This window comes from Apteryx mantelli, chromosome 2, assembly GCF_036417845.1.
Source record: "Apteryx mantelli isolate bAptMan1 chromosome 2, bAptMan1.hap1, whole genome shotgun sequence".
NCBI classification, from domain to species: domain Eukaryota; kingdom Metazoa; phylum Chordata; class Aves; order Apterygiformes; family Apterygidae; genus Apteryx; species Apteryx mantelli.
The window spans coordinates 39,181,219-39,253,307 of record NC_089979.1 but is presented as its reverse complement, the minus strand read 5'-3'; the positions used below and the strand labels follow the sequence as shown (position 1 = coordinate 39,253,307).

Below are 72,089 nucleotides of genomic sequence, written 5' to 3'. Positions count from 1 at the left end.
TCATTCAGTACTGTGGGATCCTTTTGTAACTCACTCTGACTGGTTTTGTATCATCTGCAAACTTTGCCACCCCTCTTTCCAGATCATTTCTAAGCATGTTGTTCAGCACAGATTCCAGCTCACATCCCTGTAAGACTCTAATGGTAACCTCTCTTCAGTGAGGCACCTAATAATTTTTTTCTACAACTTGTTCCCTGTATAGAAAAGTTCCTGCGTGGGAATTTGTCTGTCCTCCTCTAAAGCAACTATCAAAACAGAGAATTCATCTAGCTTTTTTGCTATGGTTTTATGATCCTTGACTGATCTTTTTACACTTTAGTTATTTTTTAGCACTTGAAAATTATTTGTTGGGCGTTCTTCTTTGCTATGGAAAACATTCTTGTTATTGTTTTTTATGCTTTTATTATTTCCCCCAATTATTTTTTTTGGGGGGGGGAAGGCTTCGCTTATTAGTGTTTACATTTATTGTGCTAGAATTTATGCTTTACTATACTTCAAGCATTATCGTAAGGGAATACTTAATTTGTTGGTCTAGAAATAGGGAAATCCTGTGTTTTCAAATCCCAGCTCAGAAGTTTGCTGCCTTTGTTTGAAAAAACAGAATTTTATAGAGCTGAGAAAAGGCTCATATGCTTAAAAGCTTGTAGCTTTCCCAACTGTATAAGCTGTTCAGATGGCAGATATTACCTCTACTTGCAGACCACGACTTGTTCATGTCCTTAAACGTATAATAAGTAGCGATTAGCAGTGATTCTATCATTTGTTATAAAGACAGCTTTGGTAGTTAATTGATCCTCCTATTACAGAAAAGCTCACAACCAATGATAATTTATTTGTCTACATCTTCTCCAGAAAGTATGAGATTGAGTCTTCTCATCAGTTCTGATACTGCAGACAAGAATAATTGTCATCAGATAAATGGAATTGTAATAACATAAAGACTGTCTTTAGCTGGTGAAAACTGTCTGTTCAGGTTTTGTTGCCTAGTGTTTTCCTGAATCCAGGTTCCCTGGATATAAAAATAGAAAAAAAATTGGCTCTTGTTCTGATTATCTCAACATAAGTATAAGGGGTGGGACTGATCTCTGCTAATTTGGAATGTCTGCAGTGACTGACAGCTACATCCCATGCTGTCTTCCTAGGCTTCTTTGGTGGTCAACAGAGAGAAAGAGAATGTATCATCTGAGCTGCTTCAGATATCCACTTTATGACAGGATGAATCACACCTTGGGAGTGTGTTTCTCTCTGCTGATGACACAGGGATTGAGACAAATAACTCAGATGCAGAGTCTGCTTTGTTGATATCTTCATTTGGTCAGATAACTCCTACCCAGAGTGCCCTTTGACTTTGCCTAAGTTGTAAAATTTCATTAACAAAAAATAGTTGAAGGAGAACATACAGTACTGGAAAATCTGCTCTTTTACCTCTAGCTCACTGATTTAATGCAGACTAGGAGTGCTCACAGTCTGACAGCTGTTCAGTGACCTATGTGATATGCTTTGAGTCTTCAGATTTTAGTTTTGTGAAGTCCTAAAAATAACCTTCTTTTTGCCATCCACCTGCTCTGTTGCCACTGCCTGCACACTTGGGGTGTTTGTTCAGGCATGTGAAGCATGTGCTCTTTTGTGCCTCCTTGAAAACAAGCTCTTTAGGTAATTATTATGCTAAACACAAGATGAAGGGGGAAAACACAAACTTACCTGATCTTGACAGCAAAGTTTATTTTCTAGAGCTAGTACCAACTAGCAAAGTACCAGAGGAGGTATCAGCGGACAGGGACTTCAGAAATACAGATTTCTACTGGCTTGATATCATTTTTCAATGCCAGTTAAGACCTTTGTCCTAATTTTCAAAATAATTCATGGCTTAACCCCCAGTTACATCAAATTTGCATCTATGAATCCTGCTGACAGCTAAGCTCTTCAGAGACTATGCTGACCACAAAGCTAAGAACAAAGCTGGGGATATAGCATTCTCTGCTCAGGGCATCTGGCTAAGGAACAATGGGCCAGAGAAAAACAGCTTTAGGAAATGTTGCAAAAGGCATGAGAAAGCCTTTCAGCCCCAGAAATGACGATGACAATTTTGAACACCTTTTCCTCTCTCCATCCCAAATTCTTATCTGAGAAAGCCATATCCCAACATAGTTTTGGCCTTAAATGTACTAGAGATTCCCTGAATCCCTCTGTATGCTTTGCTATTGCTAATGCCTTCGTATAGTGTCAGGGCTCCTGGCATTAGTATAAAACCTTTAGATGTATGGGAGAAATATTGTCATACTTCCCAGAACTATAGCCGTTGAGGTGATGCAATTGCACCAGGACCTATAGGCTGGAGCAGCTCATGCTTCAGAGGTAAGGAAAGATGTGGACAAGAGCTAGGCAAGTTGGTCAGGTATTTTTCTTTCCTTGTGCCAAGGAACATGCCAATCCCTGATGCTTCAGGTTGTTTGGGGAAGACAGTAGTCTCATTGCCTGTTGAAGAGGTTTACATTACCCTCTGTTCAATTTCCAGGGGACACTACTGTGTGCCTGGCAGGACTAGAAGTCAGTAAAAGGATTAAAAATGCAGCTTTCCTTAAAACATTCATGCGAAATCTGTATCTACCTAGTTGAATACCTTAATTACTTTGATTTTCTGAGGATTATATAACTATATATTTTCCATATACAACACTATTTTAAGGAGATTACCTGAAAATGCTTGCTATGCAGAGCCCACCATACAGGAGTGTTAATAAATTAATAGTATCTGTTGGTATAACTGGGAAATGAAGCTGTAGAGAGTTACTCAAACATCTAGTGATGCTGGACCAGTTAGGAAAATGTTTGCAGTACCATTTAAAAATGCTTTGATTATAAACATACTTCTAATGGAATCCTAGCCCCATTAAATCCTGTATACATGTTCATACCACTCTTATTCAGAAGTCTTGGGGACCATGTGAGGGTTCAAGAGCTGTTTTTTGTACTTAGTGGGACTTCACAGCCTGTCAGAATTAGATTGTTATGTGTCATCTTGAGAGTGCAGCTGGTTATTAATGAGAAAAATACCTCTAAAGAGCCCATTATTGTTGGTGACCCATTCACCAAAGGTTTCCAAGACTTCAGTTAGAGCAGAGGCACATAAACAGTTGATCTGAAGTTTGGAACAGCTGAGGGGGTAGAAACCACAGAGCAAAGATATGAAGGAGGAGGTGTCTGATGAAAAAGACTCCAGAAAATCTATATAAAAAAATGTTTCCAGTCATAACCTTAAAACAATAACTATGCTGTTCATCAGGCATTCTGGCCAATAGCTCATGCTCTGTCCCATTGCATCATATACTTGCATCCCACTGGTAATGACTTGTTCTTTGAATTGCAATTAACCTATTTAAGACCAATTAAGAAACAGATCTTGAATAGGCCTGCAGTATTACAGCTCAGTACTCACAGAAGATGACAATGATGTTTTAATTAAATATGGGAGCAAAAGGTCTCAAATTGAAGCTTACAGCTAACTAAGCAGCAGTCATTTGGTTACTGAACAGGCAAGGAGCTTTATGGTCTCCTTCCACATGGTTCAGCCTCCATAGCTCTCAAGTTTGCTTAAGGCTAAATAGCTTTCCTAATCTATTATTGCACAGAAAAAGTCCCTCCTGCCCCCATTTTCTAGATAGCAGTTTGGTATGTTTTAGCAAACTGATTATCCCTTGTTTTTTCAGGGCAAGACTATTGCTGATGAAGTGATTTCATTTAGGCAAATTAACTCTGTTAGTTACATGAAAGATTGAGCACTGTTATCTTATGCTGGTATACAGAGAGTCTCATAAGTACAAAATACACATCCAGGGCCAATTTCACATGAAAAACTCCTGATAGTATAAGAGCTGGTTAATATTTCTGAATTATTAAGTCTGACAGCATAATCATGTTTTTTTGTTGTTTAGGCTGTTGATACCAGATGTTTAATGCACAGTAAAATGTGATAGTGTAATAGGAAGCATTTTAAGGAAGTGCAGTTTTGGAAAATCAAGAAACTACTTGGGGTAATTTAAAGCACAGAAACAGATGCTGGAACTTGGAGCTGGTTTAGTTTCAAATAAAGTGGAAGCCTTCCCTTAGAAACCTGTGGATATTCACCATCATCTGTTTTTTGTTCCTGAATGTAGACCTGGCTGGCATTGCTGTGGCCAGCATTAACCACGAAGACGGGTCAGAGTATTAAGTCTCACTATAATACTCTTTCAACACTGTGCCTTGACTATAGTCACTGCAAATCTGAAGTAAGGATCGCTCCCACTCTTCTAGAGCTAACTAACTGTTCTGCCTCTGCTGTTTATTTAGCACGTGACAACAGCATTGAATTAAAAACTTGATTACAACTCTCCTTCTGGTGTTGTGTTGGATTTTAGGTAAGTCTTATAGATATTTCATGGGTACCAGATTTATATTGGGATGTACTACCCAAGTTCATTTATAAAAGTTGACTAAATTTAGACCACGATTGTTTTGTTAACTATTATAAATTGATATTATTAAAAGATCTGGCACAATAGGAAAAACAGTATCTGTAATTATGTGTTTATTTTAAATATATTTCATAAGCTATATATATATTCAGTGACTTGCACATGAAGGACAAGTTTCATACAGAAGCAACAGACAATAATGAATGCTGATAAATATTTTGGAATTGCTAAATCTAATGACATAATCATGCTTCCCTTCTCCTTGCTGCTTCCTTTGGCACCAGATGTTTAAAGCACAGTAAAAAGAAACCTTAATGTTCTCTGTAATTAATGGGTGAAAGCACAAAAGTATATATGGGAGGGTTGTGTTGCTATTAAGATCTTGTTGTATAATTTATGAGGGAAAGCAGCTGTTCTTTTAAACAATTTTCATTTGGTGTGCCTGGAATTTCCCTTTGAGAAATGAGAGGTTGAGGGAATTTTCTATGACAAAAATGAATGAGTTTCATACTTAATAAATAATTGTTATCATTCAGAAATTCTATACAGTAGGAGACAGGAAGCTTTGTAACAGCAAGAGCCATTCCAGTTTCATCATACATTTCCCTGAATGTTGTAAGAAGTCCAGCCCTTAGGCAACTACCACATGGAACTCAAACCAGAGGCCAGAGCAAAGTTTACCTACAGGAGAAGATCAGGCCTCTACTGATCTCTGATTATTTACATGTTGATTTCTTTTTTTCTTTTTTTGGAAGTTGCCACTTCTCACTGCCTCAATTCTGTCAGATCTCCTTTGACACCAATCTGAACACAACGGGTATTTCAGCTGTCTTGAGTGTGTCTGATTTTAAGAGAACAGCTGCTCAGAGCTTTCTAAAGATACATATTTTTTAAGGTATCACAACTTAACCACCCAAAAGAAGGCACCCAGAACACAGGCCTTAGCTCAAATGGGCTTTGGGTCACTGACTTATATCACAGTGAATTATATCTTCAGAGCACCTTGCAAACATTTTTTAGCACGTCTTTCATAAGAGAAGAAATTATTTCCCACTCATGAAGAAACTGTGACAGAAATAGAAGAACATACTGGGAAGCATTACAGACAGAAGCAAGACTCAAATTAGAACTTAGCACCCAGATATTCAGTTAGAGTCTTGCAGCTTAACTATTTATCTCATGTCAGCTGAGCAACAATAACCTATCTGTGAATACAGGCTTAGTCCATGGTGATTTAAAGATAGGTTGACCTATGTCACTCCATGTTGGAAGAGGTGTAGTGGCTTAGTTATTATGCATAGTAATGTTCTTCTTGTCTCTGGTCTCCAAACCCCATGCTTAGCCCTCTAGAACACAACACCTGTATAGAAACAACTTGAAATTCAACTTAAAATTAATGAATACCTTATTAAATTATTGCAGGGGCTATCATTTTCTAAATGGGGAGAAAACTCCCTTTGACTTGGCTTTTGTTCACTGTTTTCCGAAGCCTCAAATAGACATGACCAATGAAAGCTTCTGACAGTGCTTGTGACCAGAAAAAGGTGCTGCTGTGTGGTCCAGATTGATAGGGAAATCAACAGGGAGATACCAAGCACTACTTGCTCAGCTTTGTTTTCCAGGGCAGAACAAAAATCCAGGTTTCCAGGAACACTTCCTTAGTTTAATCTAGTCCCTTTATCTCATTCCAAATTAAATTAAGCTTCCCTAATCTTTTATTGCACAATCTGCTAATATTTTTTGTAAACAGATGTTTAGGAGACAGCTGTTTTGTTTAACAACCAACTGAGAAAACCAAGATCCTGCATGTAGTAAATAAACAGACGAAATGTTAGATTTAGAATTGCTTATTTCAGAAACACCAGCCCAGAAACATTGGCTGGGGCATGGCTACCTATGTCTGTCCTCCTTAGCAATTCACATTCTCTTCTGGAAAACAGAGAAACTCCCCTGTTGCTCCCATGTGCTTGAAAGGCATGAGCCATCCCAGCTGCAGCTTGTAACTCATTAGTTTGATTTATACAAATAAGATTTTAAAACAATAAAACCAAATATTGAGAGCCTTGGTGCAAAACTGCATGAGCTGGCAATGCTGAACTTCCTTGTGTTATATGTTGTTTCTGTCTTTAAGTTTCTTCTAAGCAGTAATAGGCTGCCTGCAAACATGGATTAGAGCAGAGAGTGCAAATAATAGTATTCTTATTTGAACTAAGAACACCTGTGTCCCAAAATCCTACTGACTCACCACAGGATTTCAAAATTTTTTCATGTGACTGATCATTTAGAACTGTCTTAGCAGTGGTTTTGAGAATATTAGCCAGTACATTTGGGAAATTGTTTTTTTGGCCCTCGGGGGGGTGGTGGTGGTGGTGGAATTTTAAAGGAAAAATCTATTTTAGTGCAGTTTTGTGGATTTTGATGTCTGCTCCCACTTTAGTAATAGTGGATTGGTAGAACGTCTGAAATATCGTTCCACTATGCCTCCATATGGCCAAGATTAAAAATGAATAAAACTACAGCACATCTGTCAAAAATAACTTACTATTTAATGAGAAATCAGAACTCCAGGAAAAAAAAATCTTTGTTTCCTTTTTCGCCATACAGACTTATTTCTCCTGGCAGACTGGTCAATTGGGTATTGTTCTCATTAAGTCGTATGACTCCCAAAGTGTCAAAGAATTACTTCAGATGCTCAAAAAAGGGGAAAGAAATGTTTTCTGAGATTTGTACACATACACGAGTATATTTATCTGCATAATATAGTTAAAACTTAATGTCATAAAGATTCCCACTTCAAAGTTCAGGATTGCTGGAAATAATTCATACCAGATTTCAGTAGTAAGGAAAAATCCTTGAAAAGCATGAAATTCTTTAAAGTGTACTTCTCTCTTTTTTAAGAAAAAAAACTGTTTCATAATAAGCTCCATGCAAATCAACGGGTTATAATAGAAACTCCCTTAGGAGGAAGGAACACTAAAAATATTTACCCTGAAACTGAAATCCTACTGATTCCTTCGCTTTAGGAAGCATGTCAATAGAAAAGAAGTGTTCTCCATTCCTTCCCTGACCCCAGCTGTACTTTTCAAGGATACAGACGACACTGATGATAAGCCAGGCTGGCTCTACAGAGCGCTTTGTTCATTCTCCAAAAGATCTGCTGCTGGAGGACTTTGTGTCAAGATAACTTACCTTGCTTTGCTTGCTATGCCCTGGGAGACGGAAAGAACTCCCACTCCCAAGAGATTTCATAAGAGATGTGTTTTTTAAAAGTCTGTTTAAAGTCAGGTGTTTTTGTCTGTTTCCCTGAGACAGGACAGTTCGTGACAGTATTTCCTTATTTATTTCCAGAAGGTTTAGGTCAATGTGCCTGAAGTATTGATCATACGGACAGGGAGTGAGATCCTGATTCCAGTTACGCTTGAGTAACGGAAATTAAACTACTTCTGATTTAAATCAGGGTAATGAAGCTCAGAATATAGCCCGCAGTTTGTTGTGTGATAGCTAGTCTTCTAGTATTTGCTCAGGGGGATACATTTTTGGGAACCTGTGGGCCCTTCAGCATCTTTGTCATAGTTTGTGTTCTACTATTTTGTTGCTTTATTGTCACTGTGTCATTTACACAGGCACTGTTCCAAACTACTGTAGAGAAAAACCTTCAGAGATCATGAGGTCGATTAAATTTCCACAGCTCCCATTAATTTCAATGGCTTTTAAAAATTAGGATGCCTATCCTTAGGATGCCTTTCCCAAAGGCACCCTTAGGCATTGGATGCCTAAGGATGAAGCATGTTAACAAGACTGTAGACAGCATTTGTTTAGAAATGGATAGCTAAAATTCTAACCAGTCATAACAAATTCTGTTTTCTTTAAAAGAACCTATGTTTAACGATGAATCTCCTTCCCCCAGAAAAAAACCTGTTTATGTTAAATAGGAAACTGAGGTGAGAGGATAAATGATTTGTGTCCAACTTATTGTCAGGAGGAGGAAGCCATGTTATCTAGAGTGGCAGTTAAGCCAGTACGAACAAAAGTTTCAGTTAAAGAATAATTTTGAATATATTGTTCCTGAACAAATGATTAGTTCAGATGACACAGCAAAACAGGGGAATTAAAGAAGACATTCATTTCTTGTTAATACAGGAGAAAGGAAGGCAGAAAAACAATCAACAGAAATGGAGAAAGAAAAAAATTGAGTGAGAATCAAGCAGGAAGAAGTTCAGCTCCTATTAAGATACTCCAAATTTAGGCTTTTTTTGTAGGTGTTTACATGTGCTCCAGCTCCCCTTTACGCTCGATGGAGAGCTACATGGATTGGAACCCAGAGACCTAATTGCTCTAGTGCCAGTAGGTGTGCACTTGAGGGTAATTGTCTTCACTGACTTTAATGGGAGTTCAAGTACCTACCTCATATGTAGCCACCTAAATGTTCATGTTTGTACATTAAAACACATCTAAGTGTCCTAATCTTGAACATAATATGCTATGTTGAAATGGCAGTTAAAGATGTGACAGAAGCCAAACTGAGAGCATAGTCATAGCAGCTCAAGCCAGAAAAACACAAAGGTAACCAGAGAAAAGTGGTAGATGGAGAAGATAACAGCTGTAAACTCAAAATTGGTTGAAACAAAGTAAGAAACTTGCCTCCTTTTCTTCCTCTCTGTCCCCAAGGTGAAAATGCAGTGAACAAATTAGGAGAAAAATCAGATGAGGTAGCACAAGCCAAGGAAACTGAAAGTGATATCAAATGTTCATCCATAGAGCCAACGTGGTTTCAATATACAGATATAGAGATATTACAATTCATATATATATGGAGAAGATAACCATTAGAAGTATTTGTGCTGCTAGATAATTAGGAAACCCCCCCCCCCCCAAATCTAATGTTACTAATATGGAACAAAAATGTAAATGTGATGTGACTTTCATATCTTAGTGCTATTCTTACTTGTTATTTTTCATTTGCAGCAGTGCCTGTGAGAATAAGGGAACAGTACACATTCAAAGGTTGATGATAAACAGAGAGGATGGTCCTTGAGGTTCTTCATTTGTGAAGAATACGTCACATTTCCAGATAGCACTTTTGCTGAACATGCTAGGCCATCTGCTCATGAGGCTTTTGGTTTCATTTCAGACACACTGGCTACAGCCCACCTCTAGCAGTCAATAAAAAGAAAGTTTCTAAAAAATGAATAACTGTCCCAAAACACAAATCACTTTTTGCAAATGTTGTGATAAAGTTTCAGAGCAAGGCAAAGGGGGCTACCATATGTGTAACCCCCTGTGGAGTGATGGGGAGGGAGATGTTCCCATTGTAGCTCTCTGAAGCCATGTATATTTTCATTTTAATATACCAGTATTAAATTCTATACTCATTTTTCTTTTTTGTTAGTCAGTACTGAAAAAGTTATGGGTTTTGTTTAGTTTAAATATCCAGGTTTAACAATTGCTTTTTTTTTTCAAAGCAGAATGTTAATGTCAGTAATCCTAAGAATGCAGCAAAATGGGCAAATATTTCATAGAATCACAGAAATGTTGGTTAAAAGGGATTTCTGGAAGTTTCCTAGCTCAACCTCTCACTTGAAACAGGATTATCAACTCTAGATCATGTCAGCTGTGGCTTTTTCCAGCCAACAGCTGAAAATCTCCAAGAGCGGATATACCATGACCTTTGTGGGTAACCTTTTCCAGTGCTGCACTACTTTGTTCATGAAGAATTGTTTCCTAATCGCCAGTCCAAGCCTCCCAAGCCACAGTTTGTGTGTACTGTCTGCTTGCAATAAAACAGTATTATGCAGAGGGACAGCACAGGCTCTAAGAACCATTGAAGTATCACATAAACTTGATCAGCAGAAATTAGGTAGAACCTATGGGACGTAGGTCCTGTCTGCACATTGGCACTAGAGTCTAAGTCTTCTGAATGCAGGGTTTTATTAATAATCCTGTGTCTACAATCATGTGTCCATCTTGAGAACAATATCAGAGGGGATTATCAGAGGCAATCAACTATCTGCTTTTGATTTAGCATTAGTTGCTACTTTTCAAAACGGCATACATGACTAAGACAGTAAAGATATTTGGGATCAATATCCTGCTTGTCACAGGAAGGCCAGTGCTGGGTCTATTATTTCTGGTATTATCTGTAACTTCCTCCAAAAGGCAGGTCTTCTGCATGCTTTAAGGGATTAGTAGTTCTGCTTGAAAAAGCCTTGTGTGAAGTCTTTGGCAGGCTAAGCACTCACTGTTTTACTAAGCTTACACCAAAAATTTGACAGAGGTGATTTAAACTTCATGTATAGTAATTTGTATATAATTAAATATGGCATCTGTGTTCATTGATGGCCACCTGACATTAAAAAAAAAAGTTACTGTTTTGTTGACATTTTAAGATCAGGATGGCTTTTTGAATTTGGAATTCTCTCAGAGTAAAATAACCTATTGACTGCCAAGCTAAAAACTAAGAGCCCTTCAGTAAGGGAGAAGTACGGTGTGGGCTGGATTTTGAAAAGGCACTTGACTCTGTTTTGACATTTTTGCTAGTCTGGAATCTAGTGCCATGTTTTGTTGAACTTGTATTACCATTTATTCAAAAGATGTGCTATCTGGAGCTCTTTATGGAGGTATTATCAAATAAATCAGTAAACTGCTCAGTCTAAGCTGAAGAATTGGGACTCTTGATTCTTTGGATCAAGCTGAATGACACAAAAGTTGAAGCACCTTCTGGTGGCTAATATGGTTTCTTCTGTGCAGCAGTTTTCTAAGCAGTGTGATTAATTTTGCACTGCTATTGCCTGTGCTGTAGCTGTTTTGTGAATACATAGAAGACTTCAGCCTTGAGGGCTACCCATCTGGCACCTTTCAAAAGCACTAAATTCCCATTAAAATTTAAAGAAAGCAATAGGGCAGTCAGCAAAATGTGTGTCCTTCCAGTTGTGGTGTCAGTAAACATGTTAAGTAGGTGAGTGGCATCGCAGTCAAAAAAAAAAGATAGGCAAAAGTTGTTGATCTTGACTAGGGGTGAAGTCTGGAATGGTTGCTGGCTGAAGGGATAAAAAAGTTAGCAGGAGAGCATATATAAACGAATCTCTCTCTTTTTTTTTTTTTAACTGATGATCATCATATTATCACATACTATAGGCAACATGTTGGGATTCTTTCTTGACAACTGCTGAGCACTGTTACCTGCTATTATTGAACTTAAGGGCAAAGACACTATAAAGCTATCCAGATAAAAATCAATGCAAAAATATTTTAAAACCCCATCAGTTGTACCTTTGAGTTTGAGAAAAATGGTGAACTTTTTATTCAGAATATGATGAAAATCTTGGGAGGTTAATTTCATTCTATAAAAGGACACATTCCTTAGAGTCTACTTTATCACTCTGAAAGAATATCATCACGTAATCTTTTCATGTTAGTTCTAAACAAGGCTTATTAGCTGTGAGATTTTATATAGTAAGTTCTTAAGTTTTACTAAAAAGCATATGACAAAGATATATTATTATATCTTCAGCAAGGCTTTTAACACTGTCTCCCATAACATCCTCATAGACAAGCTCAGGAAGTGTGGGTTAGATGAGTGGACAGTGAGGTGGATTGAGAACTGGCTGAATGGCAGAGCTCAGAGGGTTGTGATCAGTGGCGCAGCGTCTAGTTGGAGGCCTGTAGCTAGCAGTGTCCCCCAGGGGTCAGTACTGGGTCCAGTCTTGTTCAACTTCATCAATGAGCTAGATGAAGGGACAGAGTGCACCCTCAGCAAGTTTGCTGACGATACAAAACTGGGAGGAGTGGCTGATACGCCAGAGGGCTGTGCTGCCATTCAGAGAGACCTGGACAGGCTGGAGAGGTGGGCGGAGAGGAACCTCATGAAGTTCAACAAAGGCAAGTGCAGGGTCCTGCACCTGGGGAGGAATAACCCCATGCACCAGTACAGGTTGGGGGTTCATCTGCTGGAAAGCAGCTCTGCGGAGAAGGACCTGGGAGTGCTGGTGGACACCAAGTTAAGCATGAGGCAGCAATGTGCCCTTGTGGCCAAGAAGGCCAATGGTATCCTGGGGTGCATCAGGAAGAGTGTTGCCAGCAGGTCGAGGGAAGTGATCCTCCCCCTACTCAGCCCTGGTGAGGCCACATCTGGAGTAGTGTGTCCAGTTTTGGGCTCCCCAGTACAAGACAGATATGGAGCTACTGAAGCGAGTCCAACGAAGGGCTACAAAGATGATTAAGGGACTGAAGCATCTCTCATATGAGGAAAGGCTGAGAGAGCTGGGATGGTTTAGCTTGGAGAAGACAAGAATGGGGGGGGGGGGGAATCTTATCCATGTGTATAAATATCTGAAAGAAGGGTGTAAAGAAGATGGGACCAGACTCTTTTCAGTGGTGCCCAGCGACAGCACAAGAGGCAACGGTCACAAACTGAAACAGAGGAAGTTCTGTCTGAACATGAGGAAAAACGTCTTTACTGTGAAGGTAACAGAGCACTGGAACAGGTTGTGCAAAGAGGTTGTGGAGTCTCCGTCCTTGGAGATACTCAAAAGCAATCTGGACATAGTCCTGGGCAACATGCTCTAGGTGACCCTGCTTGAGCGGGGGGGTTGGACTAGATGTTCTCAAGAGGTCCCTTCCAACCTCAACCATTCTGTGATTCTGTGATTCTGTGATTACCGTAACATTTGAGTTCCCTAAAAAAATGAGTTATCTATAATAAAATTAAAAACCAAGGGCAAGATGCAGTAGCCAGAGATGCTACTGAGTTTTTTTAAGAGAACTAAGACATCCAAATGTCAGAACATGATAAAGAAAGCCTACGCTTCAATCCCTAAAAAGCCCTTTGGCCTTACATACTGCATGAATTTTGCCATAGGAGCCTAAACTTAGCTCAGACATGTACCTTCATTTGAGGTATCTTCGTTGAACAGCTAGTGGGCAGCACTGATATCCAGAGACACAGTGGACAGGCATCTAACCCAAGGCCTTCTGTCCAGCAATCATATGTAAACGTTCTACGTTAAACACCATCATAATTCTCAGGGCAGGGACCTGGATCATCGTTCCTCGTAGCTGAGTGCCATAACCACTAAGGAACAGGCGCATATGCCTTCTTCTATGCCCTTACAATTCTTGCCTTCTTTGTAGTCGAACTTCCACATGAAGAATGAATCCATGCAGATTTCCTACAGCCTGATGGCTAGAGAACTCGTCTGGAAAGTGGGATGGCTTTTTAGGAAAAGAGGACCTACAGTGTAGTTTCCCCCTTTCTGGGTGAGTGCTCAACCTTGAGAGTAGAAATACAGGCAATTGCCACTTCATGCTTGAATAAAAGTACTCATGGTCACTGAATTTTGTGCTGGACTGATCATGGTAAGTGTGCTTAGAGCACGTCAAATGGATTAGGCACAGGCAAAGACTTAAGGTGCCATTTAGGCCTCTAGCACCCAGGCTGGAGCAGCTCTGTGCCAAAATGTTTGGCCCAAAATATGGGTACATTTGAATTCATATGCTCAAAACCAAACATGAGCATAAATCCTTTCAGGATGAAGGCTGAGGGCCAAGGGTTTAGCAGGATCAGACATTTATAAAAATAATCATCAGATATTACATATGAGGAACATATATAAATGGGTATGTTTGGTGTGTATGGGTGTGGGCGGGAGAGTAACTGGGGTAATAATATAGTTAACAAGTATGTCCATAGTTACAATACTAACTAATACAGTAAAATCAAGTGTTTGGGAAGGAGTATAAATTCTAATTTTTCCAAGAAGAAGTAAAACTCTCCTAGGAATTAGAAGGAGACTTACCCTTTACACAGATTGTTTTCTAATCAACTTCTGCAAAGACCTTGTACCTTACACTATTGCCTCTGAAGCCAACTACTGACTAGGAAAAAAGAGTAGGTCACTAGTATTAGCCCACATGATGATACCTGTTTTTCAGAGTTCTGGATAATATCCTCAGTTGATGTAATCTGGCATAGCTGTTTTGAAGACAAGAGAGACACTCATTCATATCAGTTCATGAATGACATGATTGTTGCCTTACTCCATTTGCTGTCATTTAGAGTAGGAATAATAATCAGGAAAGGGAAAAGTCACTTTTGCAGACATTTTGAATACAACTCCTTATTTTCACATTGCATTTGCAACAGCACGAATGCTGTGATTGTTAAACAGTGCATGAATTGAATATACCAGAGTTATTCACATTTTCTGGGTATACCTTCTGAGTCTTCTTGCTCCAGATCATGCCAGAAAACAAACAGCTCATTTGGAACTCAATATATTGCATTGCCAATAAATCACAAAGCAAAATGCTCTTTGTTTTACTATCAGTTAAAATTATTTTAAAATAAAAGTGAATTGAATCATGTAAATTTTATTTAGTCGTTTAATACCACTATTGCTGTCTGAGCTTTGGCTTATAAAAACACTCTGTGGAAGATGGATATCAATGTAAAGGATAAAATATAAAATATTTCCTTAATGTTTGACTTTCTGTAAAGTTTTAGGACAAACTTTTAAGATTCAGAAAAGAAAAAAAAAATTAACAATTCTTGCACATATTTTACTACTTTCAAAGTTGTTGAGATAGAAACTTGTAAAGGTATCCATTTTATTTTAACAGGTGATAGAATAATATGCCATCTTCCAGCAGATGAATAATTACCTTATTACACTTTTCTGCCTCATGAAGATTCCCTCTGACTTTGATAGGAGTTTTAAATGTGAAAGGCTTATGGGATCAAATCCTTGGTGTTGCTTTCAGAACTGAAATAGTATCTGTTATAAGTGCAAAATTTCCAGCAGATGCTCCTCACTATGTCATTGAACTTCTTAAGTAGATTGAGTTCAATGAGACTATTCAGGCTTTTAAAGCTAGGCAAGCGCTTAAGCAATATACTGGATGAAGACCAATTTTTTTCTAAAATGTATATAATGATAAATATAACCTGAAATTTTATAGAATTAAATGATTGATAGCAAGAAACAAAACAACCCAGTATAAACAGATTCTTTAAGCAAATTAATTTTTATTCTCCCTTAAAACCCAAGCATTTGGGTCATGAAAGTTAGAAATCTAAATATAAATAGAAGTAAACTTTAATTCTGACAGAAGATTGAAAGTAAAAAATGCACAAATTGTACCAAGAAACTGATCTGGTATTTTTTTTTACTTTTTAAAATGTTGATTGTAATTTACCTAGAAAAAATGCACACACTTTTATGGGATAACTCTGATATTGTATCATATAAGTTTAGTTAGGGGTAACAGAAATGAATACAGAATTCAACAGACAATGATCATGCTATAGTCATGTTTTCAATCAGCCTACGCTATGTACTGTAAAATTATGTCTGAGACAGAGAATTCTGTAAGGTATCACAAAAAGCAATAGGAAAGACTATTTTAAGTGAATGGGACCTTTTCAAAAATAAGGTGAGGAAATATGATCATGGATTTCCTGAATATATACAAGCTTGAAATTTACAGCTGGCTTTTAAATGCATAGACCACCATTTAGTATTTGTGAATATAATATAAGAACATAAGGGATGTTGGGAGGAAATATCCTTGAAGTAGATGCAACTTGTTACTTACCTTCATAGTTTCTCTTATAGATGTAGCAGCAGTTATGCTTCTATCTGGAATAAGGGGAATGAAGCCACAGCCCAAAACACAGGTCACCCAGAATCTGAAACTGAACTGGGTTCAGTTAGATGGAAATATTTGTGTCTTTCTGTAAGGAGAAGCTGTCAGTGACCTGCTCAAGAGAAACAGTCAGAAACATCAAGCAGAGAGCGAAAGCAGGAAGAGACACACCTGACGGCAGAAGAGAGTAATGGCTGGAAGAAGGCTTGGAAATGTGAGTGAAGGAAACACCTCATTGTGTCTGAGCTGGAAAGCAGGACTTTGTTCTCTGTAGATATACTGGTTTGCATCAGGAAAATGTCTGATTCCATCCACCACCAATTTCTCCGTCTGAAAGGAAAAAAATCACAAGATGATGAATGTTTGTCAAAGTAAACCATTATTTCCTTTTTAAAGTACTTAAAAAGTGTTCCTTCCATCATGCCAGCTCCATAATCAGCTCTAACTCTACTGCTTACTTTCAGTTATAGTACCATGAGCATATACACAAATGCACAACTGTAGAGATGTTTCTGAATGGCTCTAGATAGCCAAGAGGGTATTAATGTCTCCACCTATTACTGCCTTTCCTTCATCAGCTACCTATTGTCATGACCCACAGACTGTATTACATGCTAGTGCGCCTTTTTCTTTTTTTACTAGCCTTGTGTAGTCAGCAGGTAGATGAACAAAATGCTGTGCTGTTTTTACCATCTCACTTACTAATACAAATGTTTATGCACTAAGGAACAAAATCTGATTATTTTACCTCTCAGAGACAACTCACTGTATCTGTTCATGAACTATAACACGTTCCCTACTATTTTGAAAGCCCAGTCTTAGGGCTTTCCTGGCCTGGAAGGCCTGAGCTATGGGCCTGAAAGAGCTCTGTGGTTGCTACGTCCTCTTAGCTGCATCAGTTTTGTCTATTGAGACGAGAGCCAGGCAAGCATCACCGCCCTTCTCATACATTGCCCTCTTTTGGAGGGAAACCTGAGTGTCTGAGCAGACGGGAGCTCCAGTGCCTTCTAATGCCATAATAAAGTATACGGGGCCTCAGTTCCAACTCAGCTTGTGACAAACCTAGAAGGTAACAGTGGGCATGTGCTGGCTGCACACATTCTTCTCAGCTTCCTTTTTAAAGGTTCTGTGCTTTCTCCACTCCTTATTTTAGGGAGAAACTAAGTTAATTTAACTTCTGAGATCTAATTTTAAACTTGTCCAAGCTTAGTCTTGTATCTGCCCACAGATGAAAGACTTTATGGAATAAAAGTATCTACTTAGGATGCAGCTGAAAATATTGTCTCTAAACCTCCCTTCCCCACCCTTCCCCCCACTTCCTTTAATCAAAAGATCTATGGGACACAATAAGGCCCGATTTTAGCAAACTGTAACAGCATGATGGGCCATTAGCGTCTGTCCCAGCCTTAGCATGATGCCACTGGGCAAGGATACACATGCATTCATGAATCAGCTGACTGTGGCTACAGTTGTCACTTCCTTAAATGACAAGAGACTAATTCAGATTTTGGTTTACATTAATAGAGGGAATTGAAAACTAATGGATCAGAAGCTGATTCATAGGCAAATCAATTGCCTCTACCTCAAGAGTGGGCGCATCAGTCGGAGTGGTTCACAGATAGGTGGAACAGAATAGCTTCAGATTTTAATCTACTGGTGCAATGCTGCCAAAACCCTATCTTTTTATATTCAAAATACTTGTGTATAGGCTTCAAACCAAGAGATTTTCAGGGAGGAGAAATAGTAAAGGTAATATACCCAGAAGCTAATGGAAAAGAAAGAAGAAGCATACAAATCATTTGGGGTACATATGAATTGTCTTTTTAAAGAGTCAATCATATAAAGTGCTGAGCAGTCTTGAGTACCTTTGACTTAACACATTGCATATTAACTCTGAACAACTGGCTGCTAAGCCAATTTTTGCACTCCACATCACCCTGTTATAATTTACTGTACTATGATGTTTGCTTTTTACATTTTTTCACAGTTAAGCTTAATTCAAAGAATAAGAACAATAAAATATAAAAACAAATCCTTTAAATAATATCTTAATCGTGAAATTACAGAGATCAGCAAGACCACTAACAAGAAATAGGAGCAGATGAACAAACAATGCAGCAAGTTAACAAATTCTGAAGAACACATTTACCACATTTAAAGGCATGTTTTATAAAATCCATAGCACTAATGTATTGATAAATTGTGAGAACTGGTTCAGAAGTGGCTAATAAGGAAGAACTGATTGTGCTAGAGTATAGTGAGCGCCTCTGGAACCACTGCCAGGGACAGGCTAAGATCTTGGGATTTAGAAATCCTGTGACTGGCTGAGTCACACTATCAGAGTTGCATTTGCAGGTCTATACTAGCCTTTTTTCCTGGAAACCTCATTTGTTAATTGTATTTCTTTCCTGTGTGAATTTGAATACACATACACACCTTTAGAACTTGTGCCCAGCTCCACTTTTTGACATGGATTTTTAGTTGATAGTCACCTTGTGTTTTATTGCTAATTAACTTTCATATTTGCAGTAACTCTCACTGTTGCCCTTTTAAAAATTCTCTTTTGCATTTAAATTTGATCACCACTGCTCCACCCTGTCAGCTCTTGCTGAGACAGCTCTCATGTTGCTGAGTATATTACTGTTCTTACTTCATTTTACAAGATCTGTTCACCTTTTTAAATGTTTTTTTCTTTTCTTTTTCTTCTATGTATCTGCCATGTGTATTTGTCCTGTCTTGTAATGGTTAACACTCCTGACATAACAGACTAATTATTTTAGGAATACACTCCAGCCAATCATGTAATCATTATCTTTTATTTGTGACTGTACACTATATGCACTCTTAAGATCTTTCTCTTGAACTTTCTGTTTCCAAAACAAGGCATTTCACTCTCTGTATTGTTGATTCATATTTATGCATCCTTATAACAGACAAGACTTTGAGGATTGTGAGAGCTGATTTTTTCCCTTCTCTTTCCTCATCTTCCCTTCTCTTCTCTTCCCTCTTTTCTTCCTCACCTGTGTTCTAATTTGTGGTATAGCTATGTTCACTGCTCCAGAGAAATGAAACTGTCCAGATGTTGTTTATATATGTACACCTGCCAGTTAATGAGTTAATGCATGGTATTTGTTTTTATAGTAGTACAAACAGATTCTTTAGTTGCCCAAAATATTTGTTGCTAGCAAAGGCTGCACTATTCCCAAAGCAAATAAAACTGAATTATAGCAAAGAAAGTTTGGAGGTTACAAAGTCAGCTATAAGAAAGTTAAGGCATTCCAGAACTCTAAGTCTCTAATGAGGATACATGAGGCTGTAGTTACATGTATTTTTCCACAGAACTCTGCCAAATCCTGTACACATTAAGGGTGTATAAAGGTGATAAGGCATTCTTCAAGATTTTGTGATGTTACTCAGGGCATGTAGCTGAGTATCCCACTGTATTGCAAATATAAACCTTGCTTAGGGTACACCAGCATTAATATTTTCATGAATACTTATCATAGGGAAGCTATATACTCAGTTTTTACAAGCCTAGAGTGCTTTACATGTTTGAAAGATAAGTCCTAAAAACATCTTTTTATATATACATATATATACACATACACACACACATATATACATATATATGTGTGTGTGTCCATAGATATGTATCTCTTTTTTTGTTTGGCTTAACAGTTTGGCAACTCGGACCCAAGCTCTCAACTCAAGCCTGTAGAAAATGAAGGATCACCAAATAATTAGCTGTGAACAGTATGATGGTGTACGATTTACTAGCAAAATATGGGAAGTCTAAGGCAGAGAAAGGGAATGGAATATAATTCTCAAGGATAGTCTTCAGTTATCTTATTCAAGAAATCATCTTCTCTTCTTGCAGTCCCTTCCTTGCCTCACTAAGCTTCAAACTATTGGGGGAAAAAAAAAAAAGAGAGAGAGAGAAGCAGGAACTCTGCAGCCTCCTTCTCTGCATAATCTAGATTAACCTGCAAAACTCATTCCTAATTTATCTCCCTATGGGTATGTATTTACATTACAATTTTCCCACTAAAGAGCCAGAGTGAAAAAATAAAAAGTCCTCCACGTGGCATAATATTAACATCCTTCTGAGCATCAGCAGGGTTGAAATCATGCACTCTGTAGCATGGGTCCCTGCCACCTCACAGAGTAGGAGGTCTTATTTTCCCATAGTCCAGGTCTTAGTTTGCCACCTCATTTCCTTTCACACAATGTATGACTTCAGGATGAATTGAATCAGTGGCTGATTTGGTGACATGCTATTCCTCTTTCTCTTTTGGTGAGTGAGTCTTCTGATAGATTAGGAAGCAACCAGTTCTCACTGTGACCACGATTGTTAGATCTAAAAAATGGGAAGTGATAGGATTGTATGACTGTCTTTTTGACCTCAGTCCTCTTTGCTTATCCTCTCCCATACTGTCATTCCCACTCATTTCTAGTTCCACCTCTCTTCTTGGATTTGACCTTTGAGTTGTATCACCATTCCACATCTTAATTGCTACACTGAGGCAGTGTCATTTCTCTCACACTCCTCCTCAAAATCTTTCCTATTCTTATTCTCCTCCTCGTCTTTTTCTTTTGTTCTCAGATTTTATCCACCCCCAGTTTCCACTCATCTGTTCCTAACCCTCTTTTCTGTTTTGCTCCCTGGCTTCCAATCATGATCTCTTTGCCCATTCAGTTCCCTTTCTCAACTGTCCTTTTCCCCTTCCCCTCCACTCCAATCCTTGTAGACCTCTCAACTTTTTTTTCCTGACATGGTAAGAGATATGTTTTGGTGCATGTAACAGGCATGTGTCTGGCATGTCAGTCCATATGGCAGTTTTAAGTGGGACTATGACATATGTGGGATTAGGCTAGGGCCTCTCTCAGTGCAGGGTCTTGCTCTCAGATCAGGCCAATCAGCTGTGACTGACACAGGAGGACATGGGAGAGGGGCTGTGGTGCGAGGTTACAAAAGCATTAGATGCAGATTGATCAGTTTATGAAGGAGAGAACTTGAAGCAAAATCAAATGTATTAGTATCAAATTTAGTGTGTGAGATTTGACAGGTCTGTAGCCCTTTACTCTTACACTTAAATCACTGCACTTCCCTTTGCCTGTATTCCAGCAGGAAAGGACACGGGGAGTAGCAAACAAAAAGGCTTTTACTTCAGTTGCCCTGAATTCAGCCTGATCTCTATTAGCTCAGAGCTTCACTTTCAGAGAAAACAGCTACTGAGTTGAGAGTTGGAAGCAGACCCAGTTTCAGTGGCATCTTCAGGGAATTAAGCTCCAAAGGTCCAGCAGGTCACTAAAGAATACACAAAACCTCTCTTCTTGTGAGGCTTATAATCTAACTAAATTTGGGCAGATTAACTTTGACACAGAGGTTAATCTATTGACCCTGTTTCAAAGTCTGATGTTACTGCAATTTCTCAGATAAAAAATAACCTATTCACTAACATGGGTATTTTTCCTTAGTCTTGTTCACAGAAATACCTAGACTGTTTTGGTTGAAATACTCCATACACATTTAAACTGAAGACAAGAATGGACATGCTGTATTTCAATTGCAATGGTTACAGCAGAGCAAAGCTATAAGCAGTTGAAAATAGTCTTATAACAAGTAGCACTGGGCTAAGTGTTACTTAGCCTTGCTCTTGCCATTCCTTATAACACATATCTCACAGGTGCTTCAGTGATGTAGAATATGTTCTTGTCTAAGCCTGGTAGTTTAAATCCTTGCGCACAGGAAAGCTACCCAGTAGAACAGGCATTTGTCCATGTGCTGCATATAGCAAAATCACACTGTGATGTGTAACATACAGTACAGATTGCAGCATATACTGTTCTAAGTTTATTTTGAGTCTTGTGCATTTTCATAAGACAAAAAAATATGATCTATATCATCTTACAACATTGGCAGTATGAAACATACACACAGTATGCATTTTGAACTGTAGCATATGTACAGAATATTCACAATTTAAACAGGAGAAATGTAACTGAACATCTATCTATCTGTCTAGGCTTACTACCACGATATTAAGAACCTACTTGAAATCTTAGGGGTCTTTCAACTTAAAAGATCCCAAAGCTTACTTTATGAATTTCCCATTCCTCCCCCCCTGCTCCCAGTATATGTCTTCACCTCTCTCTACACTGCAGCTATTCCTAGCATCTTTTTAAGCACAGGAACTGGACTTGAAGGCATTTTGCTGTTTGCCAAGAAGCCAATACTGTCACAGAACAACGTCCAGTAATTACGCTCCATGAGTAAGGATAACAAGGGGACGCAGTTGTATTCAGCTGGATAATAACATTATTCTTTTCCAAATATAACAGCATTTGCATCCTCTCATTTATGACCATGCTGCAGTAAGAGCTGCAAAAAGATCTTATGATAGCTTGAACCTAAAAATCCCTCCAAATCTTAAGAGTAATTTTTCAGTATGAGACCATATCTCTGTAAGACTGGGCAGAACCTCTTTTAAATGAAATACATGCCTTCTTCTCTGCTACTACTGCTATTTTAGAGGTGAAAATTCCTGTTGTTTTGTCTGATGGCTGAGATGGGGATGGACTAAAATAAGAGGTCAGGTATTTTTCAGTCTTCCTGTCAGTTCAACCTAACCCTCTCTACCCAGCTAGTTGAGATGCCAATGTGTACAGACACATTATAATTTTAGTTGTGTACTTTATGTGCATCTACCATCCAGCTGGAAATGCAACGAGATAGCTCATATAGGTCACCAAACTTTAATAGGTCTGGGTTTCTAACAGTTTGAGATTCCTTAACTAGTTGAGATTTATCTATCCTTTAATGCTTTTTAAAGGGTTAGTACAGAAGAGTACATAGCACTCCTTGGCTGTTTAGGACCTTTCAGGTTGTATCCCCAGTATTTTAAAATAACACAACCTTGTTTGGGGGGGGGGGGTGTTTTTTTTTTTTTAATCTGTAATTGATCTGAGACAGTAACTTTCTGCAAATACAAACAACGCTAATTAAAAAATGTTGTAACCCTCTTCATGCTCTCTACCATAACTACAGTGATCCTCTCCATGTTTTGACATTTCAAATCTAGACAAGGAATTATTCTAGCTGCCATAGCTTTTTAATTGTATATAAATAGTTAATTCTGACAATAACAGAGTGAAGCACTAGATTTTCACAGCAGAGGCCAATAGTAAAATGAATAATATTTAACACTGCATAACCTGACTGTGCAATGTCTTACAATGAATGCCTTTCAGTTCTAAATGACTACTTTCACAAGAATTAACTGGATTAGTTAAGAACCCCCTCGGGATTCCCAAGCTGGGGATTTCAAATACAGTTTCCAGCAAGAAGCCTGAGGGAGCTACTAGTAAAATGTTAGTTTCTCTTACAGTTTCCCTTAGAGCATTTTATTACACAATAAGGGTGTCTGTTCTTTGATCTCAATAGGGACAGTTCATACTTTTAAGCAGTAGTGTCCAGATTCTGACACTGATTTTCTCTGATTAATACAGTGGCATTTCTGAGTATTTCACTGAAATGAATAGGAATGTTTGAGGAATAAGACACACAGCTTCACCAGCTTCAAACCCTCAGTATGAGCCAGGCCTCAAAAAATGACGAGATCTGCAAAATCAGGATGGCTTTTTAAGCTCGCCTTTTTAATGTGCTAAGAAACATTTGAGTCTCTTCAATTCAAAGAAGACTTACAACAGGATAATTCAGAAAACTGAGCTTCATACCTTACCCCTTGTTTCCAAGATATAGAGAATAAATAAACCTCCAGATATTGCGACACTCATGAGAATTTGTAATACCTGTATACAACTGACTAAGGTACACTAACTTATGTCACCATTCAAACAAACCAGGTTTCTAGAAATTGAAGAATCTTACTTTTTTTTTTGGTGTGAATTAGCAATGAATGAAAATTATCCTGACTGTACCTTGAATCAAACAACGCCAAAGCTGCAAGGCACTGCTACTACCCTGATGTTTCATTTGTCTTGTGCCCTGCTCTGTACTACCTAACGGTGGACTTCTGCTCTGCTTCACCACATCCCACCTCCTAAAGCTGTGCTTCTTGGTCCTCTCACCTTTCTGTGCTCCTTCCCATCTCCTCCTCTCCTCTCCCTCTATACACAGCACCGGAGGCATTGGCAGGGTGGGATCGGGGTATGAGCACAACCGTTGGGATTGGCCCTGGCTGCTTCTGGTGCGGTAGGACTGCAAAGCCTCCCTTCGCTCTTCATACCATGTTTATCCTATCCTCAGGTGAAGTTTTATGGGGTTTGTCTTGTTTTTTTAAGGAGGGAACACAAACCAAGTCTTTGTACCACAGAAGTGTCGGTCAGAAGGCTGCCAGAGCCATCACCTGCAGAAACCCTCTAGCACTGTAAATGCAAGGGTAACTTCTGCACACTAGCGCACGTGGAGAACCTGCCAGAAACACCCTGCATTTTGGCACCCGAAGCTCGGTCTCTGTGGCAACTGAGACCCCTTTTTTTTGGGGGGGGGGGGAGCGAACCGAGGCCCGGCACCCTCCGGCCGCGGTACCGACGGCTGCCCCGGGGCCGCCAAAGGCCGCGGGGGCCGGCGCCCCCCCGCCGCAGGGCGCTGCGGCACAGCCGGGCCACTTCCCGCTGCCCCGGGGCATGACAAATCCCTGCCCCCGGTCTCCTTTTGGGGGACTTTTCACTGGATCCGCGCCTTTCTCCTCATGACAAAAGCCGGGGCTTCCCCGTCGCCCTCGGGAGGCCTCGGCAGCGCGGCGGGCGGGCGGGCGGTGGGCCGCGACCCTCCCCTGCGCGGGGCGCTCCCCCGGGGAGGAGCCGGCCGGGTCCCACCGTGCCCGCTCGCCAAGTTCAACGCGGAGCAGCCAAACCCAGCCCCCTGGGCTCGGGGTGGGCGGGGAGGGCCGGCCAGGCGCCTCTGCCGCACGGAGCGGGAGGACGGGCAAAACTTTCCTGCGCGGCTGCGGCGAGGCACCCAGCGGCGGCGAGGCGGCGGACGGGGGCGAGGCGAGGCGGGCGCTGCCGGCATGGGCCCCGACACGCTGCAGCTCGGCGCCTACGGCGGGGCCGCCGCCGCCGCCCTGCTCCTCTGGGCCGTGTGCGTGCTCTGCAGGAGGAAAAGGTACCGGGGCGGGCAGCGAAGCGGCAGCGGGGCGCGGGCGGGCGGGGCCGGGGTCGCATCCGCATCCCCGCACGGGCGCCGCGGGGGAGCGGCCCGGCGAGGCGGGGCGGGCGCTGCCTGGGGAGCAGCCGCGCGGGGCCGCGCATTGGGCTGCGCTTCCCTCCGCCCGCCCCCCGCTCCCGCGAAGCCCTATCAGCGCCCAGCGCTGCCGGTGGCGGCGGCGCCGCGCTGGGGCCGGCGCTGCGGGCGGCCCGTGCGGCGGCGGAGGCGCCGCGCCGCCCGTGGGGTAGCGCAGGCATGTTCGGCGCGGCTGGAAAGCCCGAGGAGGCTGGTCCCTCGGTTCGCCAGCGCCTGAAAGCCCGTGTTCCAAAATAAGGAGGGCGCGGGGATATATGCAGCACGGAGCCCGGCCTCTGGCATGTTCCCATGTAAATGTAAATGACCGCGTGCTTGCTGATCACCTGGATTCTCCTCGTGCGCCCTATGTAGCAAGAGAGGGAGCGCAGAACTTGATAGCCGTCCCCCGGGCGTCCGAAGCGCGCTGCCCTCACCTCCTGCAGCGAGGTGGGTGCTTCTGCGGCTGCGTTACAAAATTAGCCCCCCCACCTCCAGGGTTTTTTTGTGGGTGATAATGAGTACAAGCAAACAAACTAGAACTTGAGTCTTTGACATTTCAGTGACTTTTTTTTATTAGTTTCAACGGTGTTGCTTGTAGTTCCTTCCAGCTATAGGCCTCACGACTTCACAGAAGCTGTGCGCACATGTTTTGAGACACTGAGCAGACTGAAAAAACAGTTTTGGGGGGTAAAACTAACAGTGTCTAGAAATACTCCTGTTGCTCTTTCTGAACAATACCTTTTTCCTCTTTGTGCTAACCTTTTCCCAGGTATTTTCTACTCATGTTGCTAATACCTGAGTCTCTTAAGTAGCTGATGAATAAACATGTAAAAGATTAGTGGAGAAGGGGAGGGATCAGTGTTGTCAGCATTGTTTGCTTAGTTTTTCTTTTTTTTTTTAATCACCTAATGAAACGCATAGCAATTAGTAAGCTTAATACTTATAAATAGCAAACAGTTACGTTTTCTAATCATTAATAGTTATTTTTGGAAGGCATAGGAATAGGTAAGTGCAAAAAAAGAAATTGTGGTACCGTTCTCTTAAAAAGGGTCAAAAAGTCAATTTGGCAGTTGTTAGACCAATGAACATAACTTTGGGACTGTGTATAATAATGTTAATGAAACAAATAACAAAAAAAACAGTAAAATTTCTTGTTTTGAGCTCTGAGGGCGTTTGGTCACTGACTGCAACAGCAATGGATTCTTTCCAAGATGTGTTTTGAAACCATTGGCAGTAGGGTTTAGGGTAGAAAGTCCAGTCCATCCCTTAAGTTTGTGGAAAAGACATCTGTTGACTGAATATTCGAGTGGGGTCATCCTGTTGAACTGCTTGACTTGCATACAATGCAGTTTCATGCTTCAGCTAAGCTGTCCGAATAGCTAGCTGATGCTGGACTGGTCACTCCTCCTCCTCTCCTGTAACTGCTTGGTCCCATCTCCTCCCTGTTGCTTATCTGACCCCTTGTGAGTTTGTTCTCCAGCAGAAAACTCTTTTTTGGATAGGCTTAGTTTTCTGCCACTTTGGCTCCCTGAATGAGGTTAGCACAGGAGGCAAAGGAGGAACAGTGAGGACATGATCCAGAAGCAAATGGGATTGGGTGTCATTTTAGGGTTAGGGAGCTGTTAGATTGGCTCATTTGTATTATAAAATTGTGCCTGTTACTAGTAGAAATTCTAGTAAGTTGTAATAGGCTGTATTTTTGATAATGCAAACAGGCAAAGCTCTTATCTATGAAGCTTTCAGCCAGATGCGAGTGGCAGGCAAAAAGGAATGCAGAACCCATTTTGAGAGTTATTTTCATAACCTACATGGCTGTAGAGGTTTTGAAGTCAACTCTTTAGAGCAAAATTTTTAGGGCATTTGTGCCACAACAGAATGATATTATACAGGAGGCCTTGGCAAGAAAGCTTGCTATCTTGCCCTAGAAAACAAACTGCTGTTTGTTTGGTTTGGTTTGGTTAATAAACTACTTGTTAGGTAAATGCCACAGGATTTAAACAGGTATAGAAAACACCAGTACGCAAGGACCTAGAAATAAAAAATGGTAAAACCCATCAACTTCTCTGTAGTACAGTCAGCAGCATAGGTTGCTGGTGTAGAAGTACTATCCTGCTCTAGTAAAATGTGTAAAATTAAATGTTTTTTTTTCACATAAAGGAAGAAGAGAAATTGTGCATGGTCCTAAGAAATGCTTGGCAGAAAGGATATTGTTAAGCAGCTATTTCTGGTCTGCATTAAGAAGGACCGTGCTAAGGGTGCAGTGGATTAAGAAATGAGGACATAGCTACGATTATGCTCCTCAGTTTTGGCGCAAGGTTGTGGTCTTTCCTTGTCATGTGTCCTCCACATGTCAGATTTCTTCTTTCTTCTCCTTCCGTCTGGATCTGAGAAAGCCAACTGTAGGCTGGGCTACCTTCCTCCTTCTCAGGTGTCCACAAAAACATTTGGGAACCTACTGACATCAGGAAAGGAGACTGTTGGTAAATAACAGCATGAATACATCCCAAAGTCATAGGTGTACTCCTGATCATGGGTGGTATGTGTTTGGACAGAACCTGAACCATTCTATTTTTGCAGAGCTTGTCTACACAAGAAGAAATACTGCTACTTACCTATGCAGGTATCTGTATAAAAAATAAATATGTTGCCCTAATGTCGGTATGCTTGTAGCAGCGGGCAAACTCTGTATAATGCTATTGTTCATCATATTTTAGGCACCAACGTAAACTTTACCAGTATAATAACATTTAACATTTTTAACCACATCTATACTTGGTCTCTAGCAAGGATAGCTACCATAATCAAATGTGTGTATAGGTATATATAAACTGAAGATGTGAAGTAAGTAAAAGTACACAGCTAAGTGTTAACTTAAGAGTTTTAAAAGTTTGTTTTGCCAGACAGTGTTTCTGTCTTACACTACTGAGGAGAAGTTGAACCACTTACATGGCTCTTATAATTACACTTCCAAGAACCTAACAGGAGTTTGTATGTCCCCATGATGAAAATTTCCCAAATCAGTCCCTAGTGTTTCTTGAGCAGGATATTGCAGGATTTCACCTTTTTTGGTCTTAGCTACTTAACTTCTTCTTCATTTGCTTTCAGGCTCAATGCTCCTTACTGTTTAAAAAATTCTGGTCAGAAAAGGTGTAGTATTGACTTATTGTTACTTTTTTCTATAATGCAGTTGGTGTAAATTAGTTTTTACCAGACTTCAGGGTGAGTTCAGTATAGGTTTTCCTATTAAAGCATTTAAATATACAGTTTGGAGACAGGAATTTCCTTTTGTATAAATGTTTATCATTTGAGTGCTGGTAGCAGTAATAGCATAAAGGAAACTAATTGGAGTCTTTGCCAGGTTTCATATCACAGATGGTGAAGAAACAGAACAAGAACAAAAGTTTCCTTAATCGCAGAAAATTTTATTTTGAATTAAACTTCAATGTCAAATGAGGCTCAGTGCCTTCTGTATGCTACAAAAAAGATCTCCCTCTTACTGGTTAATGGAGAAAAGCTTATCTAGGATGTTTGCTGGAGAAGGTATTTTCTCCAGAGCTTCCTTTCTCTGTTTCCCCATGTAGAAGTATTTCTGCTGTGGCAGAACTTGATGACTTCCTAGCATACAGATTATTCTTTTTTGTCTTCATAAAATGACTAAGTCAGCTCCAACTTTATGATTTTTTTTTGTTTTCAAACTGTTTTTCCACAAACTGTGCCCAGTCTCGCAGAGTGGGAGGTGGAACAGCAGGTGAAGGCAGCCTCTGCCTGTCTTACTGCAGTGATGCCCCTGAAGGCAGGGCAGCGCTTGGGAGAGGCCAGCAGGCATTGGCTTCCAGTGACATTTCTAGGTGTGGCAGGATTCCACTTTTTATTGTTCAAATTGATGTTTATATGGGGTTGCCAGCGTTTATTGCCTGTCCCTAACTGTAAATTATCACAAATTGTAACCAATAGTTTGGGAACATTGACGGGAAGCTCTGTGACTCCTTCCTTACTGGGCAGAGGCTGCAAATTACCAGGAAAGTGGAAAGGCTCAGACTGACCACAAATTAAAAACGCCAGGTCTGGCTAAGGGGATAGTGGGGAGAGATGGAAGAAAAATTGTTGCATCCTTTTTTTATCCGTTCAGATTTAATCCTGCAAGCCTGGGGTATGCATCACAAACTCTGTTCAGATAAATAAGATACAGACCCAACCTGAAAGTAACCGTAAGAGGATTATGTCTGCTTGAAAAGCTAACGCATGTCCTAAGTGAGCTGCACAGGTGATGGTTTGTGTTAAAATTACTCTGTCTGAAATATTTTAGGTTAGTAAGGTTGGTATTCTAGTTATTGGGACAGACTTCACAGCATTATTTGTGATGAATGATGCAATATAGGCTTCATGTAACCTGTGAGAATATTACATTACAGCAATACAGGAATTGCCTTGTTGGGCTAGACCAGGGCACATCTGTTCTAATGTATTATTTTTGAATAGTTTCTAATGCATCAGAAAGAAAATGGTCTGAAAAACCCTAAGCAGTATAATTGTAGAATAAAGTTAACATACGAAGAATTACTTGATAAATTTCTCAGCAACAATTTTGCTATGGCTTGTATCATGGATTTAATGTTCTGTTGGAGCAAAGCCTCTTTCATTTTTCTTTTATTCTGTCCTCCAAAATACCTCCAATCTATATGTTCACATTCATCTAAAATACTCTTCCAAGAGATTGTTTTCTTGAACCCAGATAGATATTGTTGAAAAGAATATAGATTTCTTCTTTGCTTTCAAGAACATCTTATCCTTCTCTGTGACAAGCTGTGAGCTTGCTAACAGCTCTCTTACCAAGCGAATTGTAGTTCACAAGATGTCATCAGCCTGTCTTTTTTACCACTTCTGCTAATTTAGGCAATATGTTAAGGTAGTTTTCCATTGGAAGGAACATCAGGAAGGACAAATAGAAGGATATGAGAAAAATCTAGCCTCTTCTTTCCCTTACCTAGGTTTTCTGCACAGGCCTTTTTCTGTATCTTCTTTGCTGGAATTGTAACGAGTGCATGCATTCTCATGACTCCTTTTGCTTAATTTCATTGTCCCCTCTTAGCTGTCCCCGCTTTTAAACATTTAGAACTGAAGGCTGAAACTGTTTAAAGCAGAAAAGTAACAGTTCAGTTTCTTAAATAACCTTAAAAAACCTTCCTGTAACCACCACACTTATGTTTTTTGTCTACTATACACTGCTGGGGCCAATTGTGGAAGCTTACTTCTCTGCATTCTTTTTCAGTTAGAGTTTAGCAATGGTCAAATAAAATGAAGTAAGCAAAACCTAATCTTCTCAAGATGTGCAGGATGCAGTTCACTGGCTTTTGAGTTCTTAAGCAGAAATAATAGAACTGGGGAGCCGTTTTGTTGTTGGCATTGCATAGTAGTGTGTCTCAAGATGGACTCTTCTTTTTTCTTTTTTCTTTTTTCTTTTTTCTTTTTTCTTTTTTCTTTTTTCTTTTTTCTTTTTTCTTTTTTCTTTTTTCTTTTTTCTTTTTTCTTTTTTCTTTTTTCTTTTTTCTTTTTTTTCTTTTTTCTTTTTTCTTTTTTCTTTTTTCTTTTTTCTTTTTTCTTTTTTCTTTTTTCTTTTTTCTTTTTTCTTTTTTCTTTTTTCTTTTTTCTTTTTTCTTTTTTCTTTTTTCTTTTTCCTTTTTCCTTTTTTCTTTTTTCTTTTTTCTTTTTCCTTTTTTCTTTTTTCTTTTTTCTTTTCCCCAGTGCTGCTTTTCAGCCCTCTGATATGTATTCTGTGTAGCATGTACAGCTCGAGTTCCTACCAAGCCTTTGAAGATGGCACTGCAGATGACACCTCTTTTAGTATATAACAAACTTCCAATAATCTATGATTTACAGTATTCTTTGCTTAAGGTACACTGCCACCTAGCAACAGTTTCCCTTCCCTCCCAGTCTTCTTGACCTACCTTATAGGGAGGGGGTCTGGTTTAGTTTGTACCTGGTCTGGTTTTGATCAGCATCCAGAACTCATTAATATATGCCATTCTGGTATGTGTGTGTGTGGAGGAGAACTGAAGATATTTTTAGTGCTGATATGGACTCTTAGTTTCAGGTTTCACAAAAATATGATAGTTTTCACTTTTGCAGTGTTTTTTTCCTTCCAGCACGTTCATGAAAAATGTCTGCAATTTTTTTCCTTCTGGAAATACTTAGTTTTGTTTTCTTCTGTTCATTATTCTTTGGAGGAAATAAAATTAAAGAGTTAAAGGGAATTGCTTTTAGTTCTGTTTATTATTGCGGTGCAACATGAACCATGGAGCAGCCATCTAGAGCACTATATGCAAATGAATGTAGTGTACAGAAAGTAGTGAACAATTAACCCTTACCTTCATCCTCCAGGCTGACAGTGCTAAAAGTATGAATGAGGAAAACCCAAGCAAATATAGAGTGCAGGATGGTATGCTTCATAAATTGGATTTGTGCTCACTACCATGTTTGCAGGAAGAGAGGACTGTAGATGGCAAATCTTAGCTGAAAGAATTCGAATAAAAAGGATGACATGAAAGAAGACCCAAAGGGGCAAATCTTAATCCTGGTGTCCTCTTAGAGGAGACATTAATTACTTCTCCTTCAAACATGATGGTGAAAATTGCCATCTAATCTGTTTTAATCATTGGTAATATAACTAGAAAGCTACATCATTCGGGGGTATTGCGTTCTGAGCCCCACCTATGAGACTGGGCGAAAGACTTGAGCCCAGACCCACAAAACTATTTAGGCCTCTAACTCCCACAGGGAAAGTCATTTCAGTGGGAAGGAGGGACTTTAATGCTTCTGTAGCACAAATTCTTGTCCTCTGACTCTGCCTCAGTTCCCCAGCTGTAAAACGGAGACCAATGTTAATTGCCAGAGAAAAATCTCTTGATGAAAAAGAATTCTTCCATGGTTTTACCTCTAAACATGTATTGGAGAACTGTTGCCTGTTCTTTCTCCTGTATGGTGAAGTGCAAGTTCTCAGTTACTGTTTTCAGCCACAAATACCACATCTTGTAGCAATATTCGGCTAAGGTGTTGGATCATATTGGTTGCTTTAGCATTTTGCTCAGTTATAAGAATTACTGTCCCACATAAAATGTTTTCCTCAATCAGGTATTTTGATTAATAAGGTAGGTAGGACTTGTTTTGGTAAAGTAAGATAACTGCTCTCAGTGCTGTATCTACTCAGTTATTTAACTTAGTGCATAGTAATGCCAAGTAGCGAGTGAATGCAGAAGCTGAAAGAAACTGCATAAGTGCAGTGTTAATACACTGTATGAAGTTAAGGAAAATCTCACACTTAAGTTGGCAGTCCTTTTCTCTTTTATACAAGTTTTATAGAGCTATTTGGTAGTGGAGCCAGGGTTGGAACTCATTTTCCTGACTTCTAGTTTCATAATAAAACTTGTTGTGTTTCCTTTCCAACAAACTTACCATATATATGACATTATAACTGTCTGGTAAACTAACTTTTTCAGCCATGAAGCAGATTTTGAATTCTGATTTAAAACTTTGGTAGTGATCCTTTTTCTTTTCTTTCCCCAGCATTTACTGATCCTTCTACAAGATGCGTGTAGGATTTTAGGCTAATATCCATTTGCACGCCGTCTGGGAGAATTTTGGCTGACTGAGAGTCCCATAAAACAAAAGTTTCCTCTTTACAAACCACATGGAGCTTGGCTGTAGATATTCAGTTCCTTTCTCCGCAAACTGTTTTTAATGGTGCCAGATTCTTCTGTTTCTTCTCCTTGTTTGGCACATGTCAGGAAAAAAAATCTTGGCTCTCATATAGAACATATCTTGTTTCCTCTTAACTGCTCGTACTTTCTATTCGTAATTTAAATCAGCAAAAAAATGCTATGGTTGTGCTTCTAGTGATTTAATGTTGTAGTTTCCTAAGCAATATTCTGATGTTCTAAAAAAAATTCTTTCATACTGTAAGCCTGACAGTAGGAGGTTCTAGCTAAATTTAATGGATGTGTCTCTCTTGATTTCAGAGAATATTTCATGATGTCCTGACAAGGTAGCCTGCTGTAGCCCTATGGAGGCAGATGAAGGAAGAACAGATGAGCAAAATGAAGCTAAAATGGGATGTTGGAAAGAACGTCTTCTCAGTTACACTGTTGTCCCTTCCTGATCCTACAGTGAAAACCCAGATTGCAACATTGCAGGGTCACGTCCATAGTGAGAAGTTGAACAAGCATCTCCTTCCTGCTCTGTGACATCCCAGGGACCTGTCAGAGATTGTATTAATGTTTTTCACAAGCTACTCAAACTCCTTGCTGACAGCCTCATTCTGCATACGTGCAGTCCTCCTTGGAGATGGGCAGAGTGGAGCACTGCTAAGTGTGGTTGCCGATCTCATTTTCTGTGTCCAGAAAATTAGCAAATATCTTACTTCTCTGTGCTTTCCTCACTCCAATTCTTTGCTTCTCAGAGGAGCTGTCTCCAGATATTTCTGGAGTGGTCACTGCAAATTTTTTGTCACTTGCTGCGCCTTAGGCTTTAATAACAAATAGTGCAAAATGGCCAAAATCCTATTAAAATGATTGAACAAAATTTGAAATTTTTGAATGATACATACAAAAAATCATTATAGGAAATTGCCTCATTTTCATTATTTTTTAAGTAGTGAAACATTTAGAAAAAAATGACAGTCTCATTTCAACGCTGCGCGAGAATGCAGAAATTTTGCAATTATTAGCTCTGACAGTAATTAGTTTAAAAATATGAAAAATGGGAACCAGAATGTGCCTTAATATGAGAAATTACTTCTGTTTAAAGCAATGTAGACAAACTATAGTGAATTTGTGATTAAAATGGAGTTCCTGAGAAGCTGGTATTTCAGTCTTTTTGTACTCTTCTTTCTTTCCTTTTGTATATATGCCTGCAGAAGAGTGGATTTGCCCCTTTGTCAGGATGTAATACAGTAGTGTGTTAAGACAACAGAGATGTTCTGTTTAACTTGCTAACAGGGCCCCAAGGAAGATCAGAGTCTCTTCAGATACTCATATCTATTTATTCTGGTTAACAAAAGAAAAAAGCTTACCTAAGGAAGATCAAATATGGTATCTCTTCAGGGACAACTTGTGTGACTTCCATTACTGATCCTCCCAACTGATGCTGCAGTAGGACAGCATTTGGTCATCATTTCCCTACCTGGGAAGTACTGCTTCATGTTTTTCCTCTTCAGTGCTGGCATGGTTTTTTAGGTTACAGTAGCACCTCTTCAGAGCTTCTGATGTGTGGTTAAATCATAGCCATACAAATTCTCTCCATATGGTTTTTCAGTGTGAGAAGCTTTGGGATTCTTCTTTGAAACTAGCTCAGTAAACAGTGGAGTCAACAACAAAGTGTATTTTTTTCCTTTAGTGATTCAGGAATTGATCTGTGATAGTTACTGATCTCAGGCCTGCTTTTATAAATGCTGATTCTTGGTTCAGACTTGTGCTTCATTAAGACAGAAGAAGCATCTGTGGAAGGTTTGCTTTTGTTTATGTAGGTAGCAGTATTTGTTAAATGTTTCCAGTCAACTATGTGTTTCTTCCTTATTCCTTTCAAAAATTTCAGTTATTTTGTTGGATGGGAATTTTTCAAGCTTTTTAAAGATTTTTAGATGTCTGGCTTAATTTTCAGGATGACAACTGTTTTGCTTACATATCAAAAGCTCCAAGCCCTACAGCTGGGGGTGAGGCGTATTGCCAGACCCTGCACTGCAATTCTTGTATGAGAATCCTTTTTGAAAAGGAGCAGCTGTGTAGCTGTATGAGAAGTGAAAATGTCTCACAGTTCAGGAATCATCCAAGAACCAATTGTAAAATACAGTGAACCAGCAGAATTGATCCTGTAGCAAAGTAAGGAGGAAAAATGAAACTACTGGGAGGATGGACTTGTACCTGGTGCTGTTTCTGACCCCAAATACATGCCTGAAAGATGCTAATTCAATGGCTCTGGGGCTTAGATGTTTGTATCTAATGGAGTTTAGCCTACAGTGCATACCAGTACAAAAAAAATGTTTGGGCTTTTCAGTAACAGTTCCCACTGGAGTATATGTGGCTGATACAGATACATTCCCAGGCTCTGAAGTATGACTAGCAGGATTCAGAGCCTGGACTTACTCTGAAGACTAAATAAGGGAAATTTGATGTTCATGTCCTAGTAGCTCACACGTCATATTTTTTAAAGCCAGGTTAAATTATCTGTCATTGCTAAGGAGCGACACAGAATTGTTCACAGCAGGACTGGAGAGTTTCCCCATGTCAATACTCAGTGGTTTGAGAAACAGCTGCTTGCGCAATATCTATTTTGTGGTTGAACAGACAGCTGAATTTCTGGCATTGCTGCTTTAAGATAGAAAAATGATAATTAAGCTTCAAGAAAAGAAATTCTTGCGTATGTGAATGAGTCAGAATTTTTTTCCATAAGCTGTTTAGTTTCTTGCATCCTATGTAGTGAAAACACTGCTAGATCCTCTTTGATATTATCACATTACTAGAGAAAGAAGCATTTTTTTCATAACCTGTGGACTTCATTGGATAGAACCATAGCAGATGTAATAAATTTAGGGTCTTAAAGGCTTCTTGTTATGAAGACTTTAAAATAAAACTGTGCATGTCTCTCCTGTTGGGTCTGCAGTACTAAGAAGCGAGTAGAGACAATGCTGAGAATCTGTTGGGCACAGAAAGAAGTTCAGGCTTCTTGGCTTGGTGTTGTCATTTGGAGAAGTAGGACATACCTTCACGTTCTGTCCTTAGAAACACACTTAAAGTAAAGCTCAGTTACTGTGACCTGAGTCTTATCTCCTGCCATTGCTGTTTTCTGCATCAACGAAATTAAATTGTGCTTGAACTTCAGTAGGACATCTTGGAAAGATATATTGTTCTATTTATTTTTTCCTGCTGAAAGACTTTGAATGACAAATAGTCCACTGCTTATTCCTGTAGGTTGTTCTACTGGTTAATCTTATCATTCTGTTTTTGCTTTTGGAATAGTAGGTGAAATCAGTCTCATAAGTATATCTTTTAAACACTGAAAAGTTTTAATTAAAAGTGATGAAAGACAACCTAACATGGCATTCAGAACTAACAGGGCCATCTCTTGTTTAGTGTATTGAATATTGCTGTTGCAAATAAATATTTCTCATTTTATTCTGATTTCTGGTTAAAGTTCTGGCAAGCTTATCTGACACAGGTATTTAATTGTGCCCTGATATCAGATTGTTAGGGATTGAAACAGCTTGCTGTCTGGCCTTTCTGCCCTCCCCAAGAACATTTCTATGGACCAGCGTATCTGTACTGCGTGCTGCTGCTCTATAGCCTGTGCTGAGCGCTTGCTTGTTTTGGGAAGTAAAGAGAAGAGCAGCCAGCTTTCTTAACCAAGGCTATGAATACAGAGACAATTCAGATGGGACCAGATGAATCAATGCCTCATTGTTTTGCTTAAACATTTAAAAATCATGTTTGTGGTGTTTGTATGCTATTTCAGTGTTTCTTGTTCTTAATAATACCTCTGAGACTATTGTTTAGGAGCCAAGAATATACATGATATCATGTCTTCAAATTGTGTTTTAACAGTTCCAGAGACTCTTTATACAGTACAACTATGAGGGATAAGCCAACTTAAACTGTAGCTAAAAGGTTCATTTAATCAAAAACCCAGGAAGATTTTCTTGTAATTTTTAGCAGCATAAATACATTGGGCTGATTTGAAATGTCAGATGGTTTCCATCATTGGACCATGTGAAAAACAGTACACTTACAGTTCCAACTTTGTAGGTAATTGGTGGTGTTAGAAATGATCTGTGGAGATACAGTGTTAGTTCATCAGTAGTCATTGAATTAAAGACTTCACACCTGGCTCCTTTTTCAGTGAAGGGCTGCAACACTAGCAATTGTGGGAAGATGGAAATCCCCATGAGCACTGCAATCTTGGTAACTTCCAAAAGGAAGGGAAGCTGCTCTACCATTCCCAGACATGGTGTTCTCCCATCAGCTTTTCTTGGTGGCCAGGAACAAAGGCACCGGGTGACAAAATCCTTGCTGTATCTCCTGTGACCATTTGTACCTCTCATCCTATTTAGTCCCAGATCCTCCAATCAGATATAGCTACTGACTCAGCTCTGCTATATTTTGAATTTTTATGTAAATATCAAATCATCTCCTTAAGGCAGCAAGGTACTGGAGAGCCTTTCCTGCTCCTGGCACTTAGTTTATTTCTCCAGAAGGTAGAAGGGAGAGAGATCAGTTAATTGTCTACCAAAGTATGAATTTTACTGCAAGTTAGTACAGAACATGATCATCTGGTTCATTTTCCTGGTAGGGTTGATCAAAGCAGCATCAATAAACATGACTTTCCATGCAAATTTCTTGAAACTACTCTGTGTATGGAAAGCAAAAAGCACAGTGGGTTCTCTAATATAAATAAGGTCCCTGGGCACTACTGTAATTCAGCTGATAATGATTATAACCTGACTGCAGAGTTTGGCTAGCAGGTAATGCTAGATTTATGTCAGTAAAGGATAAAGTCTGTATATATCACTGTTTGCTCTTTCAGTTGTGTTTATATTTTGTGTCTTCCCTTTTGCCACTAGGTATTACAGTATGCTTTTTTTCCAATTTCTCAATTTTGCCTTCTTTTTAGTGTTCACAAAATTCACTATGGTGTTTAGTAACTGTCCTCATCAATTCCCTTTGCTCTGCTCAGGGGGTAAGCTAGACTAATGAGACCCTCCTGTGTTTCATTTGAATGAGTTTTGCTAATTGCTTTTATCATACTGGAACCTGTAAGGAGATTTTCCATAGACAAAATGACAATAGAAAAATTAAGCTCTTTTGTTGATAAGTCACCTGGCAATTCTGCCTGGGTCCTCAGCTTAGCTGTCAGAAGATGTGACTCCTTGCCGTCCACTGCCTCTAATTGCCCTTTATTCCCCTCTGATCTTCTCATCTAGGATTTATTTCTCAGTTGATGGGATGAAACCTGCAGGCAGGTCATGATGGAGTGTGTCTCCACTCAGCAACAGACAGGATGAAAGAGAAAATTAGGACAATCTATATGCAGCAGAAAGAGAAATCTCTCTCTGCTTCCTGCCCTCTCCTGTGACTGTGGCCAAAGGGGCAGGAACTGAAGGGGCAGGAACTTCAGTGTTTAATCCTTCCCAAAGACTCATGCTAGCTCCCCAATTCTGCATTTGTATCTGTCTTCTTCCCAGAGTCTTGCTCAATATAGCGATTATCAACCTAAGTATTCACCTTTTGCCAGGATCACATCATTCTCTTCAGCAAGAGAATATTATCTCATGAAGTTCGTGAGAAAATACAATTGAATGAATTTCAAGCCCCAAGAATGAGATGGCAACTGTTAGTCAAGTGTACCTAGGAGTGGACTGCCAGAGTGAGTCCCAGATAGACCTATGCTCTGGCTTCTGAAGAAAACTTACATTGTGCTCTAATAGAATTTTTTTGAACCATTGAATTCATAATTGCAGATGTTTGAGTTTCTTTAGGGTTGTGCTTAATCAAGATACATTGTGATTTTATTTTTTGTCTAGCTTGAAACTGTGACCTTGAGCCACTCTGTAGTCCTTTTTTATCTTTGACTTGGTCAAGAGTAGTTTCAAAGTCTCTTGCCTTTTGTAGAACACTTGTTTTCTGTAGGACTCCCTTTTTTCCATCCAGGGATGGGATTAGAACGGTTGCTATTCCATTCATTTATATAATTCTGTCATTTTATCACACCATCTTAATCTTATTGACTGGCTGATTTGACTGATTTTAAACAATTTTAGGCAGAGTAAAAAATTAGTGTGTTTAAGTCTTCCTTGATTTTTCTGGCAGTTTATCATTCAGTCTTGTGTTTTGTTTGTTTATCTCAATTTCCTTTTCTTTTCTACTGTGCTTATCTTCATCCGTATAAAATATATACTACAGTTGGCATTTTCTAACTTTTAGGCCTTTAATTCTCTTAATTTCATTTTAGGACATGCTAAAGCAGTTAACAAATGATAACAGACTTTGTAATATTGCAGACAGTGTTGCACATGACTTTTGGGCCTTACTCTAGACATTTGAAGTTTTCTGTTAATTTCATCATGTCTAAGATTTTACCTTTGATATTTGTTCACATCGTACAATTTTTGCAGTGACTGCAGTTTTATCATAGAGGCAACTGAAATAATCTTTTCTGTATGGTATGCTTGTAAACTTACCATTTTTGTAATTCTTAAAGCCTCAATAACAACTGAAATATCACAGCAAATCAGGATGCTTCGAGCTTTTGAAAAGGAAACAGAGCTCTGGTATGTGGTCTTATTTCTACCAAGAAATAGCTTTGGATTTTGTAATACAGGGAGATTTGTGTTTGTATTTTGTAAGATGAAAATATACAGTAGTTAAGGAACCTGTCGTAATAAAGAAATGCAAGGATTGTGATTCTTTCTTTTTAAACACAGACAAAGTTTTGCCAACCTGTTACACAGGTTATGATTCATCCCTCTTCTCCCGTCTCTCACCAACATAGCTGTGCTTGCAGAAGCCCTAAGGCAGTTGCAGTAATACAGGGAGAGGGGGGAATTTCAGTGATAGCTAGTTGTGTTTGAGGAACCTGTTTAGCGTGTCTGCTCTAGTCATGTCTGCTCGCATGGCATTGCCTGACAAATAGGGCAGACCAGGCCATATGGGAAGGAGTGAGTGTAGGTCTTGCTGCAAACCCTGACACACAGCTTCGCCACGCACAAATTCTTTGCTTCTGCTGAACTTCATCTTCACCATCTCTAAAATGCAATGGATAATATTTGCGAATTACTTAGTTGGGTTTCATAAGAGCTCTCTTCTGCTGTGATCCAGCGAACTGCTGAAGCAGTGGCTTCATTTTAAGCATTTCAACAGCCTCTGATTTTGGTGGGATTTGTGCTTTAAGCTGAGCATAAGTTCAATTTTTTTGATAGATTAGCACTTTCTTCCTGAGGCAAATGTGAATTGCTCGTTTGACTGTGATAACAGAATATAGAATAGTGTAGCCTCACCTTAGTGTTACTACTTCCTGAAGGAAAAAAAATCTGGTACTCACTTCATGCTCTGAACAGAATTTCAAAGTTCAGTTTTGATACAATTAAAATGTCTTTATTCATCAGTCTTGAAGAGTTTAGAATTCAGTATTTGGAAAGAAGTTTTAACGGCCTGAAAGTTAGTAGATGATGAGATGGTGAGTAGATGAGACCACTTCTTGGTTGGTAATTGAGGTTACTTAAAAATAGAGCTTTCACTTCCATATGAATATACTTGATGATTGACAGTTAAAGTCTGGGTATGATTTTAAGTTTTCTTTCATATGAAGTATTGTATATGTATTTGAATTGCAGGGATGGCGTAGAAGTATGCTGGCCACATCCCCCTGGTTATGAGGCAGACTTACTCGCATTCCTAACACTGTGAAAATGATGACTTGTATCGCAAACATCTTCCCAGCTCTGTGATGCTAACTGTTGTGCGTTGCTAGCTACAATTAGCACACTCCCTATCTTCTGTCAATACAATAGTGAAACCCATCAGTTAGTTTATTTTCCCTAAAATGGCAAGCTTGTGCTGAACAGTATCTGCTGAAGAGCCCAATCCAGTATTATCTGGTGGGATGCTTTTTTTTTTTTTAAACAATCTGAATCTTATTCTCCTCTCAGAGGTTGGATAAGGTAATTTTATTGACTTGTACAAAAGTACTCTATTTTAGTGTTTGAGAAAGCTGAACCCTTCAGAGCCTTTTTTTTTTCATTCGTAATTGATAAGATATAGAACAGTGAAAGACTTGTATCCTTTGACGGCAGACCGCACAGTATGTGAATTTTCTGTAATTGTGATGACAAAACAAATGACATAGTCACTAAAAGTGACATAGTGGCTTTTGAGCTACAAAGATTTTGTGACATATATATATTTGTTTTGGAAACTGATACAGTACTTCTGCCATCTTTAACAAAATCTGTTCAAAGTTTCTGAGAGTTGTCATGTGAGAAGCTCCTCTGGTAGCCTTCAGCTGCACAAAATTGGTTGCAATTTGTTATAATTGAATTTTTAAGAATTTCTTCATGTTCCTTTTTGTTCCTTTCCACTATGAAAAAAAGAAGTGGTGTTGGTAGTAAAAATGATATACTTTTTCTCTTGTGAAACATGCCTGGATTACCTTCCACAGAAACTAAATGTGAGGGGAGTAGGAAAGGAGAACGGGGGCAATAACGTACAGTCATCCCAGCACTCACTCAGGGCATGTGACAGGACCAAGTACCCAGGAAGTGATCCTTGTCGTACCCACAGACATAGCCCTACTGAGCTGAATTAATTCCTTTCAAAAGAAAGAATTGCTTCACCAGTTACCATACTTAAGTAGTTAGGATCATGAAGGATGCAAGTCCTCCTTCTTCTCCCCCCCCCCCCCCCCCCATCTAGGGTATCACTTCTCCTAATTCTGAGATTCAAACCTGAACTGGCAGCTTCTACTTCACCTTTAAAAGCATTCCTTGCTTAGCTAGGCAGTTTTCTGTATTAATGAGGACTGTAATCAAATTGGAAGATGTATGCCTGGTGTATGTTTGAAAAGTGGTAGGTATGTTTGAACGGGGTAGGTAGTTAAATTTGGGTATAGTAAATGGTAAAACTTTTGAAAACGAAGAGGGTTCATAAGAAGAGAAACATAGACTGAGACCCCCTAAACATCCTTTGATTAGTACCAGATCCAAATGTTCTTACAGTCTTAGCATACTAATTAACCACAACTGATATATGCTTGTAATTAAGTATTTTTTCCTTTAACTCTCCTGAAGATACTGTTTCAGGCACTTATTTTGATGTAAGCTTTTTATTCATTGAGATGTACTGTTTGATGTCAAAATTTAAATTTATCTAACTTGGTTTTGTGATACATATCTTTTAAATAGTATCAATACATAGGTTTTGTCAACCTAGAGCCTTATGACAATTGATGACTTTAAAAAGAAGAGGCTTTCTTCTTTCTTTAAAACTCATCTCTGATAGTGATTTCTAAAGGTTATAGTCTTTTGATTTCTAAAGTGTTGTTGAACATGCTCCTGATTTATATTTGTAAGGATATGGTTGCCTTTTTCCTTAGTGTCAGTTGCCATTTTTATCATCACTTTGAGATCTTTAGCTGAAACTGGAAACAAAAACCTACTCCTTTAAAGTCCATCTGATTCTTATTAATGTGTTGAAAGTATTTGTGTGCTTTTTTTGAAGTTCAAGTAAGAACTTCTGCTCTATGCTTTTTTCTTTTTTCTTTTTTCTTTCTTTTTTCTTTTTTTCTTCTTTTTCCTTTTTTCCTTTTTTCTTTTTCCTTTTTTCTCTTTTCTCTCTTCTCTCTTCTCTTCTCTCTTCTCTTCTCTCTTCTCTTCTCTCTTCTCTTCTCTCTTCTCTTCTCTCTTCTCTTCTCTCTTCTCTTCTCTCTTCTCTTCTCTCTTCTCTCTTCTCTTCTCTTCTCTCTCTTCTCTTCTCTCTTCCTCTCTTCTCTCTCTTCCTTTCTCTTCTCTCTCTTCCTTTCTCTTCTCTCTCTTCCTTTCTCTTCTTTTCTCTTCTTTTCTGTTTTTTTCTTTTTCCTTGTAAAGAAAAAAGTGTTAGGGGATCCAAACTCTTTTGGTCTTTGACTTTCTCTGTATTTGTGATATGAATACTGTAATGCTGTAACTACAGCATGTTGAGTATCTGTTGTATGTATGCTGTACTGATGATCTCTAAAGCATGTAATCTGTGGTGGATTGGCTATTGCTTTGTACCAGTAGATCATCTTCACAGTATGCTTGCAGTGATGTAGCCACATCGTGGCTCAAATCACTGTTATTTGGACAAGAGCTCACTGAAGTTAAAATGCTGAATGTTCACAGCTAAAGTTTATGGAAAACATTAGCCTCTTATGCCAGAGAAGCATATAATGATATCAGAAATGTTAACCTTTTTTTTACAGGCTGATTAGTCAAGACTTCAGAGAGGATTTAGTGTAGATGTTGGGATTCCTGTTCTGTGTCAACTACCTAATTTCCCTTCTTTGTGTGTAAGAGCACCTGGCATACACCTCCCCCTAGAAAGCATGGCTAGTTCTTCACCCTTCTGCTAGTGCCAGGTGCACTGTGGGGATACAGCCTAGTTTTTAGGTTACTTGCACCAGTTTTGGACTGACTTCATTCAAGTCACTCATTTACAGCAGGGATTAAAATGATGCCCAGTGTATCTGTTTCCTATAGAGCAGGAACTATCTCTCTTGTTCAGCAGTGAGCATATAAGGGAGCTCTGTCCATTTTTTCTGGATAATTCAAAAGTTATCTGGGTAGAAGACTCAGGTACATTTAGGTAGGACCAGTGGGGCTTTCTCACATATGGACTGTAAAGGCCCTCTCATAAGCGAGGGTAACAGAAGATTGTTGACGTAGTATTAAGAATGCAGTCATTTTATCTTAACTTATTTAAAATGACAACTGCGATAATTAGTGCATTTTTAAAGTAAGAAAGAATATGGAACAAAAACGTTTAAGCAACTTTTTTGTAATTCCCATAAATGTCTCCTGCCATGCAAAAATTACTGCAAGATGTTGATAAATGCACTGTTCCATAAAATCAAAATAAAATTGCTTTTCCTTTTTTCAATTTGGAACTTCCGCCAGATCTGTTATGTTGGGAACATGATGTGGTGTAAAAGGCATCTGTAACCTCAGGCTCTCAAGAAAAGGCACATGTTTTATACATTACTCTCTCCGGTGGATACCTTCTAGGAAATGTCTTTGTTAGTTGTTCTTTTTTCCAGTACAGAAATACTGCTTCAGCATGTTCTGTGCTGAAATGTCAGTGTTGTGCTGTTGTGTAGGTGGTAGTATGTATTATACACAGTTTTCAAAACCTGAATAATCAGTGATGTGCATGACACTGCCAGGGAAAACAAATGGCTGTGTCATTTTGATTTCGGTATATCAAGAAAATGTAACCTATAAAAATTAATTAGCATTCTTCCAGAAGGGGGTTGTTTAACTAACATCTTTGTTTCCATGTTTTCAGTTTTGTCAGAAGTTGGAGGGGAGAGTTTATTCTGTTGCTAGTATATACCCATAGATTTGCAGAGTATTTCATGGAGTTTTAGCTACCATGCATCTGTCCTTCTCTTCAGTGCATGGCTAGATTTTTCTACTCACTTGAACAAGTGTTTAGATCCACTCAAAGTTACTTTGAAAAATATCCCATTTACTAGAATCATATCCTAAAACCTCACGTGGGTAGTGCACAAAGATGCTTTAATGTTCAATAGAAGAATAAGGATACACAGGAAGAAATTTTATTACAGATTCTATGTAATTTTTTACATAATGTTTATAAATAAAATCCCTTGAGCCTAATGATGTCTCCATTATATGTCAAAATGAAGTTTTGCCAGCGACTTTAACAGGATTGCTCCTGTTAAAGTCACTATTGTCATCATTTAAATCCTGAGAGCCTGAGTTGCTGATCACTGATGGGAGCTGAAGGAACTCCACATCTAGAATTTGCTTCTCTGGTGGGCTATGTTCTTTCCATTTAACCTGGGTATTGCTCGCATTCCACTGTACTGATTGCACACGTAAAACTTCTTATATTTTTTGGTCTGAAACAAAAAAAAAAGATTTACTTTGAGCACCCATCATATTGAATTAAATAAATCTCAATTTATTTTTCTGGATAACTCTGCAATTCATTAGCCTTCCTCCATCTCTTTAGAAACAAATTGATATAAAGACATAGATGTCTGCATGCCAGCATTATTTAACTTTTCTAACCAAAGTTATAAAAGTTAGAGAACAAGCAGAGAGTTTCTCACACACCAACTGCTCTGACAAACACTGGCTGGATTGATGTCTTTCTGAAGTTGAACAATCTAAGATGAATAAAATTGTTCCTTCAGAATAAAATTATTTTGGTAGCTTTATAAATATTCTAGAAATGGAGATGAGGCCTGATTCTGGATGTTCATTCATCAGAAAGTATTTAAGCAATCAGTAGACAGGACTAATTTTTATTTTAAAATGGCCCTTGTGAAAAGTTAATCCTTAGAGGAGTTTCAAGCCTGCTAAGTTTGCTGAGATACACTTGCTGTATATTGAATCCTTCCTTAAATGTTGAGGTTAAGCAAGATTTTTTGTGGGTAATTTGGCCTCTTTTCCTCTGCTCTGTAAATGCATGCCTGAGATTTTGATTGGGAGTTAGCTCTGATATTGTGTGAATAAGCTACATGCGTAAGTGATTGGGTGCTCTTTTAATGTAAATCCTGGTTGGTGGCTAGAACCTATCGAGAGGTTTCAGCTTTCTACCTACCTACTAGACTCCTTCTGCTCCTCACCTAACTGCAGTGCTCAGGAAGTGTCTGAGCAGGGTAAAAAAGCAATAAGGAGCAAATATTTGAAAATTAATGGCATTTATTAGTCACAGTTGGTAGTGAGGGAGAACTGAACAAATGGTGGACTCAGTTGCAGGGAGAGGGATTGATGGCAGAGGACTTCTGTCTCCTGATTTCCTGATTTCTGTTGTTGAGGAGACATTCCTATGCCGCCTCTAGGCCTAGGAGGTTAGGAATAGGTTAAGCCTATTCTAAGCATCATCAGTCTGGCTTCATAATCTTGATTAGAAATCCAGGAGACTGGGAGAGCATCTACTCTGACCTGTTTGAAGTAGGCTTTAGCATTTTGTTCAGCAGTGCCATGCCGACCTCCCTAAATGCATCTTTGGCAAACATGCATCTTCCAGACCAGCATCCTGTCTTTGCTGGTAGCCAGTTCCTTTGGTTCCTCATCCTCATGTATAAAATACCGTGTTTAGAACCCGGGTTTATTGTTTCCTAGGCACTGGTGGTTGCTATGTGTTTCTCCTCAAAGATGAGAGCCTGCTAAGGCTCACTTTTTTCACTTAAGACTTAGCTGAGTTTTTACAAGCTTGTTCACTTTAAACTGAGTGGTAGTTAATTCTGTTTAGGAGACTCTTTTTGTTATTGTTGGACAGGAAAACAGTTCCTTTCCTGATCAGTCCCAGATGCTGGCTCTGTGGCAGCCACTGTGTGCTGCAGCTGTTGCAGTGAGGGATCTTACACTGGGTCTACACTAAAATGAGCCTGGGCCCACTCTCTGGCCCTGGAAGCACTCATGGTTGCTACTCCATATCATGCTTTGCCTCTGTATGGCTAAACGCTCTTCCCTATAAAACAGGGAGGCCCCATACCTACCGTCTGTTGGAAAGCTTCTCTGGGCTGTGCTCTTCCCTGGGCTGTGCCAGGAGGTGTCTAGAAAGCGCTAGTTAGTGCAGGCCAGTGTGCCACCTGGCATGCTAACGCTTGCATCGTAGGGAAGAGTGTGTACAAGTGCCCTGCCCTGGCTGTGTGTAGTTTCCTATTATAAACATAGCCTTAAAGAGACTCTATTTCAAACACACAAAAGCCGTAGGATGAATTTGCCCAATGAACAGCAACAAAAAAACTTTTTTTTTTCTTTTCAGGCTGGGCAGCAGTTCCTGGCAGTCATTTTGAAGGAATGACCTCTTTCTTCTTTAAGAATAGCGTCTTTGTAGGAGATTTCTGGGCCAGGCCCCTGTTACGTCCGACAGCTGGAATGCAAGCCCCCAGTCTGATTACTAATGTCCTTGCCTGTATTTCCAAGTCCATATGCTTTCATACAAGTTCAGTCTTCCTTCTTTTCATAATTTCCACTGTTCCTAATATGCATATTCTCTCATTATCTTTAGTCCTACCAGTCTTAACCATGTTACCCTGTTTTGGTTTTTTTTGCTGTGAGGCCTCAAATTGCCCTTATTCATTTGTAAGTATGTAACCTGTAAAAGCAAATTGCTGATGGGTTCATGGGTTGAGGGAGATTGTTACAGAGGGCTATTAAATACCAAAGAGAATAGCCATTAGAAGTGAAGGGTGGAAAGTACAGTCTGGAAGTGAGACTCTATCTATTCTATTATATCTGTAGTATATCCCTTTCTGTCCTTAGATTTTATTAGTAAATGTTGCCTTTAGTTTTTTACTGACCCAAGCTGTATGGTTTTCCAATTTTGTGCACTTTGGCTAGTAGAAGTCTAGGTGATCTTCAAGAATTTTCAATCTGATTCACACTTTTTCTTTCTATTTTTTGTCTCCCAAACTATATTCGCTAGACTTTCCCTTAGCACTTGGAGACTGGGTTCTTTAAAACTGTTGTGTCTGCAGCTGTCCACGTTGAAAACCATTTGGGATCGCTGGTGTTTGCAATAAAAGCTTCCAGCCCAAAGATTTATTTTATCTATGTACATCATAGTAAAGTTCAGCTTAGTTACCCCATCTTGAGTAGGGCACCGCTAGTACTGTTAAGGTGTGGAAACTCTAGTGTTTTATGCCTGGAACCCAAATAAAAGCCCCTCACAGCAAAATAATTTTATTTTGCCTACCAGATAGATGCTTGAGGATGAGTGCATCCCTAAAATGTGACAAGGACTTTAATAATGCAGCACAGTTTCCCTCTTATCACCCCTCCTTCCCTAAACCACTTGAGCACAGAGCTGTAGCTATGAAACTACAATGAAACTGGGCAGACCTGTGGCTTTCTTGGGCCACAGGGTCTGCAAGCCATGAGCAGTAATCCATAATGTGAGCCTGCACCCATCTGTGCTTGTAATGCATCATGCAGGGCAAAGAGAGCCGAGGAAGGAGCAAGGGTTGGGATCCTGCTTGTTGTCCAGGGCATGAAGCAGGCACAGACGTATCCTTCAGGAGTTCTCAGTTACTTCAGCATCTACCCTGTGACTGTTAGTCTCCTACAAACACTGCAGTTCCTGTATTTGCACTGTTCGGCAGCCTCATTAATCTTAAAGGATTGGAATTAGCACATCTGTAGATTATGCAAATGACCCAATACTTTACTATTTATATTGTTCTGTTTATTTTAAAATGTATGTCATTTAATTATTTGTTTGAAGCTCTTTTGAACTTTCAGCTCTAATGAGTAGATGACAATGTAAGAATATTCAAAATATATCACTAAATAACTTTTTTCCTCTGCTTTCATACTGTCCTATACTAATGCCAGATATACCATAATAGCAATACTGTAAGCAAAGGCAGACTCTGTAATTTCATTTAAGATCTTAAATAATGTGGAGATTTGGTGAGGAGGAGAGAGAAAGACAGTTTCCAAGATCTGGAACTAGGAAATGTTTTTTCTACCAAGAACGGTGAGACTGTGTGGAAGGATGGGAGAATGCCAATGCGAGACCAAACAGGCAGTAGAAGAATGTAGCAGATCTTCTGAGATGGGCTAATACATATTGTTTGCAGGCATGGAAAAGATTAATAAAGATTTGATGAGGAGCAGAGTTGAAAAATACTGGCTCATATGCACAGGCATCTTGAGGAGGTGGTGGTAGACTTTTGTGTGTAGGCTGGTAGAAGCAGGGAGGATATGGAGCTGGGAGGAAAATGGACACTTGAGTCATTGGGGTCAGACATCCTGCTTCCCCCAGAGAAGAATAATAGGCTTTGAGTTGTCCAATAGTACTTGGGAAAAGCCCTAATGTAGACAAATGTTTATGCGGTTAAGTCAAAGAGAATGGACAGGAAGATGTCATCAAAAGTTTCAGAAGTTCAGTTCAGTATCCTATTCTTAGACTGGTGACTTATGAAGGGAAAAGGGAACAAGTGCAGTAGCAGATGATTATGAGGAGGTCACTGAGGTTTCATTGCTTTTATACTAGTGTAGAATATATCTAAACTTTCTGTTTCTCTAGACACGTCTTCACATTCTGGTTTATCATTGCGTCAGGGAGTTCATTGAGATTTTGTGGTATTTGAGGTTGAACCAAGCAGTCTCAAGATGACTTCACAGGGAAAGAAAAGAGGATTTTTGATAAAATGGTTAAGATTATTCTGGGCTAAATGTTCTTCTATACCAGTTAGCCAGGTGGTTGGCTCCACAGTTCACATTAAAAAAAAAATAAATTAAATGCCAAATAGACTTTATATTTCTATATATAAAAATACTCTGTACAGTATTTTACACAATTCATAATGTCGTTTTACTTAAATAATGATGGAAACAGGAGAGATCATATATGTATACCTTAATGCCAAGTGATGGTGACCATCCCTTTAAAAAGTTTTCTTGGAAAAAAACAGCAAACTCATCCCCTCCCGTATGGTCAGAACTGGAGCTATTGATCTAGCTACAAATTACAAGCGACCATAAAATGTGACTATCTGAATTAACCACCGAGAATTAATTCTAAGAGAAAGGGTTAATATGTCATTATTACAATAATTACAAGTCTTGGAAAAAGAAGCAAGACCAAGTGAGAAAAGAAGTGTTGCATTCAGTTCAAGCTCTTCTTAAGGGGCTGTGTTTCTTTTTTTTGAAACTATTTTATGCTTTACTTCTGTAGTTTTTACTTCTTTTAGTGTGAGGACAAAGTAAATACCTTTCACAATGATCCCCTACTGTGATAAGAATTACAGAAATGTGCAATAGTGTCTTTATACTTCTATAGAAGTATAACATTTATTTTTATCTACCTATATATATATATATAATATTTAAAACTAGTCCTTTCTCTCTTGTCAGTGTGCTGTGCCATATGGTGCCGAGCAACATGCCAGATGATAAAAATATTCCTAGAACATATGATATCATCAGTCAATTCAAGAGGGGTGAAACTTCTTGACCAAAGCATTTGTGGCTTTGCTACATTTTCATAGGTGTAAAGTGCATATTTTGAAATGACGAAGTATGTCCAAGAGGTCTTCTTTTTATACAAATTGTAAAATACATGTTTAGAACATTTTGTTTGTTAGAAAGGTTAAAACCAAAGAAATTTTGTGTTAACAAAGGAATTCATGGCAAAGAAATGGGTCTTTTCATAGCAAAAAATGATTCATCTTCTTCCTTTCAATATATATTGCTGATAGCTGTTCTGATGTTGGGACTGTGCCATGAGGAATGGCATTTCTCCATCTCTCTTCTCCACTCACAGAAAAGATAATGCTTGGTCAGAGGATGTTTGTATTTAGTGCAGACGGCTATCTCAAAAAACAAACAAACAAAAAAGATAGTACTATTATTCTGGTTTCCCCCAAAGTTTCAGTTACTTTGTGGTTTTAGTGCAGTTTTTCTCTTAATTATTTTTAGCTTGTATCATGGTTCTGTCTATTTGCACCCAACACCAAAAAAACCCTGAGGCATGTTTTATGGGCAGAAAGTCTTTTGGACTAGTGGCCAGCTGGCCCTGGTGTGTGGGTTTTTTTTGGTTTTGTTTTTTTTTTTGTTTTTAGAAATATCACAAGGCTCTTACAATGCAAATAGAAAGAAAAGAAAGACATAAAAGCCATAGGGACTATGCTGCAGGAAGAGTGGCCTTTATAATGGTGTTAGTAATGTACATTGTAAATAACAGACTTGAATGTACCTTAACAGCCAATCTCTTTAACTACCTTCCAGTTCTCTGCTCATTTGTATTTTTTTTTTTCCATATGAGGAATATCAAGTAGAAAAGCCTCAACTTCGAGTTAGGACCTAAAAATTGTGCTTGTTGATTCATCAGCATCATCTTAGTTTCACTAAACTCTTTCTTTCTACTTGTCTTCCTTAACGTTTTTCCTTATGGTGTTTGTGGCTTTTACCTGTGAAACTGGTTAGTGTCAGCTCTGGCATTTCTGCGTTGTTTTTGTTGAAGGCTTCCCTTAAAACTTCAGTTTGTATTGCAGCATTCTCATTCTGTATTTACTGTTTACACGTTTTGAGTTCTTAAAGTCCTTCTCACTTCCTTTTCTCTCAAATATCTCTTCAATGTATCTTGATATATTATTTTTTTGTATTAAAAATTTGCCTGACAAGAATTGTTAAATATCCCAGCGTAGAGATCTTAGTTATAAAAAACATGGTTTAAAAGATAGTGTCTGGTCTGACTGTCATAATCTAATTAGTAGAATGAATGAATTAAATGGGCATGAATGAAAAGTAATATTTAGAAGTATCTGGTTAAAAATCTATTTTGCACATTACTGAGATTCAGACCTCTTGTGAGGTTACAGTCCCACTAGCTGTCCAGTCATGCATTATGTTCCCAAATAGATAGAATGTGAATTTATAATCTAAAATATGAAAAAATGTATACATGAACAAAAAGAAGGGTTTGTTTTTGTATGATATGAAGAAGAAAAAGGGGCACAAAGTAAAATTTATGAAACAGTGCACAAAATGTAAATGCAGTCATAATTAGTATCTGTATATCAGCATGAATGCTGGGGATGTAATAGAAAAAATATAGTCCTAACTTCCAGGGTATACTTTCTACTCTTTACTTGTTATGGGTATTCTCTTTCGTATGTAATAGCCCTCTATAACAATCTCTTTAAATCCATGAACCCATCAGCAATTTGTTTTTACAGGTTAATATACTTACAAATGATTTTGTAATAGACTGTCCTCATCAGAGGGCAGATTTATTAACACTCCTTGTCCCTCTCTGATTTTTTCTTTGAAACTCAACTACGTATATAATTTACCTCTTTTACAGTGAGCCATTAGTTTGGAGAGGACTCCTTTGCCTTGTGATTAAACTCTTAGCCACTTGAGCATCTCCAGAGGTTCGTCACAACATGGACATTTTAAGAACTGAAGTACTGTATGTTTGGGTTTTTTATGCTTATTGCAGAACTAAAGGGGTCAAGACCAAGAACACATTGCATTACGTAACATTTTAGGATTTTAGGTTCCTCTTTTCTGGAGATAGTGTTTACTGTGTTTGCCTTATCCCCTTACAACTGTCAGTCACTGGTGGTCTGTCCTCAGAATCAGAGGCTCGCTTGCACTCATCATATCTGAAATGGAACACTTTTTTCCATGCATATATTTGATAATACAATAAATTACTAATTCAAAATTTTTAAATGCTGATGGCACCCATCCAGTGCTCTAGGCAGCTATACTGTAAATTGAGATTTGTAACAAAAATGGAAATCAAGGACATTTTACTCACAGAAAATACATCCTATCTGCACCCAGCATGTCTGTCAGTGTCGTTAGCGCGGCTGATTGAGGCTGAAAGGAGGACAGATCTGGTCTGACCAAAAAAACCCTGTAATTCACTGATAATTTGTCTTTTCTCTTATGGAAGTGCTGGCGATTCTTGTGATTCCCCATTCACTGCCAGCACCACGTGCTGTTTGGCAGCAAATTGTCTCCACTGAACCTTTGGTTTCAACTGCTGTGACTCAGAGGGCTTCTTTCAAGCCCAAGATCAGATTCACAGGTCCTGTCTAATGCTATGGTTTGGGTATGGCTGTGAGCTTGTACTTTGCTTGAGTCTTCTGAGGAGCTTTGCTGAGATCTTTTAAGCCATAGTGATGAAAATGCTGTTAAGTAGGCAGCAGGAACAAAGTCACATTTCAAACAGAATCTGCTCCTTTGAGGAACACAGTAGTGACTTTCTGAATTTAAAAGCAAAAGGATAAAAAATGATTTCTTGGTGTGGTTCTGATTCCTAAAGGTATTCTTCAGCATGAACTTTAGGCTGAACTAGGCTAAAATGTCAAAGCAAAAGACATGGATGTGACTAACCACTAAAATGACCTCAGCACATAAAGCCTTATATATACTTTGTCTACTTCGAAAAAGAATACTGCAGTATTTAGTAATATACAATTACCTTGCACCTTCTGTGTGAGGATCTTGTCATGACAGTAATTTGGGGCTAGAGAGTGTTATTATTCCTAACTTACACATGAAGGAACTGAGGCGCAGATACAGATTTTAAAGATGCTGTTTTATAGAGCTAATGGGTTGTGTCTAGGGGCTTGGCTGTTCAGTCGGCATTAGATGACATGGGAACTCTGTCTGGTCTTGTGTCAAGGGCATATCCCATGCACTGGTTCATGTAATGGGGCTTGGATACTTCAGCTGAACACTTATTAATTTGCTGTCTTAATATTGCAACCTGCAGACCATCTCAATTAATTTGCAATCAGGAAGAAACAACACAGTGGGAACAGAAACACTATCTAAACAAACAGGAGATAACGAGGCCGTGTGATGCACTGCACCGCTATGCAGCAGTAACCTGCATGTGAGGCCTCCCAGCAGGGGAACTGCATAGACCACTCTTGTGTAGTCACAGCTAGATTGCTTCTATACTGGAGCTTGCTCATTTGCAATATAATGTACCTAAAGAAAGCAAATCAGGCATAGTTTGTTATGTTGTTATTCTTTTTTAATATTTATGAAGCAGTTCATAAATCTTATCAACCTTACCTAACCTCACTGTAAATATTTTCATTAGAGGTCTATGCTAATTTAAGTGGTGAAGAGTGAGTAGATACAGTAAAGCTTAGAAGTCCTAGGTGGTGCTGAAAAGGATTTGTAGGTTCTTATAACCTTGAATATTCATTCTTATAAAAGATCACATTTTCAGAAGGTAAAGAAACAGTTATGAGCACAAAAATATGCATGCTTGTATGGATTAGCGTGGTTGGTTCAGTACACAAGCAAATGCACATTTTGGCACCTAATTACCCTTTCTGAAGTGTAGTTACGCAATGTATCCACCCACTTGCTATAAACCTGAATGAAGATATAGGCTGCATATATGTTGTTTACATTGCAAATCTCTGCCTCTTTTAGAAAATCCAACTTTCACCCGCTTCATATGAGCAGCTCTCCCGATTTCAAGAATTCATTTTAACAGAAAGCAGATGGTTTCAGAAAGCTGAAATGAAGAAGGGAAAGGAAGAAATTTAAGATTAGAACTAATACGTATAACATTAAGTTAAAACTACCATGATAGATTTTCTTTTTTAAAGAAAGGGGATTATAACAATTAGTCTTCTGTACTGGCATGCAGGAAAAAGGATATGCAACAGATGTTTTTAAAGAAACGATAACTTTATTTTTTTTAATCTAGGAAATGTTCAACAATAAATCGCAGAGCGCAGATTAGCATTCCTTCTTTAATCGTTTCTATCTGGTTAGGAGGTGTTGTTTGTTGGCAATGCCTACCTCTTCTCTCGGGCCCCACTCCTTTCTGCTCCCCAAAACCCACATTTCCTCACTGTACAAGACACTAGGAACTTTAGTCCCAGCACTAAGGTGAAAGATGACATTTCTCTAGGACAAGGGAATATAACTCTCTTCTAGTGCCAGCAAGAGAGGGATGCCTTTCTGACCTGCTATGTTCAGCCTCTGTCTCCAAAAATATACCCTGTCCAAGGCCCTGTGGATTAGGGGAACCTTAAAAAGATTCTTACTCTCCTACTGCAAACAAAACCCAGCAGCCTGTTTTAAGTTAGCAGGAAGACTGATTTCCTATTTCAGTACCAATATTTCTTTATTAAAATGAGAGGACAAGACTTAAGTTTGCCATAAAACTTTCAATACTGTGTAGTATTTCTACGAGGACTGTGTTTTCTATGGTTTTTTTTGCCTCAGGGGGAACACTTTTTTATGCACATGGTGAGGCTCAATAGTCTGGCAGAGGCAGCACTTAGAACTGCTTTTCTTGATACTGTGCATCTGTCTTTGTTGTGATGGTATCTGTAGCAAAGTTTATAGAAAAGAAATAGATAGTGAACATGTCTCTGGACTCTGTTTTTCTGGTGTTGCTGTATTTACATTTTCCAAAAGGTTGTGATTAATGGTACTGTGAGATAAAACACTAACCCGTTTTGCCCCTGACCACTGTTAAGGAAAGATTGATGAAAATTTTCCAGGGGAACATATTCTGTAACTACTATGAGGATTAATTACTGCCTGCTGTCTCCACATAGATAAGTAATTCTTTCAGGTACGTGTGAGAAGAGTCATGTGAGCTTTATTAATTGTCAGTATTTGTTCAAAATAACTTTTTTTGTTATTTGAAACTTAGGTGCAGTCAGGAATTATTGGTCTCATCACAAGTACTGGAGATGATCTGAATATTAATATAATACATATTGTTCCTGTTTAATAATTCCACTAGGTCACTACTTTCATTATAGTTGTAATTGAAAGTTCATCTTTAAATAGCTGATACTGAGCACGGTTGGTATATCTTCTCCTTTCCACCTTCTTTTCTGTGGAAAACCAATGAAGATTGGTTTTCAGTGACTAAGTGATGGTGGTGTTTCTGCCTGTGCTGTATGGAGTTCCACAGTGGTGCCTCAGCTTCCCAGGAGAAGAATTTTGCAAAGAAGTATTCTATAAATTAGTGATGGGAGAGTATTAGAGTCCTCAGATACATGAGGAATTGATTATAAAAGTTTTTGTTCTTCAATGTTGGCTCACGAGTAGGTAGTTCTGTTTTAAAAATACTGCATTATGGAAGTTTTTTCTTTTATTCATCTATAGAAAGTTGCTGTTTGCTAACCATTTTTGGTTCTCAGTATCACACAAGCAACTGGGCAGCTGTTGAGCAGCAGTAGCAGATGCGTCATTATTGCATGTCTCCATAAATGTTGCTATTTAGTATTTTTATTAGGGGGAAAATATATATCTTTCTACATATTCTGTATCTTTCTATATACCATATATAGACATATATATAGCTATATATTCAGGAAAGGGCAAGCTATCCACATGGCTTATTAAAACATTTGGCATTAACAACTTCTGTTGCTTTTATTCTTCCCAGGTTATTTACAGTACTGTGATAACACAGTTTATTTAAGTTTTGGATATACATAGGAAAACAAAATCATTTCCTTAATGGAATTTTTTATTCAGATTCTCTACAAATCTACCCTAGTGCTATTCATATGCCTATTTAGAATTTTGTACCTAAATCTGTTCTACAGTTTATGGAGTCACCAAGTCAGTTCAGTTCCAAAGCCTTATGAAGTTATGAATTGGAATAGATCCACTTGCTGGCGAATACAGGAAGTCATAGCATTAGTATAGAAAGCAAAGCACAGTATTAGTCCTGCAGTAGTGCAGGACTCTACCTAGTGATTGAGTTTTCAGTGGTAAGAACAATGGATTAATTATGTGATGTGGCTTCGGCTTTTAGTAGTACTCAAGAGTTGGTCTGAGTTGGTTCCTATTGAAATCACTGCTAAAATCAGCTTAACCCTGCCTGTGCGATTAGGTGGTTAACTTTTTGTCTAGATGCTTTCTAGTTCTTGAGTGCCCACATGGAAAATTAATCAGGAGTAACCATTCTGTTTGGAATTGGTAGCCTAACTGTGCATGGGCAAGTCTTGAAACCTCTTCAGAAAAGCAGCAGTTAGCTCTGGCTTGTGCTGCAGGCAGTAAGGATCCTACCTGGCCTGAAGGAAATGCTGGAAAAATCATTATCTGGATTGCCCAGAGTCCAAGGGTAAAATCCTCGCTAGTCTGAACTCTTCCTTCTTGTGCTTTGGAACATCTTGTGTCCTTGGATTTGCTAGGAAAGGAACAGTTCCTTTGTTCCTACTCTATGTCAACCTAGGTTACGTTTTTTTTTGTGATTAGCATAAATGTTAATCTATTGTTTGCAGTGTACCTCAACTGAGGTTCATCTGACTACATGTCAGATAAACCTCATCCCTTCACTAGGGAAGCAGGCACTTAAGGCATAATTCATTTCATTTTAAATAAATCTCAAATAGATTAGAGAAATTGCACCTTAAAAGTGGATGGCTAATCCAGAGGCTGACCCAGAGACTGTCTCCCCCAAGCTGGGCAGAATGAATGAGGCACCAGGTAGGCCCCTTTTGTGTCTTGGCTGGAAAAGGTCACAGCATCTAGCCAGAACTGTATTTCCGATGTTACTCTTCAGAGCTCACCGTTCTGATATCATGTGTGCACAGTGTTTCAAATTGGATGAAAAGTGGTCTGAGAATTTGATATCCAGTGAATTTCGTAAACAGTTTTCTGTTTTTCTAAGCTCTCCTGAGGATAGAACTCATTCTGCATGAATGTCTAAAGTACAATTGCTTCTTGATTTGTAACAGCTATCACAAAGAAAGGAGTCTTTCGCATTAACAATTCTGGGCAGACAGTCAGATTTTAAACTCTGGGATACTCCATGCTCTCTCCCTGGTTTTCTCAGCAGACCAGGGAATTGAAAAAAGATTTGGATACATATAGCATGTTGTGCAAACCAATGAGGTTTGATCAGGGGGATGCAACAACTACATGAAGACTAGAAATCTAATTTGGAGACTTGAAGTTACGAAACAGCTCAGATGAGGAAAAAGATTAAATTTAAAATCTGATAATTTTTTTACTGGTGCAAACAAGTATCGTAAAGAGTTTCTTAGATGGTCAGTAGAGGGCAGGCATATTTTATTTCTGAAGAACCTTTGCCCACTGCTGTGTGCAAAGAGTATTTGTTCTATCTTCAGATTTGAGAGTGTAAGTCTACTTTGTCACATTACAGTGATATAAATCAGCAGTTATAATTTAAAAAGACATTGTCAACCCCTTTGAGGAGCTAAATGTCCATTTTAAAGCAATTGGAGGATATGAGTTATGACTACAGGCATTTAATTTCTGTGTTTAGATTGTAAAAACCATGGCATAAAAAACCTGAAATACTGCCGCTACTGAGTACTAGAGAAGAATCATTTCTCTGCTGAGTTCTGCAAAATGCAGTAGTTCTTCCTGATGTGAACTACTATATCACTAATGGGATGGAAACACACTCCTGAAAGTCATGATTGTTTAAATCTTAAACTCAGTAACAGAGATTCTTCTTGAAGATTTGAGTATCCAAGCGACTTTAAACCTGAAGGAGCAATGCCTCTTTTAATTTCTACCTGCCTTCCTGTGTAATTGAAACAGTGTTTGTATTTCAGCTGGACAGAATACCTAACGGGTTCTGAATACAGGATAAAATCGGTGTCATGTCTGATTAACTCAACAGAAAAAATTAAAGTGGATTTAAAGGAGCATTTATTGTGAGTACCCCCATTCTCCCCCAAATATATTTTAGCACTGAAACAAAATGTAGGCAGAGGCTTTTCAGGAAACTCATCAGTATAAACACGTCTGGTATTGCTATGGTATACACTTTTTAAGGTCTTGTAATGAGATTATTCTTGAAGAATATGACATATTTGTTGATGCTATAGAAGATTAGAAATTGTTGTCTAGATTAACCTGTGTGTATATGTGTATATATATGTGAAAATTTACCTATGTGTATTGTCAGACTTACCACAGAGAAGCTATGCATATAAGTAACAGTTAGTAACATGAGGCAAGGGTTACCTCATCCACCACTTCTTTCTGTAGCTTGACAGTTTTATTTTTTCTTGCATGGTTTGATGTTCACACAGACACATTTAATTAGGTCAAAAATGTTTTGAAGATTTTTCCCCAAATATGCAGTTCTCATTCACTTTATCCTTTCTGTATGTCTCAAGAGAAACTTTGCAATGCATTCCAAAATTCTGTCAGCCATTAGAGGAAGTGGATGCCCTGAAAAACATTGACCATTAATGCCAGCTTCATAAACTTTGCAGTTCTTAGTTTAGGTGCCACATTACCCTTGTGACAACCATGGCTTTGACATGGATGACTAAGGTACAAAAGTCCTTGAATTGCACTTGCAACCAAAAATAAAACAAGTTTGTACAATACTTGCATTCTTTTTATAGCAATGTGGCCTTACAGGCAAAGAGCTGAATTTTATGCTGCCCACACCTTCCAAGAGATGTCCAGGATAATTTTCAGGTTGGTGTTCTACAGCATAATGGAGGTCCATATTTTTGTACAATCCATATAGATACTTAGATAATGAATCTTTATAACAAATAAAAGCTGATTGAAGAGATGCAAATGTCAGAAGCTTCAAATGATTTCAATCAAAATTGGACTTGCTGTCATGCGGGTACATGTTACTAAATTAACTGCAATTTTGTCTGCTTGTATCTTTGTTCTAGTTATTTTAGCCAGATGGAAGAACTGTCCATATGCAGCCTATATTTTATACAAAATTTACCGGATGTACTTTATTCTAATCTTGCACTTAACCCATAAATGATCTAGTGTTATGTTTTCTATGATACGCTAAGTGTGGAAAACCAAAATTTAATTTTACTGCTTTTAGATGACTGGTTTTCGTAGCACTTGGACTGGATACAAAAACTAGAACTTTATGGTATATTGTTCTGTTGTGATAATGATTTAAGCCATGACAACAAAATATTTGTAGCCATATGGGTCTTAGGAAAAAATAGGTGTTTCTATAGACAATGCGATAACCTTCATCAAGCCAACAAATAAATTACAAGTTTTAATGCATAAACTTTCAAAAAAGCCTTTTTATTTCAAATCTCTGCCTTTGACTTGAGGTAGTGAAACTGGTGTAGTGTAGATTTTAAGATTACTTACGCTGACAACATCAACTTGAAACCTAGTCATTTTGTAAAAAAAAGAGCTAGTGGTTCCAGGGAATAATCCTATTTCTATGTTATCTTGCCAGTTTCTTTATCTCCTGTGTTGGATTGTAAGGCTTTTACAAAAGCAGGGGGGAAATCCATTTTTACGGAGTAACGATGAAACAGATTTTTAAAAAATTATATTTTTACACAAATTCTTTTGTGAATTTTTTTACACAAATTCTGTTTACACAAAGTAAATAGAAGCATGCTGCTTCTCTAATCTCTCTCATCATAATTAGTGTTGCTTATAAATGCAGACTTATTTATGATTCCATTAGTGCTGAGCATAATAGAAGCTGGTAATAAGTTCTTCTCTGAGAACTTTCATCTTGAACAAAAAAGAGGATTGTAGAGGTAATGGACAAACTGGAATGGTCTGCTTGATGGTAGGTCAAGGATTTTCATCTGGAGTAATTGTTTTATTTTCAGTAGTATCATAAAAAATATATTACTGAATGTCTTCAGTATCACTTAAAAAAAAAATCAGAGCTACCGCTGTTTTAGCTTACCCATTTATTTTTGACTTAGGAGCTTGGTGCACATAGGCTGCAGTGTAGCATACATTAGCCATCTACCACAGCTTCCTTAGAAGCAGCGTGTGGACCACAGGGACCTAGCAATTGCAAAACCACTCGTCTGAATAAAGCTGGATAATGGATATTTTCATGGCCTTACTTGCATTTCGCTTTGGTGCTCTGTGAGCTGCCTGATGCATAGAGTGGGTGACTGGTGGTGTAGTACGTGTTTTGGGAGAAAGGAATGGAAACAGCAGTGCAGGAATTTGAATGGAGGTAACATAGGTGCGACTGCAGAATGACGTTCAACACCTAGTTGAATGCCTGTATGTTTAGGAAACTTGGAAGGGAACTAAGAAATAGGAACTATGTGGTAGGACAGGAGAAAAAATGCATGACAGGATGAGAGAGAAGTCGGCGGGGGGGGAGGATGAATCTGTTGGAGATTGAGAGGGGTAAAAAGGCAGAAGAGCCTGTAAGGGGAAGCCTGAGAAGAAGGGGTACAAGGGAGGAAGAAAATAATCATTTGTTAGTCTTGTGTAAAAACTTCTGTCTGAGGAAAAGCTCATTCAAGTACTGGCAAAGTAAAAAGAACCAGGAAGGCTGACCAGAGAAAAATTAAATTGGAACCAAAACAGAGGGAAAGGGCTTTCTTTTTTTTTTTTTTTTTTTTTTGGCAACAGAATGCTCCCAGATTGCTGCTTTTTCTTTTTCTTTTTTTCTTTCTGGCTAAGAATCTCCTGCTTTCCCAACTTCTCATTCTGAGCACTGAGGTGAGATTTACGGTTTTCCCATCTTATTTATTATTGTTGTTGCAGTACCACCCAAGGTCTCAAACAAGATCAGGACCTCACTGGGAGAGAGGCTAGGAAAACAGCAAAGATTATAAATTTTGTGTCCTGAAGCCTGGTTCAAAGCACCCACTACAAGCAGTGTGAAGACTCCCATTAATTTAAATGAGTGGTTAACACTTTAAATGTATTAGAAATCTATGTATGTGTCTGCGTACTGCAGTAATGTGCCATTTAGAGATGGTAAGTCAGCTCTAAACAGCTGAGTAGCAGAAGTCTGACATAATACGTCCCAAGAAATAAGACCAAACTCCTGGCCTCACTGGAGAAAGTGGGAGTACGATTTTTCTGGGACAGGTATTAGCGCAAGTGTTTCTAAATCATTCTTCCAGTGTAACTACATGCTGCAGCAACAGTGGTTAACTGCAAGATGGTCCTAACATAACAGGGCTGGTTTTTGTTTGTTTGTTTGTTTGTTTTTAAAAGCATAAACTATGTTTAATGTAAACAGAATAACCCTGGAAGGGTTGAAGAAGGACAGGCGTAGGACTTGTCTTTAATTCCCTGGGTCCTTCCTTTCCACGTGCTAAGTCCAGTTTGGCCCTGGTTTGATCCCCCAGAGAGATGCTAAAACAATTCATAAGCACCTAGACAATAATACGGTGATAAAAAACAGCCAGCATGAATTTGTCAAGAACAAATTGTGTCAAACCAATCTCATTTCCTTCTTTGACAGGGTAACTGACCTAGTGGATAAGAGGGAAGTAGGAGATGTGATATATTTTGACTTAAGTGAGGCTTTTGACACTGTCCAACATGACATTCTTATAAGCAAGCTTGAGAAATACGGTCTAGATGAAATCGCCATAAGTGGCGGCACAGCAGTTGAAAAAAATATTCTCAAAGAGAAGTTATCGGTGGTTCTCTTTCCAACTGGAAGGGCAGCTTGGGAAGCATCACTCATTGGTCTCTTCTGGGGAAAGTGTGTTCTCTAATCCATCATTCAAAATGTTAATGAGAAAGTGCACATTAATTTTTTTTACAGGTACAACTGGGGGGATTGCAACACTGAAGGAATGACTCAGTTCAGAAGGATCTGTTAAGAGGCCATGATCAAAAACTGACCAGGTGAAATTCAGTAAAGAAGTGCAAAATACAGCCCTTGGAAAAGATAAAATAAATACACAAAAACAAAATGAGGAAGTAATTGGAAGGCAGGAAAGTGTCTGGGGTTTTAGGAAATCACAAGTGAAATATAACTCACAAAGGACATGCTATTGCAAATACAGCACCTCTTTTTTCGGGATTCTTTAACAGGAGTGTCATGTGTAAGACATGGGAAGTAATTATTTTGCACCATATGGTGCTGGTGAGGCCTCAGCTGGAGTATTGAATCCAGTTTTGGGGACTGCATATAAAGAAAGATGTAGATAAATTGGAGAGTTTCCAAAAGAAATCATGAGGAAATCAAGAATCTTAAAAACATGACTTAAAGGAAAGGTTGAGGGAATTAGGTTTGCCTAGAATATCTATTCCCCCTACTCCTTTTATGCAGGAGGAGGGTCTAGACGGTCTCCTGAGATCTCTCATAGCCCTATATTTTTGTAGTTGTAACAGTAATTGGCTATCTGGTAATAGTATCTGTAATATTGGCTATCTGATACTCATCTAAGTCATGATTAGTTGATGTCATAGCAGAGGCATTTCTATAGCTGTCATACTTAGAATGACTTAAAAGGATCTCTCATGGCAAGTATGGCAACAGGGAGGATAACTACTGGGGAAATAACAAAGCAGTGTTCAAAACTGACATCATTAGCACTGCAGAGAAAAACTAGTTGATACATGGTGATTATTTTTGGTGTGACAATGTGGATTTAAGCATCATCATTTTGGCAGATTGGTACCATCCTTCAACACTCTATGAGTTTTTTTCCTGTAAAGTTTGGAGAAATTGAAGATTTCTGACTGGATCCAGAGTATTTCTTTTTTTTCCTGAACTGAAATGCAGTAGAGTGGTAACAAAATATATATATATATATATATATATATATATTTTTTTTTTTTAAGGAAATAACTCCACATTTACAGTGTTTGGTCAGTCTTTTTTTTTTCAGTTATTTTTCAGCTCCCAAAATGTATCGGCTGAATTGCATCATTCAGATATTAAAGCATTGGCAAAAATGGTTGCTGGCTCTTGGTTTTTGTTTTTCTGCTTTTCTTCAGAACTGTGCGACACATATATATGTATATATACCTATGAAAAAAAATTTCCAGCACTTGCAGGATTCAATCCCATGTACTCCACTGAAAAGTAGAATTAAAGTAAGCGTGTCCATATCATCTGTGTAGCAGCTCAGCTGAGTGGACTAATGCAGTGCCATTTATGAGTTTGTTGTGGAAAGTTCATATGTTCATGGACATATATAATAGATCAGTAGATTATGAAACTTTGTAAGCTGCTAAGCGAGACATAATAAATAAAGCTCCCTTTTTTTTCCCCCTAGAAGCCAAATCGTGCAATCCTGCAAGAAGCAGAGCTAGACTTCCCAATGTGGGTTGAAGGGGTATAAGCTTCCCCAAAGTCGTAAGGCATTTGGGAAGCAAATATAAATATCCTTACATCCTCTGGATGGTAACGGTGGGCCAAGACAGTACAGTGCATGATGCCTGGGTGAAGCTCCATGGCCTGTGGAGCAGGTAGCCCCGTTCACAGCCGCGCTTCAACCCGTTCTCCTCCCCGGGGAGACCAGCCCAAGTCGCCAGGCAGCCCCGGGTGTTCAGGGGAGCAGGACGCAGAGTCCCTTTGTAGCGACTCTTGACTTTGTTGTACGGCACACGGAGGGTTTTCTGCCTTTGAGGCTGCTGGTACCTGTGATCTGAGTGGAAATGATTTGATTGTCCGTAGGTACTAGTGAATCTGTATTGCTGCTCATCTTGTGCCTTTCCTAATACAGTGCCTGGAAAACGTTTCATGTTCGCCAGAAAGATATGAGCAAAAAATCTCTCTCTCTCTCTAATATACACACACTGAATAGCAGGACTTGGTTTAATCCACAGCAAAACCCAGGAAGTTCAAAGCTGAACTTGGCTTTCAATTACTAATTCATTGCTTTTGTTTGTGGATATTGCAGTCTGTATGATATGTGAGATTACCCACTGATTGTCATTTGTCACATGAATGTGGATGTTTCATAAAAATGAATTAAGAATGAAGCTTCCTCTAACATTTGAACTGTCAGTACTTGCACTTCATAATGTTATAGGAAATTGGAAAGTTGTTTTTTTGTGTGTGAGGGGAGCTGTGTGTGGGTGTGAATTAATAGAATTTTTAAATGTATTTTTAATTTTTATCAGCAAGCACTGCTCTATTATCAGATAGATGATAAAATGTCTTGAATAGTTGACTCTGGGGCTTTCACTAAACTGCCCATGAATGCTGAAACCATCTGTTTTTCTGGACGTTTGTCAGGGTGAGTGTGGCAGAGGCAGCTGTTTGAAAAGGGACGCTTTGGATGATGAACCAGCCCATTGTTTCTGAGCGATTCACTTGCATTCAGAGGCTCTACCCAAGCGTGCTATAGAGCAATCAAAATCAAACTATTGTTTGTACCAATCATATTGATCTGAAAAGAAGGTGGTGGGATGACCGCATTGTAGATGCAAATAGTTGTTTAGAGCAGCTGTATGCTGGCCAATATGTACCACAGTAGGAAACCCACATGGAAGCTAGAGGGCTCCCTGTACCCTACTGGGGAAAAAGAAAAGATTATGCCAGATTGAACTCTGGTTTACAGCAAAAATGAAGGCTCTGGACTGTTGGTATTGCTAGTAATTTGCTTTTTACAGCAATTGTTGACATTAACCCTGTAGTGCCTTAGTTAGTAATCAAAGTCAATTGTTTCATTTTTTTCTGCGTGCACATTGCAAAGAGAGTTTATCAGGAAGATAATTTTCTAAAGCTACTGCAATGAAATATAGGAACGATTTGCTTAGATGTCAACTGTCAATTTTCTCTTCTATAAAAATTAATTGCATTTTTGTTGTTTTTTATGCAAAATCATTCATGCACTATTTAAAGTTTTCATAATTTATTTATGATGATGAAAATACAGCAGCTGAATGGAAACATATTGTGGTGTTCGTTTCTGTGTTAAATGTAGCTGTCTTATCTCTGCAGAAAGCAGAGGAAAAGATGATCTTTAGTGCATGTAATGAAGATTATAACTTTTAGTTTAGAGTAACTGAGAAAGCTACACTTCATCCATTAACATTTTAAGCTTTTTAGTTGTCCTTGTCACTTCATTGCATGCATGCTAATATCTCCTCATATAAAATTTAATCTGTCGAACTAAATGAAGGAATTAGTATCTGAAAGACATCTTTCATTAAGCAATTAACGAATCTTTCTAACAAATCTACAAAAGCATATGTGTTTGTATTTAATAAGTATTTGTATGATCAGCCAATTACAATACATAGATACATCCTTTTTGTTTATTTTCAATATTACAAAATCTAAACTTACAGTCAGGTTATAATTATACTTTAGTAAACATTGTAATTGTCAACAGCTGTAGTTAGGGGGCTACTGTCTTTCAAAATCATCCTAGAGTCATGTAAAGCTTAATATATATTTCTTTGTATAAGAATCTGTTTTCCATCTCTCGAAAATTCACAGATGGGAATTATGAGGTAGTAAAGAATCTGCACAGGGAATAAACTCGGATATGTATTTTTAAAATTAACAGTGATCTGTTTGTGCATGTAGGAGGGAAGGAATCAAGAATAGGATGGCAGCATGTATTAAAAGATGATCACCTGCACCAGCTGCAACATGTTTCATTTCAGAGCTTTGCAGTAGCTTTTGAAATGTATTCTCTTTTCAGCTTGCGTTCACGGTTTTTTGAAGGGACATCCCACCATAAACTATTACTAAACCAGTATCAGTTCTGTATGGCCTCCTTGTAAAAAGTGAAAAAATATAATTAAAATCGTGACATAGTCCTTTTGCTCTTGTACCATTATTAACTTGTTTAGGAGTTGTTTTAGGAGTATATATGAACACTCCTTTCATTGGCTTCCTTCTTGTCTGAATTATTTTAGTTTTCAAAATGATCCACCTAAGGTGTAAATGTCTAGTCGCTCCATAATAATGAACTGTAAATTGACTAATAACTCTTTCCTGTGGAAAAAAATATACTACTTTATTTCCTTGAATAAAATGGTGTTCAGATAATAGTTGGTCCTCTGATTTGGCTTTAGTTTATAGAATTTTTAAAAATGAAGTCTGCACTTGGACCATGCAGTTGGTTTGGAGAAAAAGATTGCGGCAAAGCAGCAGATAAGCAACAAATCTTTGTACTCGTTTCAAGTAATGGCCACTTTCCTGAGTGAGGAGCAAATTCTACATAAAAAGGTATGGTTCATTTTCAAGCACATACAGTATCTACAACACTCCTAAGCATTTCCTTCTACTAAGTAATAAAGTATATTGTTCTTAAGACACTGATAGACGTAGTACATCTGTAGGACAAAACGCCTGGGAATCTGGCAGAAAATTTCACAGAGAAAAATTGAAGGTGGTTAGGAGGAATAAATCCCCAAATGCTTACAAAACACTGTATGTTCAATTCTTTCCCTGTCTCAATGGGGTGGTGAATGAGCCACCAGTGAGAGATGTTAGTCAGATCAGTTAATGAAATACAGGAAGGCACTGGAGTATTAGGTGATGAGAACAATATAAAAATGAATGTGGAGGAGCAGTGTGGTCAATAGAAAGACTTGTTTTTCTTTCCAGACATATCAAGCAACATTAAGACAGACAGTGTAGCATGTTTGATTTGACTGATTTTCTTATCTTTTTCATTAGCAGTTTGCTACCTGACTGTTTGAAAGCCAGTTTTCTAAGTGTTAAAGCAACTCACCAGCTTGACAGCTATCATATATGTCTGGCAGTATTAACAAAGTGTAATCCTTGTCATAAAGTTAGGAAGAAAAATGTATCAGACACCTACTCATTGGTTGCCAGAGGACCAAACTTCTGAGCAGGAGAGAGACAGAGGGAGAAGCTGCACCATCAGCAAAGTTCAGGGATGATGAGAAGCCAAGACACGTGCTATTTTCGCTTCCTGGAAAAGGTGGAGTGAAGGAATTGTGGAAGTCTTTTTTCACTATGTGATAGTTCTTTGTAGCACCTGCAAAAATCTGCTTAAAGTTCCACCATTAGCTTCAGACTCCACGTTGTTCTTACCTTATATTATGGTGGAGGCCAAAGTCATTATTCAAGTGTGGTTTCTGCTGTGTGCAGTGCGCTGTACAAAATATTAGTAAGACACATTCCCATCTTGGAAGAGCACCAGCCTTCCTCAAGCATTAGCAGCTTCCTTCTTCTTTTAATCTTTTATTTGCTCTTAGGCAGCTTTCTGGATGTAGGCTTTTATTACGCTCCTTTTTTATGTCTTCTGTGATTGATTCCTGTGCCTACTTCCAATGCGGTTCAGTTTTGCTAAATATTGGCTGCATGACATTATTGTTTAGTAAAATCCAGAGATTTTATGAGTGCAACTCATGAATCCACTTTACTTCAACAGGAATTACACAGGCAGGAGTTACAGAATATCAGTGTTTGTTTATAGTGCTTATGATGAAGTGCAGTATAAATACGTGGATAGACAGAAATCAGTGCCTTGGAAAAATATATCACTACTATATCACATTTTTACCTTTTCTCATAATCAATTTTCATCAGAAAAATTCCCTGGAAATGGAATTGGCTATAGATGTAGGGCTGTGTTTAATGATGTGGTTATCTGGAGGTAATCATTTGCATATGGTCTCAGAACTGAATTAAACTCTTGTTTGGTCAACCTAGTGTCCCCAGGATTGCCATTCATTTCCTGATCTGGGCATGGGTTGTGAAAGAGGCAGATTTAAACCATAATACGGAATTACAAGCACTGTGTGTGTGTGTTTTAACATTATTTAGCTGTGTTTTTATTAGAGGAGAAAAAAGTGGGAGTTTCTTTTTGGCGTGAAGGACAATTCAGATAGCTATTGCATTTTTAAATCCTAACAGAGACAGGAAGATTACAATCTAATATAAATAATGTTTTCTTGTGTGGCCACACAGAAATAAAGTTTGTTGTGCTTTGTTCCTATTAGGATTTTAAAGTCCTCAATATAAAAATACATACATGTAAATACACCTTTTTTCCCCCCCTTTCCAATGAAAGAAGTGGTATTTTTTGTTCTAAGACTTTTTGTAACAATCCACTAAAAAGTTTTTCTTTAAGCCATCTCCTTTTGCTGGTTAAAATTTGGTTCCCAAAGTAACATTTTGACATGATACTGATTGACATCCATTCACAAGGTGAATAATATGTTAGGCAAAAATTTATTACAGTTAGAGAATTTGGCACAAAGTTGGAATAAGGACAAAATGTTGTCAGAATTGGGTGCTGAAAGCCATATGCTTATTTTTGGAAGGTGGGTCACGTTTTTAACTGTCAGATTGTTAAGACTCCTCGCGGCACCCATGGATTTCTGTCAGAGACAGGTTTTCACCACTGCGGGAAATCAGGTCTGCCTGCTACCGCCAATTTGGCACATAAATTCAAAACTTCGATGACAAGGCATCTAATTCATGAAGCCTGATTTGTGACGTGGAAGGGCTTCTCTTACAGAGATTTGATTTCTGTTTTTACTGGGACAAACTGTCATTTCTTGCAAGTTTCAGAACATTTGGGAAGATTGTTTGTTTGCTGGTTTTTGTCTTTTTTGTAAAGACTCACCTTGTGAAGTTAGGTGCTTGACTAGGAATCTCTGTCATGAACAAGTTTCGTGACTTTTGGTCCCAAGCATTGTTCTTACATTTGTTTAGGAAAAATTGAGAAAGAAAGGAAAAGCTAGACAAAAATTAGACATCTCACCTCTAGCCTGAATGAATTCGTAGGTAATTTACAACAACACTTTTGTGTCAGCATTTTCATTCTAGCTTGAATGACTCTACTGTTTTTACCCTCCACTTCTTTCCATTATGTTTTTAGGAAGCCTTAATTTTACTATGCTAAATAAGCCAATTTACTTAAGTATGCTCTGAGAACTGTTCTCATTCCTCTTCCATTTGAATTCATCTTTGATTTTTGAACCCGATATCCAGAATCATCCACTAAATTGTCTTCGAAATTCAAGATGAGGTTTCATCAGAGCTTTATAGGGGGTGATACAAATGCTTCCCTATTTCTGTTGAAAATACTCTGATTGATAGGACTGTTGTGTTTCTGCATCTCATTAATCTTTTATAAGAAATTAATAGATGCAGGTCCTTCTCCTCTGTGTTTTCAGTTGTGGAGCTAGCACCTAGCAGAAATTCTTGTTTCTGTCCTGAAGTGCATGACCTTTAAGTTGAGGCTAAAAAATTTTCAATTTCTGTTACTGTGGTCCCAGATTTCTACTCTGTGATTTCTAGTCCTTCTCTTTACTATCGGTGCCTCCTGACTTCCTGTTCTCATTAGCATTCTTATATTTAATATTGTGCTGATCAAAGTATTAAACCCAGCTAGTACTGAAACCAGTCCCTGAAGAACTTCACAAGTAACCTCCTTCCCACATGAATCAGTCTTTTTTTTCTGTGTAATACACTGACTTCTTTAGCCAGTTCCTTTATTAATATGGTTTCCACTTTAACTGACTGTGGCTATTGAATGCTATGCTGAATTCCAGGTAGATTGGACTTACTATTTTTTGTTTTGTTTTTAATCTAAAATGCTGTTTTTCTATTCAAATGAAGATTTCAGAATGATGTAATATGATATACCATGGTAAACCTGTGCTGGTTTTTCTGGTTTCCTAATGTCTAGTTGTCTCCTTTAAGATTTTTTTCAAAACTTCAACAGATCTAGAGGTCTGTAGCAACTTAGAATCACTTTTCTCTGGTATTGTCATTAGAAAGAAATGGGCATAATCATACAGAGCCACTTGTGATATATTTAAAAACTGCATTTATTTCAACAAAAATTAGCACGGTGAGCTTTTCAATGCAGACTACTCTTCTTGAGTTTTAATCTTTTTCAGTATTCGCAAACAAAGTTCAGTTGCACTTTGTGGATGTTGTATGTCACAAGAAACAGTTTATACTGCAATTTAGCATGTAGAGTTTTCATTTCTGAATGGTTTCTAATCAGAATCTTGTTAGTCCCAACTAGTCTGGCTTCTTTTCAAGTGTAAGCCAGTAGATTTGGACCCATTCACACTGAGAAAAATTGTCCCACTTTCTTGCGGATTAGTTTTTTAAAAAAGGAGACTGCTTATGTTTTTTTTGAGATCCCATAGCAACCTTTGCCCCAGGATCCTCCTCAAATTCTGTTTTAGGTGTTTACCAAGTCCCATATTTCAGTCATCTCAGAAAATACCTTTCCCCTACTATTATTTGCTTTAAGCTTATTTTGATATTGCATTATCTATTTCATATCTTAATCTGTCCGTGGTTCAGTTCCAAACCAGTAAAAACAGTTACTGAGTTGTTTTCTATACCGCAGTAGCTCTCATGTAACTGAGTGGGGTCAGTCCTTAAAACAGAACTGGTCAGCAGCAAAATGGAAGTCATTTGTGTTTTCCTCAAGGGAGGGTGGATCTCAAGTAGCTTTCTTATGTTTTATTAGATGCAGTAACTGTCCTTTCAGTTCTTGTGTGTTTTATATTTGGGATCTTGTTACATTTCTCAAGACATAGAAACTTTTATATTTAAATTATCTAACAAATTTGATATTCAGTACTCACTGTAAATGAATACTGCACATTCAGTCCTTAGTATGCCTGCGTAATATCCATTTGTATCAAATAAGGACTGTATACTCTGCCTTCAACTTAAGGTAAAGGCTTTCTTCTTAAAAAACAGGTTAATTCTGTCATTCCAGCAATGAGTGAATCAAAGTTTATTGATGATAGTAATAAGGCTAAATGAACAGAGTTTATGCATGAAATGAGTATGAAATGTTATAAATTTCAGTTTGGTTCCAGAATCCAGAATCCTAAACAGTGTAGGTCAAAACCATTCTGCTACTATTCCAGTGGTTTTAACTGATGCCTATTTACCTCTGCTTCTTGCTCAAAGCCAATTCCTCTCTTGCAATAATCACACAAGAAATATAATATAAAATATTGATGAGAAATGCCATGTAATAACATAGCATGGTGATGGTTCAAGTACAATGATAACCAATGGACAGCGTTTCTATTAAAATAAATATCTGGCATAATTAAAAAAAAACAGAGTATTGTTAAGCCTCATTTAAAGAGGCTTAAAAGTAAATTTTACTTTTTTTCTTAATCTTATGAGATATTTAGGTAAGGGTTAATCTAGTTGGTTTAAGTCTCCTGTTGCCTCTAATAGAAAAACCATTAAAAAAATTTACCTTCAGACTCTCCATGAACAACTGAATTGATGTATACTCTTTGATCAGACTGAATGATTTACCATTAGGGGAATCACCATCATGTGGCATATATTAAAGAAGGGTTGAAAATGGTTACCACTGTTGAAGTAACTTTTGTTAAAATGGGTGTTGATGTTGTTTAGATATTGTCAGATCACCAGTCAAAGCTTATGCTTTATTAAACAGTAAATTCACTGCTGTCACATGAGGAAGTGGGAATACTGTTCTGCTTCAGATAGTCTATGTGTTATGCCCAATTTTCCGCATACTTCCTTCCTGGGATTTGGCTTCACTGGCAGTTTGATAATGGATGGCAGCCAGCACTTCCTCCAAAAGTCCTGCCTGTAGTAGAGTCGCTTCTATTATGTCCCTGTTCCTTTTCTAGTTCCTGTTTATTTTTTTTCTCGTATATCCCCCTGGAGTTAAGAAGTAGCTTAGTTAACAGAACTTAGGATTCAATTTCGTTGTTTCATTGAGTGTTATCCATAGCTTCCATCTAACACATACACAGACCCCTCAATTTGGGTGTACTCATAACTGGGTGCATTTGCCCCTTTCAGCCTCAAGTTAGTACAAATGGTCATTCAGAGCAGTTCTGGGGTTATTTTGTCCTGTGG

At 38.5% G+C, this 72,089-nt stretch overlaps 1 long non-coding RNA gene across 1 annotated transcript; it reads left to right on the top strand.

Annotated features, from left to right (window-relative positions):
- The first annotated feature begins 25,008 nt into the window (after positions 1–25,008).
- Positions 25,009–34,194, top strand: LOC106494424 (uncharacterized). Its single transcript, XR_010883573.1, has 2 exons — positions 25,009–25,227; positions 33,357–34,194. It is a non-coding gene; the product is annotated as an uncharacterized lncRNA (long non-coding RNA).
- The last annotated feature ends 37,895 nt before the right edge of the window (positions 34,195–72,089 follow it).